The sequence below is a fragment of the Lathyrus oleraceus genome, chromosome 7 (genome assembly GCF_024323335.1).
Source record: "Lathyrus oleraceus cultivar Zhongwan6 chromosome 7, CAAS_Psat_ZW6_1.0, whole genome shotgun sequence".
Lineage (NCBI taxonomy): Eukaryota > Viridiplantae > Streptophyta > Magnoliopsida > Fabales > Fabaceae > Lathyrus > Lathyrus oleraceus.
In genome coordinates, this window is record NC_066585.1 from 535,921,440 (window position 1) to 535,993,528 (window position 72,089).

Here is a 72,089-nt window from a genome sequence, read left to right on the forward strand (position 1 = left end):
CTTGATAAGTCAACGAGGAACCTCAACCCATCTCAAAGTTTCTCCATTTAGAATTTCCAGATTGCTCCTTGCCAACAGGTTTTGTCCACCTTTGCTAGGGAGCCTTGGACGTAGGTACATAAATGTTAGGTCCAGCTTTCTGCTGAGCAGGGACCTGTTCCTTCTTCTAGGGAATCCCTCTCTTATCGAAATAAAATTAGGTCCCATTCTTCGTCTAATTCTCCTGATTTTTTTCCTGTTGGGAAGATTCGACTTTCTTTGCAGCTTTCTTATCAAATACAGTGTTGCATCGAGGACACATTATTACCTCTGAGTTTTCATCTTTGCACTTGTGGAAGAATTTCACAAGCCCTTCACTAGCCTTTGGATACACAACTTCAATATGATTTTCACTATCCTAAAATTCAGCCATTTTAAAATCCTCAGTAATTTTAACCATATTGATCGCCACAGGCTCTACATGGATGGCGTCTATGACTTGTAACGGGTCAGAGTAGAACTTCATTTGAGTTTTTCCTTTGGAAAACTTCAACCTGCCTTCATTAAGTGTGTTCTGAACAAGATCCCTGAAAAGAAAACATTGTGAGGTTTTATGCCCCAAAAAATTATGATATTTACAGAAACCTGGTTTCTTCCTTTATTCTAATGGTTATACTTTTTCACTTGGAGGCACTAGTACTTGACCATCTGCAACCAACAAGTCAAATATTTCATCGCATTTGGTTATGTTGAAGGTATAGGTCCTCTTAGGGAATTTATCGTTTTTCTCAGGCTCCGAAGGGTTCTTCCCATTTGCAGGTGTAAGAAACTTACACACACATGGGGGGGGGGGTCTGGTTTTAATTCAGCCACATTAACCTCTAACTCTTTGACATGGTAGTATTCGACATCTGATGCCAAGTTGTTGTCTTCCAAATCGACATAAGCTACACGTTCCTTCTTACCCTTGTTCGCTTTGGCTTTCTCAGCCTTTAGTATTTCGACATGTCAAACCTTATTTGCCAACTGGTCCATATCTCTAAGATATTACGTATCTAGCTTCTTCCTAATAGAGTAATTTAATCCCCCAGTGGCCACCTCAACTAACTCATGTTTAGGCACTTGGGTAAAGCACCTCATTTTCAATAGACGAAATTGATTCAAGTAATCATCGATTGATTCAGCAAACTGTCGCTTCAAACTCGACAATTCCTTAAGGCTAATCTTAGATTGCCCCGAGGAAAACTGCTAATGGAACAACCTTTCTAATCAAGTCCAATCATTGATTGAATGGGCAGGAAGGGTCGTAAACCATGTAAAGGCATTTGTTGTGAGAGAAATAGGACAGTATCTCATTCTTAGGTTCTCATTGTTAGCTATGTCTCCCGCCTCGATCAAATATCGAACAATATGTTCGACCATAGACTCATTAGTGTCGCCAGTAAACTTTGTAAATTTAGAGACTTTCCATCCCTTTGAAAGTTCAGTTTTCAACACGTACTCAGATAGAGGAGATGTGTAATTTGGCCTATACATGCCCATATTTACCCCATTTTGAGCCATCATCCTTTCGACAATGGTTGCTAGGTTATTCTCTCCTAAGAGATTCCCTTGTCAAACTTGATTAACGACCTGATCAGCGTCTTGGTTTCGATTAACCATCATGATAGGTGGACATTCTACTTCTCAAGGTATCTCTTGTTCGACCACTTAGGGCACCACTTGTTGCCCCTGATTTGCGATACTTTCCTCCAAAACTGGCCCTTCATATTGAACCTGCCTAACGATTTGGGGTTGTATAATAGGTCAAACTTGCACTGGGGGAATGCTAAAAAAATTTGCAATTCGATTCATTTGAGTAGCCAACTATTGGTAACTCTGATTCATATTTTGAATCAATGGGTTGAATATCATACCCATCTGTTGGGTAAGAGTATTTACCATGTCATGGTTACTCTCATCCATTTGTTGTCTCATTACCATTAAGGAATTCATCGTGAACGTTGACGTTGCTTGGGAACCAAATTCCATTTCCATATGGGGTGGCATGGTTCGACTGTGGTTACCTATGGTCAATCCAGATGCTAAGATTGGTGAATACTTATTTGCAGTACTATCAATAAATGTCGCAGGATTAGTTTGTAGGTTTGTCATCATTGATGTTAGCATCCCATAAGGTTGTTCACATCCCAACATGGGCATTGTGAAACTTTTGGCGAAAGGCCTAACCTCTGTCGCCATAATAGGTCTAGCAGTCACTCGATGACTTTGGGTTATTGGAGACAAAATTGTTCCTTTTTGGTAGATTTGATAACGTAACCATCGTTGATGGAATGGTTGTTATGCTAGCACTCAAAGGGATTGATTCAATCGACATTGTAGTGGTCGTGCTTGTCCCAATGCTATTAGAGGGTTTTTCTTGATGGTTATTTATGGGAATAGCTATCCTCTTGTCATATCTCCTTATAGGATTCATAACTTCTCTCTTTGTTATTCTATCAATTCTTAGTCTCATGCACACTCAGAAATGTGAAGTTAATGAAAATGGAAAACTTATAAATGATATTTTTTCCAAAACTAAATCAACAATTCATACAAAAAGGATCCCACCAGGGGTGCCAATTTGTTTACTGGTAAATTTGGAAAACAAAACAAGTTTTTATTAATACTTAAGGGATCAAACTCACAAATCTTTCGGAACATATTTGTGTGAATTTAAACCTTTGAACACCATGTTATAATTGAAATAAAAACACAATGTGAAGATAACAATGTGAAATTTTGACAAGACTTGGAATGTAAAAGATTTTGAAGACAAAGATAACTGAAATTGAAATGTAAAAATGAAGATAAAATGATAAATGATTGAAATGTAAATGAATGCAAAAAAAGGTTTGAATGTAAAAGGGTTTGAAATTTATAAATATGGAACGCATACGTACATTTTCTTCATTCGTTTCTCAATTACGCAGATACTTTGAGTATGTAGAGATATGAGTACAATTGCGGGCCCCTATAACGTAAACATGCGTTCTCTTATATAATAATCTAAAATAACTACCTAAAAACAATCGATTAAGCAAATCACAACACATTTACTTCCTTGCAGTCGTCATCTTCGATGAGCCTCCACATGTGTCATACCCCGATTTTGATCCCGAAATTTTTCCATTTTTTCCTTTTATTTTTGCATTTGCATACATTCATCAGTATAAAGTGGATTTTAATATCTTGACTTTTTTTTTTTTTTTTTTTTTAATTTGATTTTAATCTCAAATTAAGTTTAATTCCAATTGTCAATTTAATCTTAATTGTTTATTTTTACTAACGATTAAAACTCTAATCGATTTTTAATTTCCAAATGAATGTTAGAGTTGATATCAAAGTAATTTTAATGAATTATAGATTAATTTGATTTTAATTTGGTTTTTGCTGATTTGTTATTATTAATTAAATTGATATTCAAACTAATGTTGGATTATTCCTAAAAAAAATCCACATCCATTTTCATTATCCATTTGGAACCAAAATCCATTTCATATCCATATCCATTTTTACAATCAAATATCCAAAATCCAACATTAGCATACATTAAAATAATAGCAATTAAAAAAAAATAAACAAAACGCTACACCAAGCCTAGCGGCCAAGGGAGCAGCTACAAGAGCCAATCAACATTACTCAGAAACTTGCAGTTTGCGAGGTTCACGGTGCTGCACTGAGCAAACTCTATAGTGCCGAAATGGACTGGTACCTAACACCTCCTCTCATCACTCAAATGGGAATGTGTTTGCTGCAAATCAAGTTCCAAATGCTACAAAACAACGGCAACACATGACCGACTGGTATATCTAACAACATGCTTAATTGGGCAGCAGGTGGAAGTCCAGGTGAAAAATAGGTCTATACACTCTGGAATATTTCATGCAACAAATACAGCCAAAGATTTTGGAATCATTTTGAAAATGACTCGCTTGACAAAAGATGCTTTTTCCCAAAGGCAGAATCCTGCTGCAGAATTTATCGGCAAGGCTCCTTCGAAGCAAATGTGGTAAAACCTGTACAACAAAACATTCAAATTGAGCCTGGTTTAAACATTTTCGAAAATCACAATCAAAGAAAATCCCAAAGAAAAAACAGCAATAGTAATGATCAACCAGCATTTTCCAAAAATGATGATGATTTTGATGATGCTTTAGAGGATGAACGAGGGAGAGAAGAGCTGGAAAGCTACCTGGCTGCAGCTGGATTGAAATGCAACATTTTGTCTCAAACGATCTAGGGAAGTTGAGAACTGAAAATATTAAGACTATATTGAGTACTTTATCTGCACATATAAGAGTCAGAGTGTAATATATCCAACATGAAATCAATTTTGACATATTATGATGATTGGAGTTACTCTTGATATTGGTCTCATGGTCTTTGCTTTAGACTAACATTGGAAGGGTCAACATAAATGCCTTCAAATGTTAGTACAGTGTTACATTAGATGAGCATATATCAATAGAAGAAAGACCTGACAAAGTCTGATGATATATTTCAGGGGGTTCAAGGTAATGCTGATAACCCTTACAAACCCAGCTTATCTTTATGCGTTCCAGAACAAAAGTCTACTAATTTGCAGAATGCTTCCATGCTTTCTGATCTGCTCATTCCTCTCATTTGCTAGCTTTTGGATCTGCAAATTATTCAACTTCTGTTAGTTCGCAGCAATTGACAGACCATTCAACTTTTGAGCATTACAAATGATACAATAAATTAGTTGTCGGTCATTAACACTGGACCGAGCAATCTCGAGAAAATCTTGTTCGTTGTTCACTACAGGACAGTTTCTATCTCCTTTTCTCTAATGTCAACTGGCTTTCATGATCCATCACCCGCAGACGTGGTTGTAAACCTGCAGAACATATCAGGCATGTACACAAAATGCAGCACCCAATCTATCCATTCCAGATTTGCAAAATAATTGCAATTTATTTGTTGCATCAGCCCGTCAGTTGGCAAAAGCTTTGGAAGTTCCATTGGTTATCGATTTAGGATACACAAAGAGATATGTGCGGTGCCTACAAACATCAGAAGTGGTAAATAGTAGGAAAGACTTGATAGATTACAGCAAGGAAACAAGTTAAGGAGAAGTCTTCAGTTTCATACCACAGTGGAAGCAAATCCAAGGCCATCCTCAAAAACTGCATTAGTTCAAGCAACCTGTTTTATTTCCTTGCAACCGCTTGATCTTCAATTTCCTGCACAATATTAACCACAGTGATATCAGCAGCAAGCAAGCAAATATTAAACAGTATCAAATAGAAGACACCGAGTCGCAGGCCAAATTCCTTCCGGCAGGTTGTCAATTTTCGGATGATTCTCTCTTGGGTTCTACCAAACCGATACCAAGACATAGAAACTGATACAAGCACCAATAACAATACAGAGTGAAGAAAACGCAGAAAATAGCAAAAGAAAAGCGATGATGAGTTTGAGTTGGAGTTGTTTATCACTTGCAAACCAACAACAATAATTCAGAAGATTCAAGATAACAACTCATAGTGTTTTTTGCTGTTGCATTTCTCCAATGTTCAATGTTACTGTAGTAATACAAAAACAATTGACAAGCATTAGAATCCAAAATTTTCCAAATTGAGCATAAGGATAAATCCAAGAGAAGGAAAGAGGTCAAAGTAACCGACCTGCTGGCGTTGAACCGGAGGCCAAACCTTCTGATATTTCCATGCAGAAGGTGATTCAAAACCTTTCCTGAAAGGTGTTCCACCAAATATGCTAGACGTTTCAAATTCTCCATCGTTTTTACTTTGATCCCCCGAAGTCTCCTCTGGAGCTTTTGCTCGAGTAACAGAAACTGTAAGATCTTCATGCTCCTTTGCACGAACACAAGGAGAGCTAAACCTTGAGCGTTGATTCTCAGAAGATGGCTTTGAAGGAATGCTCTGGTTTGGAGCTATTTCTGAGTTCCTATTGTTCATGCTTCTGGGCGTTATAACACTAGAACCTAGAACTCTGTCTCTAAAACCAATTTCATCAGATGAATATAATGAAAGGTCGTTCCTATCATGTTCAGACAAAACACCAGAAGATTGTTGCACAATCTCAACAGCAGCAGTAGCATCAATCTTCATTTTAGAATCAACATCAAAAGGAGCCTCGGAGTTTTGCTTTTGCAATGAAGACAGAGAGAGTATATCTGCTTCCAAACTAGAAAAGGCTTTGGACAAAGAGTATATTAGTGATGATAAATCAAGCCAATGCTCCGAATTCACTGCGGTAAACCAAATAATGACTGAGTCGGTTAAGTTCAGAAAAATAACCCAAAACAGAGTTAAGACAAAAGCGATTAGAAAAAGCTTAAGCTCAAATTACCTTTCCAAAAGATAGCATCGAACAAGACAACTCGTTTCTGAGCAGCAAAAAAAGTGCTTCTGAAAGCTTTCTCCTTTGAACATCAATTGCACCAACTGAAACCCTAATTTGCAAGCATAAATAGAAAAGCAGGGATCAGCCGAAAAAACCTAGGATTAAAAAAAGAGCAAGGAGGCGGAAACGGAGAGGATTAAAAAAAGAGCAAGGAGGCGGAAACGGAAGGGATTCGAAAAGGAGAGGGAGGCGATTCAGAGAGAAAAAAAACCCTAATCAACAGAGGTGAAGGAGGAAAAGTCTGAAGCACTCCATACCTTTTTGTTGCCGACGGACGAAGCTCGTATTGAAGGTGAAAGGGAGAGCGCGAGCTGACCGTTAAGAGGGCGTTTTGGAAGGCAAACCCGGGCGCTACTTTCTCAACCCTAGCTTGGATCCGTCTGTGACAGGTAAGTCACCCCCTCAAATAGTTGATTTCATTTTCTCTTTGATCTCGACCGGTTTGCTTCTTTCTGGATTATGGACTAGGGTTCCGTTGATTTGTTTTACTGTTCATGAATGATTTTCTGTTTGTGGATATTGTGTCTCTCGTGAAGGAGGGAGATGATGGGTTTTATTGATTTTTGTTTTTGTGCTCAAGTATTATGTCTGCGTCTGTTTTGTATCCGTCCGTCATTTTTGTACTAACCAAGGTGATGACTTTTCGTTCCAGCCGTTCCTCATTAACAACTAATATGCTAGCCTTCTGTTATTTATTTTTTTATTTTTATCTATTTATTTTATTTTGTGGTTTATGTATTTGGGCCACTGCAAGTCTAACAGCAAGTTAGTCATGGTCTGGTGGAAAGGGAGCTGGCTTAGCTACCCTTTGGTCCTGGGTTCGGTACTCAGTTGTGTTGTGTGGGGTTTCTTCAATAATTTTATTTTTTTTTACATGCTCCTATGGTTTAATCATCTTTATTGTTTTATTTTTAATATAACTTAAATGTTTTTTTCTTTCTTTGGGATTTATGTAAAATATAATTTTTTTAGGTGAGGTATGTTTAAATCATGATAAGTCATCTTAATGGCTTTGATAAAAAGAAAAACCATTCAAAAAACAATAATGATAAATATCACATAATAACACAAATTTGGTATCCTTTAATTGCATCCTTCATTCAGAAACCATTTTTAAACTAAAAATCATACTTTTCTCGATTTAATATCGAGCCCTTTTTCACACCCTTGTAAGTCGATTGCTTTTTTTTAAGCATCGCCATCAACCTCACATAGCTTACTCTTGGGCTTTCTTACAATGAGCCGGTTCTCTTGCACGTACACTCATGCATTATTCGTTTGGTTCCGATTTATTTATTTCATGATTTTTCAATCCCCATTTGACAAATGTACCCCACTCCCCCAATGTGTAATAATCTTGTACTATTCTATTTCTCTATTGTTTGGTTGTTTAGCTAGCTACTAACACAAGAATAAAATCAACAAGTTTCAAAAATACAAAAAAATATGACTCGATTCAACGTCGAGTATTTTCCCAATAAACAAACCAACTCACTTTCTCCCTCCTATTCCACCCCATTTCAAAAACTTCATCAAATGCTTGATCCAACGTCAAGCCATTTTTCATAATAAAAACTCAAAAAATATTAATCCCTATTTAAGACTCTTTCAATAAAGATGGAAATGGAACGTGGTGTATACCGCGCACTCCTGAGGCTAGGATTCGAGATGTATATCTCGCTAATCCTAGCTCTCGCCATCATTCAAACTTATCCACTTTGTTCTCTCGAACACTCAGTCAAATCTTTCTCAAACGCCCAATCAATACTTGATCTAGGTCAAGTCATTTTCACAATAAAAACCAAAATAACTAACTCTTACTTAAACACTTTTTCAAAGGTGGAAATGGAACATGGTGTATACCATGCACTCCTGAGGTTAAGATTCGAGACGTATGCCTCGCCAATCTTAACTCTCGCCATCGTCTAAAATTGTCAACGTGGTTTCTTCAAACCTTTTTCTCAATCAAATCTAAGATACTTAAATCTTATTTAAGACTCTTTCAATAAAGGTGGAAATGGAACATGGTGTATACCATGCACTCCTGAGGTTAAGATTCGAGACGTATGCCTCGCCAATCTCAACTCTCGCCATCGTCTGAAAATTGTTAATGCGGTTTCTTCAAACCCTTTCTTAATCAAATTCCAAAATACTTAATTCCTATCTTAAACTCTTTCAATAAAGATGGAAATGGAACATGGTGTATACCATGCACTCCTGAGGCTAGGATTCGAGATGTATATCTCGCTCATCCAAGTTCTCGCCATCACTCAAAATACATCCAACCAATCAAACTCTTTTTTCGCCGCCGTGCGATTAATCAAAAACCTTTTTCATAAACGAAAGATATATTGTCTTAAGTGATACAAAACAATGTTTCGGCCACGATTGTTGAGTAGAGATAAATGACGCTTTTCCGAATGTAGATCCATAAATCCGTTCGATGTGTGGTATGCGTCCACTCCTCATCTGTTTTGGGTAAAACGATGTTTTTGTCGATTAATACAATATGGCTTTCACTAAAATCGACCAACAAACAAACATTTTTCTACCCAGAACTACGTAAGCCTTGATTTCTCTTTTGAGATACGTAGGAGCAGGATTTTTAAATCTTGTCAGGCCCACTAATAAAAAACTTAGGTTTAGTCCTTTGTTAAAAATCCAAAAACATTTTCCTCTCTTCTATTCTTTCTTTCCCACCTAATAATTTGAAAAGCCTAATATTTCAAACTAACATTAACGCACACAACTGACCTAATGGTTCCCGTTGAGTACAACGGACATGAGGGGTGCTAATACCTTCCCCTTGCGTAATCGACTCCCGAACCCTGATATTGGTTGCGATGACCATATCTTATCCTTTCATTTGTCTTGGGTTTTATCGATATTTCCCCTTTTCTTTTTAGGAATAAATAAAGTTCGGTGGCGACTCTGTTCAGTCCATCATTGCGAGCGTGCGATCGCGCTTCGCTTTGAAGTCGTATCCCCATTTTTTCGAGGTGCGACAGATGGCGACTCTGCTGGGGACTAGGAACATCCCTAAGTGAGTCAAGCCTAGTTAGGTCGTTTGTGTGCCTTTGTCTGTTTACCTATATGGCTTTTCTTTATTGTTTTTACTATCTCTATTGTTATATTGATATAAATCTGCTGTATTGGTTCGATTACGGCTTGGTACTTGGATATTCTGGTTGCAAACCTTGTGGGAAAGACTTTTTACCCGAGTCTTGAGTAAAAACATAAGATAGGACGAGGTTGAGTAGTGCGGGTCCGCGAGATGTATTTCTCGTTGGGTCGGTACGAGAACCTCACTTAGAGTAGATTCTTGAGAAGATGTTGTCGCTCGGCAAGTAAGTTGCCGTAAGCTTCGATATTTTCTTTAGGATCCATGACTCTGAGAACCATTTGTAGAACCTTAGTTCTCTGCCCAACTAGGAAAGATGGTTGCGTAGTGTGGGTCTGCGAGATGTATTTCTCGTTGGATCGATGCGAGAACCTCACTTAGAGTAGATTCTTTAGATGGAGTTGATGCCCGGCAAGTAAGTTGCCGCAGGTAGCAAACAGTCTAATGGATCCATGACTCTAGGAACCTTTGAAACCCTAGATCATACCCGGTGAGAACCTATTCTTGGAGAGCAATCTGATTCATCAGTACCACAGACTTTTGAACCCGTGTATTGAGAAAAAAAACAAATGTGCATGGCTTGCATTGCATTCATTCGCATTCCATTGCATTTGCATCGCATCATAATGCATGTCATTCTCCAGACAAAATACAAAAAAACTCATCCATCTTTTGTCCGTGAAGCAAAGTGATTCTCAACACGCGTTTAGAACAAAGAACCATGTCTCAGGAGATGATGGTCGAGCTAAGAAATAGCCAAGAAGCACTAAAGGAGGAACTTAACCTTTTGAAGAGCCAAATGAGACGGGTCTTGGAAACCCTGCAAGTCTTGTTGAGAAAAGAGGGTCACCCAATATACGCTGCTGCAACAAAGAGAGCTACTACGCCACATCCATCTGGTGTTACCCCAGGTCAAGGGAAATTCTATGTGGCAACTCCTCATTTACCAGTATATAGACCACCCTCAAGGCGTCATCATCAACATCCTTTGGCCATTCCTCCTCAAAATCACCGAAGTCAGGTTCAAAACAAAAATCAGAATCAGAGCAAGAAGAACCAGGATCACAATGACTCGATTCCGGTACCATATAGCAAGCTCTACCCGCTACTGATCCAGAATGCTTTGGTGACCCCTCGAGCTCTCACGCCTGTGTCACCGGACCTACCATGGTACAATCCAAATGCAACATGTGAATTCCATAAAGGGGCATTGGGACATGACCTAGATTCTTGCTGTGCGCTAAAATATTTGGTACGAGAACTGATTAACAAGAAGAGCTTAGTCTTTGAAGAAGATCACCCGAAGATCAAGTGCGAATACCATACTGGAACAATGGGGCACTCCATCGAGGAATGTATGAGTTTTAAACTCAAGCTGCAAAGATTGATTGACATAGGGTCACTAACACTCAAGGAGGAAGGCTCAAGTACATATACCTTGATTTCTGGGCCAGGTAATGAGAAAGGGAAAGGACCCTTGAAACCCCTCAAGGTTTTGTACCACAAGGAAGATGTCAGGGATGTGGCTAATGAGCTATCATTGTTTCCTGGTAAGAGCATTGAGATACCGCCTTGGATTTCCAATGTCACGACCTATACCAATGAGAGAAAAGGAGAAGTGAGTAGTGGATCCAAGAGGGCTGCGTTCGACGATGAGATTGAAATAAAAGAATTTGAAGATCATCATGCCAATGTCAAAAAGCTTGTTGATCCAAACCTTCAAGTTTGAAGAAGTCAATTCCCTAAAGTCGGCAATCATTTGGCTGTTTCAACACTTCTTTTGTAGTTTCTTTGCATGTTGCTTGTTATTTGCTTTTAAGCATTGTTGTTTTCTTTGAATTGGTAAGATTAATGAAAGGTTTATGCATCTTTTGAATTAATCCATTCGTATTCACTCGTTTTTCATTTATGTTAAAAAACAAAAACAAAATACTCCTCTCATTCACTTTTGTTTATCAAATTGTTGTGTTAACAAAGATTGGAGGGAGGATGATGAAAACAAAACACCTGAAATTGTTGTGGTATGCTTTTGAGTAAAACCTTGTCGATGATGTAAGGCATTGTTTCAAATCCCCAAACACTGAAGTTATAAGGAGTGAATCCCTAGACAACCACTTTGAGCCTAGAAGTTGGTGTTTATTTCGGATCTAAAACCCTTAATCTTAACCTGGGGCAGGGTAGTGGTGTTCAGATATTTTGATCATGTATTCGATCTTTCAAAAATCGTCCATATGAACACCCTCCAATTAGGTTCAACCACGTGTTATCCTTCGCACACATGTTGAAGTGTTGAAGAAGTTAAGAAAAGCTAAAATTAGTGTTGGTTGATCCTTATCCACCAATAATGTGGCAGTCAATACCTTTAAAAAATAAAAAAATAAAAGTCCGCTAAGTCAATACCACAAAATGACTTAGGCAAAAGTTAGGGCATCCCGATGGACCGAAAGCTTCAAAGAAGTGGTCCAGGCAAAATAAGGGATAAAGAAAAACAAAAAAAGGAGGTCATTAAATCCTCGACAAAAACAAAATATGGTGACTGCCATTTCAAGAAAATTCGTCTTGAATCCTCATCACACCTTCGAACCCTCTTGGAAGTCGAATGCGTGTATTGAATTAACTGAACGTAGGAACTGGAGATCATCAAGAAGAAGGGGTGGGTAAAAAATAAATTTTGAGCCTTATATCCTTTTGTTTCAAAAAAACCGTGAACCAGACCACGTTACAACCCTTAAAAGACCTAATTGAGGCAGGGTTTATTTTGAAGGCATACTATAACAAGGCTGTGTTAACCTGACTCCAAACGATTTTTGTTAATCATTTGATGGCACCAACTTGCATACTGTGAATGACTTGATCACCATTGTGTTCTTATCAATGACTCGTTCACTGTATTTCACCCATTTATATCAATAAACTTTGATTTCAAATTTTTGCATAAACATTGCATTAAAATTACCATTTTTTTTGAATGCACAATCTTATTTGCAAGTCAACACTTAGCGTCAAAGAAATGCCAAATACAGTTGAGGAACTTGATGGAGTGAAAAAAGTCTAGTCATGGGCAAATCACTTTGAGCATCAGTTGATTCGAGCTAATCACCCTAAGGGTCATCTAGCCAAGAGTAATCTGCTTCAAGAATCAGACCGGGGCAAGCCACCTCAGAGCTCAATGAGTCCAGCTATCCAAAGGACAATCAATCAAGAGTCTACCATTCCAACATTTGGTTAGTCAAGATCAGACTACTGCAAGTTGCAAACACTTGGAGCAAGCCATCTCGAGGTAGTCTCATGGCAAGTTGTTTCCAAACTCACTCTCAAGGTTAACATTGCCAAAGTCTCAACAAACTGGGGCAAGATGAGCCACAGAGGGGCAGAACCTCTTTCTTCGTGCTTTCAAACTGCTCAAACAAATTCTGCCATACGTCAACAACTATCGAGTTTAAGACGAGTGCCTGAAAATTATGCTAGCACGATTCATTGATCCTCCAAAAGGATCCATTGGCTAAGTTGTGGCTATCAAGCTGGATAGAATTCTCCTTTGACAACATCTATCACAAATATTTGGTTAAGTTCTCGGTGTTGAGGAATCATGAGCTTCCATAAAAAGCCTTTACAAACTCCCAGTCTGCCCAGTGTCAGCATTCTCATAATCATGATCATTCATATATCATGCATAAAAGGAAATTCAAATCATGCATAGCCGAAATGTACTTCGTGCTCATTTTGCATTGACTCAGGTCTTGTTGTTGATCCTATATCCTTTGACCTTTGATTCCAGTCGGTATTTGGTGCCCTTAAACCATCATCCGGTTTTTGCAGTCATTTTCAAATCCAACCCAGTTGGCACCTATTAGAAAATTTTCCATTAAGGTTCATTTTCTTTTTGGATTATCCGATGAATTTCCGGATTACTCCTTGGTTTATTGATGAATTTCCATAACTGGTCTGATGTATTTCCAGATGTTTCACCATCTATCTGAGGTGTTCTCTGATGTGTCTATATTCTGATGTATTTCCAGAATTTCCTTGATGTATTACCGGATGTGTCTGTATTCTGTTGTATTTCCGGAATATCACTTGTAATTCCGATGCATTTCCAGAATTTGTTTCTTTTACTCTCTGATGAATTCTCAGACATGTCACTTTTATTCTGACGAAGTTCCAGAACCCCTATGTCGTTCCCTGGAATTGTTTCAAGGCTCATTGGTGTCTCCTAAAAATCAGTTGTTGTTAGGCATTATTCCAAGCTCAGTTGTTACTGGAACTCATTTCAAAGTCCAATTGTTGTTATTCCGGAGTCAGGTCATCCTTGAACCTACTCTGAAGATTCTTTGTTCAATCCTATTCAGGTCTTATATGAACCTGTCCTTGAACCTTTTTATTCCGGGGTCAGGTTACACTTGAACCTGCTCTGAAGATCCTTTGTTCAATCCTATTCAGGTCTTATATGAACCTGTCATTGAACCTTTTTATTCCGGGGTCAGGTTACACTTGAACCTGCTCTGAAGATCCTTTGTTCAATCCTATTCAGGTCTTATATGAACCTGTCATTGAACCTTTTTATTCCGGGGTCAGGTTACACTTGAACCTGCTCTGAAGATCCTTTGTTCAATCCTATTCAGGTCTTATATGAACCTGTCATTGAACCTTTTTATTCCGGGGTCAGGTTACACTTGAACCTGCTCTGAAGATCCTTTGTTCAATCCTATTCAGGTCTTATATGAACCTGTCATTGAACCTTTTTATTCCGGGGTCAGGTTACACTTGAACCTGCTCTGAAGATCCTTTGTTCAATCCTATTCAGGTCTTATATGAACCTGTCATTGAACCTTTTTATTCCGGGGTCAGGTTACACTTGAACCTGCTCTGAAGATCCTTTGTTCAATCCTATTCAGGTCTTATATGAACCTGTCATTGAACCTTTTTATTCCGGGGTCAGGTTACACTTGAACCTGCTCTGAAGATCCTTTGTTCAATCCTATTCAGGTCTTATATGAACCTGTCATTGAACCTTTTTATTCCGGGGTCAGGTTACACTTGAACCTGCTCTGAAGATCCTTTGTTCAATCCTATTCAGGTCTTATATGAACCTGTCATTGAACCTTTTTATTCCGGGGTCAGGTTACACTTGAACCTGCTCTGAAGATCCTTTGTTCAATCCTATTCAGGTCTTATATGAACCTGTCATTGAACCCTTTTATTCCGGGGTCAGGTTATACTTGAACCTGCTCTGAAGATCCTTTGTTCAATCCTATTCAGGTCTTATATGAACCTGTCATTGAACCTTTTTATTCCGGGGTCCGGTCATGCTTGAACCTACTCTGAAGATTCTTTGTTCAATCCTATTCAGGTCTTATATGAACCTGTCATTGAACCTTTTTATTCCGGGGTCCGGTCATGCTTGAACCTGCTCTGAAGATTCTTTGTTCAATCCTATTCAGGTCTTATACGAACCTGTCATTGAACCTCTTTATTCCGGGGTCCGGTCATGCTTGAACCTACTCTGAAGATTCTTTGTTCAATACCCATTCAGGTCATGTATGAACCTGTTTGTTGAACCCCTATTCCGGTATCAGGTCATACATGAACCTGTTCTGAAGAGTTTTCTCCTTGATTATTCCCCAGCGTTGTCAGGTCATATATGAACTTGTTGTAGCATCTTTTCCTTTAGTCGGGTTCGGTAAGTCATGTGTGAACTTACTATCGAAATCCCTTGTATTCTAAGTGTCGTTTATCAAATCTCACCTTGAATACTCCCCAGTGTGTGTCTGATTCTCCAGCAGAACTGTTTCTCCAGCAAGTTGTTTCTTACCATTTGTCTGTCTCCCTATGGATCATCAGTATTCCCCACATATTGGTCTGTCTAGTAGCATCCCCTGTCAAAGGTCCACCATATCCCTAGCAGGAAAGAAAATTTTAAAAAAAAATCATGCATCCATGCATATCCATGCATATCATGGCATATCATATCATATCATATCATGTCATATCATATCATATCATGGCATATCATATCATATCATGTCATGGGGATTCAGGATCAAAATCCGGGTTTTCTTAGTATTTAATCATCTCCCACTATGATCATATGAAGAACGTCCTGCTTCATATTCTCTAGTAGAAGACGCTTAAATAGGGGCAACTGTCATACCCCGATTTTGATCCCGAAATTTTTCCATTTTTTCCTTTTATTTTTGCATTTGCATACATTCATCAGTATAAAGTGGATTTTAATATCTTGACTTTTTTTTATTTTTTTATTTTTAATTTGATTTTAATCTCAAATTAAGTTTAATTCCAATTGTCAATTTAATCTTAATTGTTTATTTTTACTAACGATTAAAACTCTAATCGATTTTTAATTTCCAAATGAATGTTAGAGTTGATATCAAAGTAATTTTAATGAATTATAGATTAATTTGATTTTAATTTGGTTTTTGCTGATTTGTTATTATTAATTAAATTGATATTCAAACTAATGTTGGATTATTCCTAAAAAAAATCCACATCCATTTTCATTATCCATTTGGAACCAAAATCCATTTCATATCCATATCCATTTTTACAATCAAATATCCAAAATCCAACATTAGCATACATTAAAATAATAGCAATTAAAAAAAAATAAACAAAACGCTACACCAAGCCTAGCGGCCAAGGGAGCAGCTACAAGAGCCAATCAACATTACTCAGAAACTTGCAGTTTGCGAGGTTCACGGTGCTGCACTGAGCAAACTCTATAGTGCCGAAATGGACTGGTACCTAACACCTCCTCTCATCACTCAAATGGGAATGTGTTTGCTGCAAATCAAGTTCCAAATGCTACAAAACAACGGCAACACATGACCGACTGGTATATCTAACAACATGCTTAATTGGGCAGCAGGTGGAAGTCCAGGTGAAAAATAGGTCTATACACTCTGGAATATTTCATGCAACAAATACAGCCAAAGATTTTGGAATCATTTTGAAAATGACTCGCTTGACAAAAGATGCTTTTTCCCAAAGGCAGAATCCTGCTGCAGAATTTATCGGCAAGGCTCCTTCGAAGCAAATGTGGTAAAACCTGTACAACAAAACATTCAAATTGAGCCTGGTTTAAACATTTTCGAAAATCACAATCAAAGAAAATCCCAAAGAAAAAACAGCAATAGTAATGATCAACCAGCATTTTCCAAAAATGATGATGATTTTGATGATGCTTTAGAGGATGAACGAGGGAGAGAAGAGCTGGAAAGCTACCTGGCTGCAGCTGGATTGAAATGCAACATTTTGTCTCAAACGATCTAGGGAAGTTGAGAACTGAAAATATTAAGACTATATTGAGTACTTTATCTGCACATATAAGAGTCAGAGTGTAACATATCCAACATGAAATCAATTTTGACATATTATGATGATTGGAGTTACTCTTGATATTGGTCTCATGGTCTTTGCTTTAGACTAACATTGGAAGGGTCAACATAAATGCCTTCAAATGTTAGTACAGTGTTACATTAGATGAGCATATATCAATAGAAGAAAGACCTGACAAAGTCTGATGATATATTTCAGGGGGTTCAAGGTAATGCTGATAACCCTTACAAACCCAGCTTATCTTTATGCGTTCCAGAACAAAAGTCTACTAATTTGCAGAATGCTTCCATGCTTTCTGATCTGCTCATTCCTCTCATTTGCTAGCTTTTGGATCTGCAAATTATTCAACTTCTGTTAGTTCGCAGCAATTGACAGACCATTCAACTTTTGAGCATTACAAATGATACAATAAATTAGTTGTCGGTCATTAACACTGGACCGAGCAATCTCGAGAAAATCTTGTTCGTTGTTCACTACAGGACAGTTTCTATCTCCTTTTCTCTAATGTCAACTGGCTTTCATGATCCATCACCCGCAGACGTGGTTGTAAACCTGCAGAACATATCAGGCATGTACACAAAATGCAGCACCCAATCTATCCATTCCAGATTTGCAAAATAATTGCAATTTATTTGTTGCATCAGCCCGTCAGTTGGCAAAAGCTTTGGAAGTTCCATTGGTTATCGATTTAGGATACACAAAGAGATATGTGCGGTGCCTACAAACATCAGAAGTGGTAAATAGTAGGAAAGACTTGATAGATTACAGCAAGGAAACAAGTTAAGGAGAAGTCTTCAGTTTCATACCACAGTGGAAGCAAATCCAAGGCCATCCTCAAAAACTGCATTAGTTCAAGCAACCTGTTTTATTTCCTTGCAACCGCTTGATCTTCAATTTCCTGCACAATATTAACCACAGTGATATCAGCAGCAAGCAAGCAAATATTAAACAGTATCAAATAGAAGACACCGAGTCGCAGGCCAAATTCCTTCCGGCAGGTTGTCAATTTTCGGATGATTCTCTCTTGGGTTCTACCAAACCGATACCAAGACATAGAAACTGATACAAGCACCAATAACAATACAGAGTGAAGAAAACGCAGAAAATAGCAAAAGAAAAGCGATGATGAGTTTGAGTTGGAGTTGTTTATCACTTGCAAACCAACAACAATAATTCAGAAGATTCAAGATAACAACTCATAGTGTTTTTTGCTGTTGCATTTCTCCAATGTTCAATGTTACTGCAGTAATACAAAAACAATTGACAAGCATTAGAATCCAAAATTTTCCAAATTGAGCATAAGGATAAATCCAAGAGAAGGAAAGAGGTCAAAGTAACCGACCTGCTGGCGTTGAACCGGAGGCCAAACCTTCTGATATTTCCATGCAGAAGGTGATTCAAAACCTTTCCTGAAAGGTGTTCCACCAAATATGCTAGACGTTTCAAATTCTCCATCGTTTTTACTTTGATCCCCCGAAGTCTCCTCTGGAGCTTTTGCTCGAGTAACAGAAACTGTAAGATCTTCATGCTCCTTTGCACGAACACAAGGAGAGCTAAACCTTGAGCGTTGATTCTCAGAAGATGGCTTTGAAGGAATGCTCTGGTTTGGAGCTATTTCTGAGTTCCTATTGTTCATGCTTCTGGGCGTTATAACACTAGAACCTAGAACTCTGTCTCTAAAACCAATTTCATCAGATGAATATAATGAAAGGTCGTTCCTATCATGTTCAGACAAAACACCAGAAGATTGTTGCACAATCTCAACAGCAGCAGTAGCATCAATCTTCATTTTAGAATCAACATCAAAAGGAGCCTCGGAGTTTTGCTTTTGCAATGAAGACAGAGAGAGTATATCTGCTTCCAAACTAGAAAAGGCTTTGGACAAAGAGTATATTAGTGATGATAAATCAAGCCAATGCTCCGAATTCACTGCGGTAAACCAAATAATGACTGAGTCGGTTAAGTTCAGAAAAATAACCCAAAACAGAGTTAAGACAAAAGCGATTAGAAAAAGCTTAAGCTCAAATTACCTTTCCAAAAGATAGCATCGAACAAGACAACTCGTTTCTGAGCAGCAAAAAAAGTGCTTCTGAAAGCTTTCTCCTTTGAACATCAATTGCACCAACTGAAACCCTAATTTGCAAGCATAAATAGAAAAGCAGGGATCAGCCGAAAAAACCTAGGATTAAAAAAAGAGCAAGGAGGCGGAAACGGAGAGGATTAAAAAAAGAGCAAGGAGGCGGAAACGGAAGGGATTCGAAAAGGAGAGGGAGGCGATTCAGAGAGAAAAAAAACCCTAATCAACAGAGGTGAAGGAGGAAAAGTCTGAAGCACTCCATACCTTTTTGCTGCCGACGGACGAAGCTCGTATTGAAGGTGAAAGGGAGAGCGCAAGCTGACCGTTAAGAGGGCGTTTTGGAAGGCAAACCCGGGCGCTACTTTCTCAACCCTAGCTTGGATCCGTCTGTGACAGGTAAGTCACCCCCTCAAATAGTTGATTTCATTTTCTCTTTGATCTCGACCGGTTTGCTTCTTTCTGGATTATGGACTAGGGTTCCGTTGATTTGTTTTACTGTTCATGAATGATTTTCTGTTTGTGGATATTGTGTCTCTCGTGAAGGAGGGAGATGATGGGTTTTATTGATTTTTGTTTTTGTGCTCAAGTATTATGTCTGCGTCTGTTTTGTATCCGTCCGTCATTTTTGTACTAACCAAGGTGATGACTTTTCGTTCCAGCCGTTCCTCATTAACAACTAATATGCTAGCCTTCTGTTATTTTTTTTTTTATTTTTATCTATTTATTTTATTTTGTGGTTTATGTATTTGGGCCACTGCAAGTCTAACAGCAAGTTAGTCATGGTCTGGTGGAAAGGGAGCTGGCTTAGCTACCCTTTGGTCCTGGGTTCGGTACTCAGTTGTGTTGTGTGGGGTTTCTTCAATAATTTTTTTTTTTTTACATGCTCCTATGGTTTAATCATCTTTATTGTTTTATTTTTAATATAACTTAAATGTTTTTTTCTTTCTTTGGGATTTATGTAAAATATAATTTTTTTAGGTGAGGTATGTTTAAATCATGATAAGTCATCTTAATGGCTTTGATAAAAAGAAAAACCATTCAAAAAACAATAATGATAAATATCACATAATAACACAAATTTGGTATCCTTTAATTGCATCCTTCATTCAGAAACCATTTTTAAACTAAAAATCATACTTTTCTCGATTTAATATCGAGCCCTTTTTCACACCCTTGTAAGTCGATTGCTTTTTTTTAAGCATCGCCATCAACCTCACATAGCTTACTCTTGGGCTTTCTTACAATGAGCCGGTTCTCTTGCACGTACACTCATGCATTATTCGTTTGGTTCCGATTTATTTATTTCATGATTTTTCAATCCCCATTTGACAAATGTACCCCACTCCCCCAATGTGTAATAATCTTGTACTATTCTATTTCTCTATTGTTTGGTTGTTTAGCTAGCTACTAACACAAGAATAAAATCAACAAGTTTCAAAAATACAAAAAAATATGACTCGATTCAACGTCGAGTATTTTCCCAATAAACAAACCAACTCACTTTCTCCCTCCTATTCCACCCCATTTCAAAAACTTCATCAAATGCTTGATCCAACGTCAAGGCATTTTTCATAATAAAAACTCAAAAAATATTAATCCCTATTTAAGACTCTTTCAATAAAGATGGAAATGGAACGTGGTGTATACCGCGCACTCCTGAGGCTAGGATTCGAGATGTATATCTCGCTAATCCTAGCTCTCGCCATCATTCAAACTTATCCACTTTGTTCTCTCGAACACTCAGTCAAATCTTTCTCAAACGCCCAATCAATACTTGATCTAGGTCAAGTCATTTTCACAATAAAAACCAAAATAACTAACTCTTACTTAAACACTTTTTCAAAGGTGGAAATGGAACATGGTGTATACCATGCACTCCTGAGGTTAAGATTCGAGACGTATGCCTCGCCAATCTTAACTCTCGCCATCGTCTAAAATTGTCAACGTGGTTTCTTCAAACCTTTTTCTCAATCAAATCTAAGATACTTAAATCTTATTTAAGACTCTTTCAATAAAGGTGGAAATGGAACATGGTGTATACCATGCACTCCTGAGGTTAAGATTCGAGACGTATGCCTCGCCAATCTCAACTCTCGCCATCGTCTGAAAATTGTTAATGCGGTTTCTTCAAACCCTTTCTTAATCAAATTCCAAAATACTTAATTCCTATCTTAAACTCTTTCAATAAAGATGGAAATGGAACATGGTGTATACCATGCACTCCTGAGGCTAGGATTCGAGATGTATATCTCGCTCATCCAAGTTCTCGCCATCACTCAAAATACATCCAACCAATCAAACTCTTTTTTTCGCCGCCGTGCGATTAATCAAAAACCTTTTTCATAAACGAAAGATATATTGTCTTAAGTGATACAAAACAATGTTTCGGCCACGATTGTTGAGTAGAGATAAATGACGCTTTTCCGAATGTAGATCCATAAATCCGTTCGATGTGTGGTATGCGTCCACTCCTCATCTGTTTTGGGTAAAACGATGTTTTTGTCGATTAATACAATATGGCTTTCACTAAAATCGACCAACAAACAAACATTTTTCTACCCAGAACTACGTAAGCCTTGATTTCTCTTTTGAGATACGTAGGAGCAGGATTTTTAAATCTTGTCAGGCCCACTAATAAAAAACTTAGGTTTAGTCCTTTGTTAAAAATCCAAAAACATTTTCCTCTCTTCTATTCTTTCTTTCCCACCTAATAATTTGAAAAGCCTAATATTTCAAACTAACATTAACGCACACAACTGACCTAATGGTTCCCGTTGAGTACAACGGACATGAGGGGTGCTAATACCTTCCCCTTGCGTAATCGACTCCCGAACCCTGATATTGGTTGCGATGACCATATCTTATCCTTTCATTTGTCTTGGGTTTTATCGATATTTCCCCTTTTCTTTTTAGGAATAAATAAAGTTCGGTGGCGACTCTGTTCAGTCCATCATTGCGAGCGTGCGATCGCGCTTCGCTTTGAAGTCGTATCCCCATTTTTTCGAGGTGCGACAACATGTTTTCGAGTAACCACCTATTCTAATCTAATTTCCTCTCTTTCAATCAAGCCAAATAACTAATTTAGAGTATTTGAAATTTTCACTAAGTCCATAGATGCTACAAACGCTCCTCGACTTTCATCTTCTTCTACCATACTTTTCACATGCATAGTTTTCGACATGTTCAATAGCTTTCATCATGACACACTTATTCTTACTTGCCTTTTATAGTTAGGTCGAAAAATCCAAGGTAACACGAGATAAAAGCTATATTTGGTTGGGAAAAACCTATAAAATCTCAAGATCAAATTGTATTAAGGATCGTGCACATAATATGTAGAAACTCAAAGTTTATAGTCAAAATCTCAATTTCTGCTATTTATTTATTGTTTTTATTACCGCTGCTATTTACTATATCCTTAAGAAAGTATTACCATAATTTCAAGTGTATTTGAGAAAAATACTAAAGTAATCGCAAATTTTAAATATCACAATTCAACTCTCGTGTTTGAAGTCACTTGTCTAACAATATTTTTTTCCACTTGTTTAACATACTTGGTCCGTGGTCAACGAAATCAAAACTGCAATTCGGTTTGTGAGTTCATTCTAGTTAAAAACTCACTCAATTTAAAGATAAGTCCGTAAAAAATCATGGTTTCCTCGATTTGTTAAAACATGATAGCCATAATTCCATTATTTACACTAAGTTAAATCTCAAATTTTATTCCTTGATTCTAATGCTTTTTATTTAGTATACTTTTTTATTTAGTATATATATATTAAATATAAAACATTAGAATATAAGAAATTAGAATTCAGAAAATAAAAATTTGATATATAAATTTCATGTTTGAACAAATTGTAGGAAAGGTAGAAAAATGAAACTCTATCTTTAGATCTCAAGTCTCATCATAGAAAAACTATATTGGAACATATACTCACCAAAATATTATTATTCGAATACTGAACAGAAATACTTGGCTACTCATTAACCATTACAAGTTTTTTCAACTCAAACAAAACCAAACTATTGGTAAACACGAAGGAAAACAGAAATACCCCTAACACAATACAACTAAAACCAAGCTAAATTATTCAACTAAAGAATAATCTACTTCATACAATTAAAAGTTGCTCATCATAATTAACCAACCAAAAGTGTCTTGAGGGAATAGTTTTGGTAGTATTCTTGAGTTTTAGAAATTGAATATTTCCATGATTCAAGTTTAATATCCCTATGTTGGCATTGTTAGTGACAACATATATTATATTATTCAAAACCACAAAATCGACTACAATCTCTGGTTTTTATGTAGAATACGTAACCCAACGATAGTGTCGAGATTGATAGACATGCAAACTTCTAGAGTTAGGGCATAAAACCAGCAAGACAAATTCTTCCTCATCAGAGGTTTTCTCAAAAGCAAGCAAGGAACGGTATTTGTCTTGATCAAAAACACTAGAATAAACTGGAAAGGTGGTATTGACTACCCTTTTCATTCTTGTAAATGGATAAATAGATGAAATGAATTATTATTGTGGAACATGATGAAATATCTGACGGAAACCCTAACATAGGTAAAATCGGGTTGCGGGAAGCAACTCATGATTTTCAAATCATAAACTTTGAATATGATTCAGTAGTACACCTATGAATCAAAGTACGAACAAGCAATGGTTCTTGGGATGACAAGAAATTTGATTTATGAAAAGTCCTCCAACTCTTGCAAACACCAGAAAACAGAAAGATATCTTCAAAATCTAGGTTTTTACAAATGATATCAAGCATATCCCAAGGAAGTTCTTTAACTTCTTCTCTCTTCGCACGTTTTAGTTCCTTGAGAAAAGCTGAAGACCCCATGAAAATCGTCAGTAGAGGTATAGGGAGTCACACTACAAGCAGAAGGACAATGGTGTTGATGATGAAAATGTAACTAGAAAGGGTGTTCCTTCAAAGGTGATGTGGTACCTATCGATAATTCCAAGGTTCAAGAGATTGGTTGCTAATGTTAATGACGCAAAGAATACTAGACGACATGGAGATGAAAGAGTGTGTGATGGAAAAATTTGTCATGTAGCTAATTCGTTGCAATGGATGAAAATTAATTTCTTATTTTCAGATTTTATCCTTGAACTGAGGAACCTTATGTGAAGACAAGCTTCTCAAAGTGTTTTGATGAAGACATGCTTTACAAGCAAATGTGCATCGCAAAAATAATGGTTCAAGACTCAAGCACAAGTCAAGCTTCACTTATAAAAGAATTTCAAGTCTTGAAGATTTCTGTTGAATTGATCAAATTATTAAGGTATAAAGTTCTCAACCTCTCTATGTTCATTCAAGTGCTCAAGAGTTTCATTCATACATGTCATGTTTCATTTAGGCCTCTTAAATATTTTCATTTGGCCTGACAATTCATTTTCAACTACATTTGGTCATTTTGCCTTGATGGTAATCGATTACCAGGTTTGAAGTAACCGATTACCAGTTGTTTGCGCTGCCTATTGTGACAATTTTTGTAGCAGGTAATCGGTTACCATGTTTTGGGTAATCGACTACATGGTGAAAATTTTCAAATTTTTTAAAATTGGTTCAGGTGTAATCGATTACACCGTATTGGGTAACCGATTACCACTGAACTAGTGACAGAAATAAATGCATTTTTTCATGAAAACATTTTATGAATTGTGCTCTTGAATCACGACATCCATTCATGAATTATGACCATTTAGAAAGGTGTCTAAGGGTTATATATACCATTAGGCATCTATGAATGGGTAGTGATGCCACATGGTTTAAAGAATGTTAGGGAAACCTACCAGCGGGTGATGAATTCTATCTTTCATGACTATATCGAAACATTTATGCAAATATATATTGATGATATAGTCATTATGCCTGTGTCGGGAAAGGGTCATCTTGACTATCTTTGACATTCATTCGAAAGGATGAGAAAATATGGGCTGAAAATGAACCCTCTTAAGTGTGCTTTTTGTGTGCAGGCATGGGACTTTCTTGGTTTCGTAGTCCACAAAAAGGGAATCAAGATCAACCGGAAAAAAACAAAGGCTATGAAGGGGACTAAGCCTCCTTCGACCAAAAAAGAGCTTTAGTCTATTTTAGGGAAGATTAACTTTCTGAGTTGGTTCATTTCAAACCTTAATGGAAAAGTTCGAGTGTTCTCGCCACTACTTCGTCTAAAGAGGGAAGAGTTTATGTGGTAGCTAGAGCATCAAAGGGTGTTCGATAAAATAAAGGATTACTTAGTAAACCTTCCAATTCTGTCCCCTCCACTTAGAAATAAATGCATGAGGTTGTACATTTCTGCCTCAGACTTGACTATAGGAAGTGTGTTAGCACAAGAGGATGATAATAGCGTCGAAAGAGCCATATATTACCCCAACCGAGTCTTGAATGACACAGAAACTAGGTATAATCTTATTGAAAAAATGTGTCTTTGTTTGTACTTTTCTTGTATGAAATTGAATCATTACATAAAGGCAATTGATGTCTATGTATCTTCTCATTTCGATATTATCAAGAATATGTTGTCTAAACCAATCTAGCATAGTCGAATTGGGAAATGGGCTCTTACCCTACCAAAATACTCCCTTACATATCTGCCTTTAAAGGCCATGAAGGGGAAGGTGGTCGCTGACTTTATTATGGATTATGTGATAGTCGATACGCCTTTGAACTATTTAGAAACGGAACTATGGAAGTTATACTTTGATGGTTCCAGTCATAAAAATGGGACTGGTGTTGGTATTTTGATTGTTTCTCCAAACAAGATTCCGACTAAGTTCAAATATAAAATTGAGGGGCCTTGCTCAAACAATGAAGCTAAGTACAAGGCTTTGATAGTCGGGCTTGAGATCTTGTTAGATTTGGGGGCAAAGCGGGTCGAAATAAGAGGAGACTCTGAATTGGTAGTGAAGCAGATAACAAAGGAATACATATGTATTAAGGAAAACTTAATCATGTATTTTGTTATAGTGAATCGACTCATAAAGTGTTTCGATTTTATAGATATCCAGCATCCCCATAGACTTGAAAATCAAGAGGTGAATGAATTTACACAAGTTGCCTCAAGGTATAAAGTGTCTAAAAAGAAACTAAAAGAGTTGACTGAAGTTTGAGGGAGAGTGAAGTCAACAAGACTGTCCCCATCGGATATGGCAATGACTAAGTTATGGTCAGTAATCTAGAGAACTTTGGGATCCTGACTATTGAAAATTTGGTTGACACTGATTGGAGAAAGCCAATAGTCAGTTACTTAAAAAATCCAGTTGGTTCGACAGATCGAAAAGTTAAATATAGATCTCTGAGCTATGTGGTCATAGGAAACTAATTGTTTAAGAAAATGCCTGAGGGGTTTTTACGTAAATGCCTTGGTGAAAGTGAAGCATATTTGGCTGTGTCGAATGTCCATAGTGGAGCATGTGGTGCTCATCAGGTAGGGCACACGATGAGATGGTTGTTATGTCGCCAAGGTGTCTATTGGCCTATAATGCTTAAAGATTGTATCGACTTTGCTAAGGGTTGTCAAGAATACCAGGTCCATTCAGGCATTCAACATGTTCCTGTAAGTGAGTTGCACACGGTTGTAAAACTATGGCCATTCAGAGAATGGGATTTCGATTTGATTGGTGAAATTCAACCAACATCCTCTAAAGATCAGAAATATATTTTAGTAGGCATTGATTATTTTACAAAGTGGATAGAAGCGGCTTCTTTAGTCAATGCTGATCAAGATGCTATAATAGAGTTTATCCAGGGAAATATTATCTATAGGTTTAGAATTCCTGAGACCATCACGACAGATCAAGGATCGGTTTTTACTGGTCAAAAGATGCATGAGTTTGCCTCTGAAATAAGGATTAATTTATTCACTTTAACACCTTATTATGCTCAAGCAAATGGTTATGTTGAAGAAGCTAATAAGGTTGTCACTAGTTTGATCAAAAATGTGTTGGAAGGAAACCAAAGAATTGGCATAAAATGTTAGATCAAGTCTTATGGGCATATCAAACCTCTCCAAAAGAGGTGACAAATACGACTCCATTCCAATTGACTTATGGACACAAAGTTGTCTTGCCAGTCAAAATCTATTTGCAATCGGTTCGAATTCAAGGGCAGAGAGAAACTCCACCTGATTATTATTGGAGCATGATGTTGGATGAAATTGTCGATTTAGATGAAGAAAGGTTGGTGGCTTAGACGTTTTAATAAGATAAAAGGAGCGAGTAGCCAACGCTTATAATAAGAAACCGATACTTTGCCTTAAACCAAATTAATTCAAAATTCGAACAAAAATCATCTCAAATCAATATGAAACATAGTACTATCATAACTAATGGCATTAACCAATGTTGCACCAAAAAATTATCCCAATGATTTGACAATCATAAAAACATCAAACTTTAAACTTCAACCATATTTTACCAATTCCTTCCTTAGCTTTTCCTGATTCTTCCAATAAGCTGCAGACTTTGACAACACTTCGTCTAACAACACATTATTACCTGAATGTACCAAAAATAGTGCAAGTTTCATTCTTGTTGAATTCACAACCTGTATATAATTATGAACATTTAGGATAATTAGAAATATAATTACAAGGAAAATGATTAAATTAATGATATTCACATAAATCTAACTTTGAGTAATATTATCAAAATCACTTTGGAAAGGACACTAAGTCATCGATTTACACACCCAAACTCCACAGTCATTCCTGTGGTCAATTAGTAAATGCATTAGTGACGCGTAATAAGTAATACTGTCATTCAATTAAAATAGAGTAAGATATGAGAGTACTTACGATTGGTTTAACTAAGATGAAGGTTGTTATTATATTTCCTGGACAAATTTAATTAATATCACCAAAAGATTCAAGACTCAAAATTTCCTCAAGAAATATGGTCTGCCACATAATATAAATCAATGTTAAAAAAATTCAAACAATTTATTGGAAATTAAAAAACAAATTCGCACACACATGCATACCAATTCTAAGATTACATGGAATTTGAAATAATGTCTTTCAGGACAATCCAAGGAGTCCAACCAACAATTTTCTGTCCAAAAAATCAAGAACCAATAGATACTAGTGCACTCCCTGGTCGTTGATTGGAATAAAAATATGTAAAAATATAATACTAAGTTGTAGGAACAAAATTTGTAATGTGTCAACTGCTTTGATAATGAAGTACTACTAACACACAACTCACCCTAGAAACAAACGTTTTTGTTGTCAAGAAGCGAGATTTGTATATATTCCTCTCATAGGTAGGGTTTAGTGTCCTTCCGATGCATATTGTTGCAATTAAAATAAAAGAGTAAATGTATTTTAAGTCAATAATTAATACAAGAAAATATATAAGTAACAATAGTTTTAGTAGTAGTAATCACCGCAAACTCAGTAGGCACATATCAAACGGACTTAGTTTTTTCCATAGAATCTATCAACTTGTTTTGTCTTGAAACACCATGATTAATTATCTGTATAGTCATATGAAAATGATATTAATAGAATTATACATAAATGAGATAAATTTTACTTAGTATCATATTAATAATATCCTTTTGGTCCAAAGGGTATCTTGGCATCAGAGACTTCAGTGCTTTCCTATCTCAATATACATTTGAAGTTGTTTTAACGAAAACTTCATCACCACAAAAAAAGTTGATATAATCTTCAAACTAACTGCAATAAATAAACTCAATATTAGATTTTAGCATGTGCATTAAAAATAAATACTCGTACGGTTCTTCTTCGTCACACAAAGATGTATGCAGTTATGCAACGAACATATGTCATTTAGATTTATTCTTGAAGTTTGTCTAAATATCATTGGCATCCACTGTCATCAAATACACATGAAATAAAGACTGATGTAATGAATAATTTTATATCATGTAATATTAGGTTTTATTCAAAATAAATAATGAATACTTACTTGATGAATTTCATTAGCAATATAACACATTCATGTCAAATACTACTACTACCTAGATGGTAATTGATGTAAAAATAATTACCATCGGGATCCTTAGGTTTACAGAAAAGCGTCTTCCTAACCTATTTGAATTGATTGTCATCTAGATTTCTCTTTCTCTTTGTTGCTTTCCTTTCGGTTGCCACCACATTTTTAACCACTTATTTGCATTCCACAATAGGTGTAGTTGTTGTCGAGTCATAGTCTTTTGATTCATAGTTGTCTCTATCAGGGATAGTAGTTTGATTATTACTTTAATCATTTAAAAAATTGGTTTACTAATGGTATAGAAACATAATACAAACTAAAGTTCCACACTAAATTATAACCTAAATATATGATTTTGAAAAGTTGATTCTCATATTGAAAAAATTATCAATCACATATATTGTATATCCTAATAGATAAACAAAAATGGACCATTTCAAGGGAGGTTAAGTCTATGTTTGGATATGTGTTTGGTTAACCTTTCTCATGTCCCAATGTTATTTTGATGTGAAAATGAAAAAGCTACTACAAGTTGAAGCTTTTGGAGAGACTACTACTTGTCCAAAAGAGAGAACTTGAAAGGTTTTGGTATTGATAAGTACTACTAATGTAGCAATTAGTAACTACAAAGTAGTAGTATTAGTAATCATAATGAAAACACATATTTTGATGCACCTTTCTGAGATGGAGAATCACAAAATTGCAAACTTTAATTTGTTAATAATGTGTTTTATTTAACTGCAATTTTTTATTTAATTTAGGTAAATAACTTGGAGCTTATATAACAAGTGCTTATCAAAATAAGCACTTATGAAAATGCTTGCATAGGCTATTTTTCTTACAAAAGATAAAATAAATTTAAATTATTTTTATAAGTGCTATAAATTATTTTCATAAGTTACATTTGAGAACTTAAAAAAATTAGCTTAAAAAAGATTATGAATAATACTATAAATTGTTTTAATAAGCTCCTCCAAATGGTGTCACACAATTTATGGCCTAAGATAAACTCAAATAAATAAATCCAAATAGACTATGAATGTAGGGAATCCATTTTCAAATGATGCAAATTTACATGCAGTAAAAGTAAAAAATTTATATAACATATCAATGGTTGAGATTACCCTTCAGTTACTAGTTACTGCAGGGAATCCATTTTCAAAAAAATCAGGATAACTCAACCAAAATGCAGCACTCTCGATTCCACATTCTATTATACACGGAATAAAGTCATCACTATCCATTTGATCTTGTTCATATAGATAAAAAAACTATTTAAATTTTATTATTTAATTTTATAGATAACTTTCTTTTAATAACAATAGTCCGATTTAATTAAGGTTGGAGGAGTTACAAGCCAATCTATTTTGTCTAGAAAAACCTTATTTACCCTTAAAGAAGTTAAGGTTGGAGGAGTTTTCTTGGAATTTCACTCAATTTTTCCTAACTCAAAATTTCCTCTTGTTTCTCTCTTCCTCATATATTTTTTCCTTCTCACCTTCTTCTCACTTCCTCATGTGTACTTCTCACATTCTTCTCAATTCATCACATGTTTCTCACTTCTCACATTCTTCTCACTTTCTCATGTGTTTCTCACTTTTCATGTGCTTCTCATTTCTCATCGTTTTATTTATTTACTCTTCTTTATTCAATAATAATAATAATAATAATAATAATTTTCTCTTCTTTCTTTACTCTTCTCACACTATTTTTTTCTCTTTTTTAAAAGTAATAATAATTTATTTATTTCTTTACTCTTCATAACTCTATTCATTAATTTTTTTCATAATATTTCATAACTATACTCCTCTATATTTTAAAGTAATAATAATTCATATATTTTATAGATTATTCATATAATTGATAAAAAAAATAATCGAATAAAGATTTTTTTCACAATCGAGGGGTGAACCTAAAACTTTTATGTTGTGGGAAATATAAATCTCTCTCTCTCTATATATATATATATATATATATATTAGATTGTTCTAGTCCTACTTTTATTTTGAATATGCTGGTTGGGGCACATTTTGCTATGTTTAGCCAAAATATTTTTGTTATTAGTCAAAATATTATAAATTTGGATCGTCTTCAATCAAATATACCATTAAGTCGATTGAAGATGATCGAAATCTCAAAACTATACAATACACATTAAACAAAAAAAAGTGAGCAACAAACTATAAATAAATATATATATATATATATATATATATATATATATATATATATATATATATATATATATATATATTAGTTAAATTGATGGTGAAAAGTATTTAAAATAAACATAGGAAGAAAAAGATCAATTGCAAGTACAGGATGAATACATACCAAAAAGAACTGCAAACATCAAGTTGATGAGAGCCCCGATAAAATGTGAAAGTTTAGAATTTCAGAAAAAGAAAAAGCTACAATGTCCCAAAACTAATCATGTGAAAGTTTAGAATTTGAGAAGAAAAAAATATCAATTTCCCAAAACTAATTATATATGAATTATAAGAACATACAAAATAATCTTATAAGACAAATAGATTTCTCTATTACTATGTAGTATGTAATATTTGTACTCATATATCACACTAAAGTAAAAATACAAATTAACTTTGTATTCAAAACTTTTTTGCATTAGTTAATATATAATTTTGTAACATAATAATGTAAATATACATATAAATTTACAAGTAAATTTTATAACATAATAACATATGTCAAACTTGTGGATAAAGTTATTATATAACAGTCCCCGATTCCACGGAGTTTTGAATACAAAATTATTCCACAAATCTCATGCATGACTCCACCTATTATAACTTGTGGATAAAGTTATTATATAACAATCTGTGATTTCACCGAGCTTTGAATACAAAACTATTCCACAAATCACATGCATGATTCCACCTATTATCAAATAAAAGTATAAAAATAAAGTAAATTGAAATAGGACAAGAATATATATATATATATATATATATATATATATATATATATATATATATATATATATATATATATATATATATATATATATATATATATATAAGATTAATTGTTATACACTGTCAGTGTAAAAAAATTACACTGTCAATGCATCAATCATCCGTTTGTATTACTTTTTAAATCTTTAAAATAAAAGTCAAACATTTCAAATATATCCGTGGTTGTGATTAACTGACAGTGTAAAAAAACTTTACACTGTCAGAGTATATCAATTAAATTCTCTCTCTATATATATAAAGTTATTATATTACAAAGTGTGATTCCAGCCAACTTTGAATACAAAACTATTCTACAAATCACATGCATGATTCCACCTATTTTCAAATAAAAGTATAAAAATAGAGTAAATTGAAATAGGACAAGAATGTATATATATATATATATATATATATATATATATATATATATATATATATATATATATATATATATATATATATATATATATATATATATATATATATATATATCCCGAATAAAAAATTTGGAGCTTTAATTTTAATTATTATGCAAGAAAAGAGTATAAAAATATACCTAAGTAGTGTTGAAGTTTGATGTGTAATTCAAGTGTTGTAATCGGTTATCACGGGTGTGTAAACGGTTATAGCTAATGCTGATATATTTTCCATTAGCATAAAATTGGAGTTTTTGAATGCATAACCTGTTATCAAATGGTGTAACCGGTTACCACTAAAGCTGAATTAATTTGTTTTATTTTCAGTGTCAGGTGTAACCGGTTACACGCTTTGGTGTAACCGGTTACCACTAAAGCTGAATTAATTTGTTTTATTTTCAGTGTCAGGTGTAACCGGTTACACGCTTTGGTGTAACCGATTACAAGTCCAAGTTTTTTGTATTTTCTGCTATTGTATTCCACTTGATTTGTAACCTCTATATAAGTGTTTAGGATGCACTCTCACCCTGAAAAATGCAAGTATAGCATCTCACCATCAATTCTCTCTCTTTCTCTCTCAATTCTCCTCTTTCATTCTCCACATCCAAAATTACTCTTCCTTTGTTTTCACCAATCTTATGGTTGTTTGTTCTAACATTTGGCATCAAGAGCCTGGTTCAGCTCCACAAACACCTAGTTTACAACATGAATTCAGTTTCTAATGAAAGAAACTCTGCAAATTTTCACATTCTTGATGCGAACAACTACGACAAGTTGTGCAAGCAAATGAAGGTGTTATTTGGCTACCAAGATGTTTTTGAGGTGATCAAGAATGGTGTTACTCCTCTTGTTCATAATGCTACGGAAGCACAACAAGCAACGCATAAAGAAGATAAGAAGAATGATTACAAAGCATTGTTCTTGATTCATCAATATGTTGATGGTGACAATTTTGAGAAAGTTGGGGACTGCGATTCCTTGATGCAAGCTTGAGAGATCTTAGATAAAGCTTATGCAGGGGATGACAAGGCGAGGGTGGTGGGGTTACAAACTCACAAACGGCAGCTCAAATTGATTCAAATGTAGGAAAAAGAGAAAATCAACGATTTCGCAATGAGAATTACTCGGTTGGTGAACCAAGTGAAAGCGTATGGAGAAACTATTACAGAACAGAATATTGTTGCTAAGATCTTGCGTTTTTTAACACCAATTTTTGATAACTTAGTTGTGGCGATTGAGGAGTCGAAGGATCTTGCGACGATGAGCAAAAAGGAGTTGCAAAGATCTCTTGAGGCTCATGAGCAAAGGATGGAGGAGAAGAACAACGATAAGGTAAAGGCAGAGATCGCTTTGCAAGCTCGTTTCAATGAGAAGGACAAGAGATCTAAAGGAAAATGGTTCATGAAGAACAAAAAGAATTTTTAGAATTTTGGTGGAAAAGAGTTCCAAAATTCAGAGAATTTGACTTGTCAAAGGGGTGAGAGTACTACAACAAACATGGTGGCCATGGAAACTTTAGAGGTGAAAGGAAGAGGTTTATAAGAGCAAGGAGCAGTGCTACAAGTGTCAACGGTTTAGTCATTTTGCAAAAGAATGTAACGAAAACAAGAAATAGTCTCAAGGGGATGAAGCCAAGGTTCCAAGATAATAGTTTGATAAAGATAATACACTCTTGGTCATGATCACGTAAGCGAATTGCAGCAGCAAACAACTGCAGGACAATAGCTACAGCAGCTCAAAGAATGCAGAAAAATTGAGTTATGGCTGGTTGGATGATATGATTGACTGAGTGCGTGAAGAGGAAGATGTCATGATGAGTATGAAAGGAGTTAAATATAGTGAGGAGTGGTATTTGGACTCAGGTTTTTCAACTCATATGATGGGAAGAAAGGATTGGTTTGTAAAAATCAATTGTGCCATGAAGAACAAAGTAAAGTTTGCGGATGACACCACTCTAATGGACGACGGTATCAGTGATGTTTTGATCATGAGAAGGGATAATGGGAATTCCTTGATCAAAGATGTCTTGTATATTCTGAGAATGGAATGTAACCTTCTAAGCAAAGGCCAATTGCTTGAGAAGGGTTACAAGATTCACATGGAAAACAATGGGATGCGCGTTTTGGATGCAAATGGAGTTTTGGTCCTAAAAGCGCCTATGGCTGCCAATAGAACCTTCAAGGTTGAGTTGAAGGTTATGGAGCATAGATTTCTTATTACTACATCAAGTAGAGAAGAGCGGGTGTGGCATTATCGTCTTGGGCATCTCAATTTTAGAGATCTCAAAGATTTGCAAAGGAACGATATGGTAATGGGGCTTCCATCAATCAATATATCTGCTGGAATATGTGAAGAAGGTGTGAAAGCAAAGAAACATAAGGGAAAATTCATAAAGGATGTAGATCGAAGAACCAAGAATCACCTTGAGGTGATGTATTCGGATGTGTGTAGACCGATGCAAGTAGATTCCTTTGGTGGAAATAAATATTTTGTCACATTTATTGACGATTATAGTAGAAAATTATGGACATACTTAATCAAGGAAAGGATGAGGTATTTGAAGTGTTTAAGAAGTTTAAGTTCGTGGTTGAGAGGCAAAGTAGTCACAAGCTCAAAGTGCGCAAAACGGACAATGGAGGCGAATATGTCTCAAATGACTTTGGGAGTTTTTGTGATTAGAAGGGATTGTACATAAGGTAGTATCGCCCTATACATCACAACAAAATGGTGTGGCCAAAAGTAAGAATCGATCGATTATGAACATAGTGAGAATCATATTGAAGGAGAAGAACTTGCCGAAAGAGCTATGGGGAGAAGCGGTATCCACAGTTTCCTATTTGTTGAATATGTGCCCTACAAAGAAGCTGGAAAGTGTAACATCGAAGGAAGCATGGTCGGGGTTCAAGCCAAATCTTAACCATTTGAGAGTCTTTGGTTCCATTGCATACCAACATGTTTCGGGTCAACTTAGAAAGAAGTTGGATGACAATGGAGAAGTGATGATACTTGTTGGATATCACTCTACCGGTGGTTACAAATGGTTTGATGTTGTAAACAGGGGAATCGTAATCAGTTGAGATATTTTAATCGATGAAATGAAGCAGGTGCAACATGGCGTGACTGGTTACCAGCAGTCTGTAACTGGTTACATGCAGGCTATAATTGGTTACCCGAAACCTGTAACCGGTTACAGGTTCGAAATTCCAGATTCTCAGATAGAAGGAAGTACAAAATAACATGTCGTTAAAGGCCAAAATGAAGGAAATGTCATAAGGTTAACAAGGCAAAGTGGTTTGCCTCAGAGACTCAAAGATTGTGATTTGTTTTGTGACAATGAACTCAATGATGATGGTGATTTCATCCATTTTGCACTTATGGCCGAATCTGAACTCATTAATACGGAAGAGGCCTTAAGTGATCCAAAGTGGATTTGTGCATATGAAAGAGGAGCTGGAATCCATTGAGAAAAATAGTACTTGGTGTAGCACCTCAAATTTGCACCTCCCATTTGTACATTCATTTCATTTTTAGGTCATTAATATTGCATTCACATTGCATAGTCCATTACATCTCATCAGTCAAGCCTGGTCAGGAGATTCAACTGTGCAAGGCAACAAGAGCATTTTACATGAGATCAAAGCCCTAGGGTGGTTCCATTGAGCTCACATGATTCAAGGATCATCTTGAAGTAATTTGGCCAAGTGTTGGAGGCTCAGGATTCATCAGTGCATGACCAAATCATCTGAGGCCCATAAAAGTCAACTGCAAAGTCAACTGTGGATTTGGAGGTGGGAAGTGGTTAGAGATGCTTCGTTCATGTTCAAACAAGTCTCATTTGACATTTCAAACACTCACATTGAGGAATTTGAAGTCAGGTCAAGACTTTCCCAAAATAGCAAGTGACCTATAATTTGAATTTTCCAAAAATGGAAAGGTTTTGGACCAACTTCAACTCAAGTTTACATCATTAAGAAAGCTTCAAATGAAATTTTGTCCAACATGAAAGTTGAAGATCTTTCTCCCCCATTTCCAAAAAGTCTAAGATCATGAATTTCTCATGTGTGGTTGAGGAGATATGATCCAATCATGACAAAGTGTGTTTGAACATTCAAATGGGCATAACTTTTGAACCAAAGCTCCAAAATGAGTGGTTCTTTTTGCATTTTGTTCATCATGACCTCTAGTTTCCAAACATCTCATTACATGGCTTGAATTCCATTTGCATTATCATGTGCTCACTCATGAAGATTTTTGAAGGAAATTTCATAAAACCATTTTGGATGATTGTATGCATACAAAACCAATTCAAAAGTGTGCATGGGCCTTGTTTAAGAGGATTTGGATCAGATTCGTATACTGTTCACGCATGCATGGGGTGCATGAGGTGAAAATGTCATTTTGTGCATACACCTTACAATTGGTTAATCTTGATTAATTTTGGTTAAAACAGATTTTCAGCATCATTAGCAAGGGGTATATATGGTTAATCATAACTGTATTGGTCATTACACAAGCTTTTCAGATCTAGAAATTGGCATTTTCCAAAAATTCTCTCAAAGAAGAATTTTAAAATCCTTCACGTACAAACCATTTTTCTTGGCAAATTGTTGATCCTGGTGAACTCTGGAGTAAGAACCAACCATTGTTTTGCTCAAATCGTGCCATATTTGCTCATACTCAAAGCTTGAAGCATCCATGGAGTTTGCAATTTGAGCTGGATTCGTGCATACTAGAGCATCCAATTCTTTACCAATCACATCAATAAGCATTATGGAGAAGACTAGAGGCATTGCAGAGCTTATAACACGCGATTCAAAGTTGCTGTTCTTCAAGAGGTCAGGATTCGACCTCTCTAATTCTCAAAATCTTTATGCTATTTGTATAGATCGTTGATTGGTGATCATTTTGGTATAAAGTTTGATTGAAATGGTGCACTGTACACAAAGTTATGCATGATTGAAAGTTTGATGCAAATTCTTCTTCTCTTCGATTTGGCTTTGTTATGATGATTCGTGTTTAATTGATTATGGATCTTGCATGTGCATGTGATGATGATTCGAATGGTATAATTTTGGTTGATTTCTGGACACTTTTTTAAAAATCTGGAAATTCGCATGAAGATCATCATGATCTTCATCTTCAACCTAGCGTTTCCAGAACTTGCTATGAAGTTGCTAGGGTTTTGCTACGAAACATTCATCCATTAGCTACGAAATCTGGAAATGCGATGGGCTTAGGGTTTATGACCAAAACGTGGTTGTTTTGCTTGCGCGCTCAATTCCAATTTCAAATGTGGACCGTGTTCGAGTCTCACCGAGTGAACTTTTTTCAAATTGCCATGCATTTTTACACTTTCCCTCCACATTATTCCATGCTAGCTCCATTTTGATTTTTAATTTTTCCATCAACTTCAAAAAATCACTATAAATAGAAAAATGCCTCAATTTCACTCCAATTTTTTGCACAATGCTCCTTATCTTGTCTAGTTTTTTATGAGTATAAGTTTGCAAATTGTGCACAACTGGATTTTATTTGGTGCTAGGTTGATTGAGCATGTATCCATTTTTTATCTTGCCTTGCTTATTCCTTTGTGAAATGCTTGTTTCTTATCCAATGAATGTGAAATTTTGCATGCTAATTCTAGACACATTGCTGGACATTTTGGCTTTGGTTTGATATTTTTCCCATGATCCAATTCTGTTTTATGCTCATGCTAACTTGGTGTGACAATTTGTGTCACACATTTGGTTGTCTGATTTGTACAATGTGATTGCCATGCCAAATGATGTCCAATGCTTCTGATTTTTTTGTGATAGATGTTATGGATGTCTTGATTGCTCATGATTTTTTCCAGGTTTTTTGGAATCATTTCTGTTTTGATTGAGATTTTTCATTCATGTTGATCATTTGGATGCCTTGAATTGGTCATTAACTTCACATGCTTGGTAAATGAACTTGCTTATTGATTATGATTTGGTTCTTTTTAGGACTTATTCTTGAGTGATTAAGCATGCTTTGTGTTAAGTTTGAGCTTCTGTTTTGGATTTTTGATCCTCTTTGGACCCTAGGCTTTGACCTAGTGGTTTGAACTTACCATTTGAGTTGTGATTTCAGGTTCAAGTGTACATTTCCATGATTGGAGTGGATCCTTCATTTGAGCTTGATTATTGGTTGTGGTTGGCTAACCTTTGTGTGTTTTGTAGGCTTTGAGGACAATTCATTTGTGTTATGCTAAAGCCTTGCACCATTGTTGCCTGATTGGATTTGTCCGTCTGTGTGATATTAACTGTTGTTTGTTTGTCTGTACAGTTGAACTGATTGGTTTAGATTTTTTCACAGGTACCTAAGTTGCTTTGAGTTCATTTTGAACTTGCTTTGCTAGCTTGTGGTTCGCTTACCACTAAGGTATAATTCTTCTGACTTCATGTAGTCTGGAAGACCTGTCCTGTTATGTGGGCAGGCACCTGTCTGAAGCCCTCCTTAAGAGGCAATGCTTGTGAATGTTTAATTTTGTGCCAAGCAGGTAAAGACCTCTTTAGAGGCAATTGGCAAATAAAAGGGACGTGCAATCCATCCCCTGCTATTCAGTTGTGTCATTCACTTTGCTCACACACCATGTGTTGATGCATTGTGAATAAGAACCCAAGATCTTGTTGTGTCAGTCATCTGTGGAGAAGAGTTCCTACATTCTGATCTCCCACACTTTCTATTTTGAGTCAAGCTCTCCCAGGCCAGGGATAAGAGCTGTGAGGTCTTACCCTCACTTCCCCTTTCATCTGCTTCACCCTAACTCTCAATGTTAGGGTTAAGAGCTACAAACACCCATTCCAGTTGGCTTGTTTTTACAGCCTAGCCTTGTATGAGCCCAATTGTGTGCATATAGTGTGTGTGCTTGCTTTATTGTGCTTGTATGTGTTTGACTATGCTGTTTAGGATAGCTTGCTCCCTGTGCAAGTTAGTTAGAAACCTCAACATAGGGATCGTATGCATGACAACTTCTAGGCTCGAGTCGTAGTCTCCCTAGTAGTTTGTGTCTCCCTTTGTTTCTGGTTAGGTTAGAAGTTCTTTCCCTGTGTAGGGGAACTACGTCGCCCTGATCCTCATACCAGATGAGGTACGTAGGCAGGAGATGAGCTGATCTCTCCGGGCGCCCTTTTTCTTTTTCAACCCTTTGTGTTGTGTTGGAGTCTGACATAAGTCTAGCGATTGGCAGTTGGTTTCCTGTGTGGGTGTGTGTTTGTTGGTTCGGAGTCTGATGTAAGTCCAGCGATTGGCGTTCGGTTTCCATGTTTACCTGTTTGTGTGGAGTCTGACGTAAGCCTAGCAATTGGCAGTCGGTTTCCTGTGTGGTTTTGTTTGGCGTCTGTTAGCCGAGCTACGAGTGCTCTGATTCTTCTCCGGTCAGAGAAGATACGTATGCATAGGATGCGACATCCTAGCGAGCACGTTTCCCCTGTCCCGAACTACGTCGACTCTGATGTCTGTGACAGATAGACTACGTAGGCCCAGGATGCGATATCCTGCCGAGTCCCGTTTCTTTTGTCTTTCTGTGTTTGTTTCCAGCGTGTGTGCAGTGTTTGAGCAGTCTCTAGCAACCTTTCTTCTATTCTTTTGTGCGTGGATCCCGTCGAGTACGACGGATGCGTAGGGGTGCTAATACCTTCCCTTCGCATAACCGACTCCCGATCCCATCTTTCTCTGGTCGCGAGACCATGTTCTTTCCAGGTTTACTTCGAGCGTTTCCTTTCCCTCTTTTGGGATAAATAACGCACGGTGGCGGCTCTGTTGTTTCGTTTTCCCGCCGGTTTTTTGCGTAATGCGACACTTCGGAGTCTGATGTAAGTCCAGTGATTGGCATTCGGTTCCCATGTCTGCCTGTTTATGTGGAGTCTGACGTAAGTCCAGCGATTGGCAGTCGGTTTCCTGTTTGTGTTTTGTTTAGCGTGCGTTAGCCGAGCTACGAGTGCTCTGATTCTTTCTCTGTTTAGAGAAGATACGTATGCATAGGATGCGACATCCTAGCGAGCACGTTTCCCCTTTCCCCGAACTACGTCGACTCTGATGTTTGTGCATGACAAACTACGTAGGCCCAGGATGCGATATCCTGCCGAGTCCGTTTCTTCCGTCTTTTCTGTGTTTGATTCCAGTGTGTGTGCAGTTCGTGAGCAGTCTTTAGCAACCTTTCTTCTATTCTTTCTGAGTGTGGATCCCGTCGAGTACGACGGATGCGTAGGGGTGCTAATACCTTCCCTTCGCATAACCGACTCCCGATCCTTGCATCTCTGGTCGTAAGACCATTTCCTTTCCAGGTTTACTTCGAGCGTTTCCTTTCCCTCCTTTGGGATAAATAACGCACGGTGGCGGCTCTGTGTTTCTTTTTCCCGCCGGTTTTTCGCGTAATGCGACAGCTGGCGACTCTGCTAGGGACTAGCAGAAGTTGACCTCTTGCTGGTCCATCTTCCCTAAGCGAGTCGCTCCTAGCGCTCTTTAGAATAGGGTTTGGTTGCTTTTATTGTGCCATTTATTACATTTATTTGTTGATGTTTGCATTTATGTTTTCATTCATTATACTTTCATTGTGCTGGCTGTGTGTTTGTATCTCTGTGGGGTGGGAGTTACAAGAGGTAAAAGGCCCAATACCCAGGCTATGAGTGAACTCTAGGACACCTAGGAATAGAGTGATTCTTGGGAAGCGGGTGGAATTGCGCCACTTAGCAGAACATGATATCACGAGCAGTTCTGATCCTAATGGGGTATTATCAGTACATACATCTGGTGTGTACATGATGATATTCTATGAAAGGGTTGTTTATCCTGCGTTTCTCTTGACCTTACCCTGGCCTAGATGACACCCGTGAGTGGGGAGGGATTGGATCATTTGCAGGTACAGATGGTGACTATGGTTCAAATGGACTTATGGACAATCATTTCTGACACGCCGGAATTCTGTCCGTGATATCTATCAGCGGGTTCCGTTTATTTCGGATCCTCGGGTTGAATTTGAGGACACTTGTTCAGAGGATCTGGTTGTCATCCGTTCAGTGGATTCATGTGATAATAGTGATATATCCCCCGGTTCCGTTTATTTCGGGACTCCCCAAGTTGGATTTATGGTTACTCGGGCCCTCAGGTGATTGTAATCAGTTCAGAGACCGGTTCAGTACAGTTGATCCTCATATGACTTGGAAGATGGCACAGTGACCTACCTGCATGCATTTGCCTCATTCCCATTTCACATTCATCTGCATTTAACCCATGTCTATCCGTACTCAGGGTCCATTTTTTTGATTGAGATTCTGGTCGAGAGACATCCGGATGTCAGAATGTTGTTGATGAAATATTATCCGTCTCAATGAAGCCCGAATCAAAGGACAATGCCTCATACAGATAGACATTGCATGCGTGAGTCATATTAACCTGTTTTCTGTTTTTGTAGGTGTCAATATCTAACCGGTGCGCATAGCTCTTCCGTTCAGAAATCCATCCAGACTCAACAAATCCAAGCTGATGGATCCACCCAACGCCGACATTCTCGAATTGAAAGAGATGATGAGAGAGTTGTTCAAAGTAGTGCAAGGGCTTGCCTTGGGACAGAAAGCAATTGCTGAGAGGTTGGAGAGGATTGAAAGCTGGATGATAAGGGAGAAAGTTCAGGGAAAGGTTCCATCATCCGTAGTAAAGAAGCCCTCTGGCAATGGTCAGCTCGAGAAAGAGGTTGAATCAGGTGGTGTGCAGGCCAAGAAAGAACGCGGTAAAGATCGTTACCACCCTTATGCTGCCACTGTAACCATTCCTGCCGGTAATCCATCTGTACAACAGCAACAACCGCTACCTCAACAAAAAGCACAGAAAGCTAAGGGCCAAGTGAAGAAGGGGGCGACGGATCGTCAGTTTGATAAGCCACCCGTGACTTATGCCCTTCTGTTCAAGAAGTTGAGGGATCTTGGGTTAGTTCGACCAAGGATATTGGTACCTGTAGAGCTGCATCAGAGGCCTGCAAACTACGATGAGAATGCCAGATGCGAGTTCCATTCTGGGGCACCCGGACACAACATTGAGGGTTGTAGAGCTTTTAAGCATGTCGTCCAAGATATGGTGGATTCTAAGGCTATCAGTTTGGCACAGATATTGAATGATGATGTTAACCCCGTGCCAATGCCAGGTCCCGTGGGGGTGAAGGTGATGTCAAAGGACAAGAGAGGAATAGGGGTGACCGGTAGAGATCAGTTAAAAACTCCCATGTCTATGGTCCCAAAACATCTGATGAAGAGAGGACCTTTCCCTAGTGTTGATAACTGTTGTGCGGCCGTCGCTACAAACGGGTGTGTAGTGATGAGGGAAACGACCCAGAGAATGATGGAAGTAGAAATGGATGGTGAAAAATTTGAAACACCAAGTCAGGCTGTTGAAACCGTCAAGGTAGAGAACGCCATTATTGCTGAGAAAGAGAAGAAGTTGTCCATTTCTTCTTACAAACAGGCCATGGAAGTGGTGAAGAACGGAGAAGCCTTAGGCTGGGGAAAGATCATAGACATTGTGGTGAAAGCAGATATGTTCGGGGTTGGCTATCAGCCAGATCAAGACTCGTCTAGCCAAAACAGAGGACGTCGTCCACCGTTCACATTCGTTAGTGCCAGAATGCTGGATCCAGGTCATGCCTGTATGTAACACCTCAAAATTTGCCCTCCTCTCTTGGGACTAGCATATCATATTGCATATCATTTTTAGGTCATTAGGCATTGCATATTGCATATGATGTGGTTACATTGTGCAAGTCATCCTCACAAGTTTTGATCAGAAGATAGGAGGTCATGTGCAAGCTAGGGTTTCATTGGACTGGTCATTAGTCATCTGAGGATGTGGAGGTCCGAATTAGGGTTTTGTGATTCTCAAAGGATATTGGTCTTCATCTTGATTACAATAATTCATCATCATCATCATGGTTTATCATCAGGAGATTCAAGTGTTGAAGCATGTTCCTTGAGATTAGGGTTTTGACCACTGGTCAACCCTAATCAGTTGCATTGGGCCAATCAGGGCATAATCAGGAGATGGGGTCTATGATGTATGTGGAGATCATCCCATGGTTTTATTAAGATTATTGAGGCTAGGGTTTCATCCTTGAGCCATTTCATCAGAGGATTGGAGCTCAGTTTGATCAGTGCATTGCCAATTTCATCTATCAGTTGAAAAAGTCAACTGTGGTCAACTGTGCATGATTTTATGGATTTGGAGGTAGGAGAGAGTTGGATACACTTCATTCATGTTGGAACAAGTGTTATTTGACATGTCAAAGCTCAAGAATGAAGAAAATCAAGTCAGAACAAAAATTGCCAAAAATAGAAAGTGACTTGTAATGGAAGTTTCCAAAAATGGAAAGTTTTTGACCTCAAAATTACATGTCCAAGGAAGCTTCAAATGAAAATTTGTTCAACATGAAGGTTGTAGATCTTGTTCTAACCTTTCCAAAAAGTCCAAGAACTTGAAAATCCCATGTATGGTTGGCAAGTTATGGTCCAGTCAATTTCAAAAATGACCCATAATCAGAGGGGCATAACTTCCACATGGAGTGTCCAAATTGAGTGATCTTTTTATGCACAAACTCCATTTGACATGTACTTTCATGGTGCATAATTGGAATTCATCAAAAATGGTCAATGCAAAAAGTCAAATTTCAAGTGTACAGTTAAAAATCCAGGGGCAAAATTGTCCAACTTGAGAAATAATGGGAATTTTTGAATGGGGATTTTTGCAACACCTCACAAATGATATTTGGAAATGGTTTGAATGCTCATAACATGTCAAGGCCTCATGGTTTGAGAACTCACTTTTGAAATGGACTTGAAAATGCATAAAAGTGCCATGACATGTGGAAAATGAGAAATACTCATCCAATGAAGATGAGACAAGTTGCAACAGTTCATGACAGATATTTTGAGAGTGTATGAGCTGTCAATACAGCTGTCATTGGCCTGTGGTGAAAATACCATTTTGCCCTTACTTTGAAAGTGACACTTATGCTAATCACATTCCATTTTGCTAATTAAGGTGATTAAGGCTTGGTTAATCATGTGTATATATTCCTAATCATAACCAACTTCTAACAGAATTCACAATTCCCAAAATCACAATCTCTTTTCCCTCCAAATTCACAAAAAAACCTCAAGAACACAAAAGCAAAATTCCAAAAATCTCTTTCAATTCTCCATCAATTGGTGTAATTCTTCTTGCTGCCATCTCCAATCCTCTTCTCCTTCAACTGTTTCGTGAATTCATCATCCAAATCATCACCAAACGCAACTGTTCACTCTTGATGCATCAATGGCATTTGGAATTTTCGTGCACTAGGAGCTACTTCAACTGAACCTAACGCTTCTATTCATCTTCCCTAACACCTTACTTCAACTGTTTTTGGAAATTGGAGCGCAACACCTCAAAACTCATCACTGCCTTCCAATTAAGGTGAGATTTCGAATCTCACGATTTTGTCAATTGTTATATGTGTTTTGAAGAGTGATTAACATAGAATGTAATGCTGCAATTGGTTTGTGAATTGATGAAACATAGCTCGAGTTATCTTGATTTGAAGTTAGGATGTAGAAACCTAATTTGCTCGATTCGTAAAATATAGGAAGAATTAGACGAAATCATTCGCATATTCGTACTCCTGGCGTTGAGACCTTTCCAACGGTTACTCGTTTGTAAATTTTGGTTAGGGTTTGTTCTTCGAGTGTTCTTGAGATTTCTGGAAAATTGTTGGGCGAAAATGATGATGAACTCGCGTTTGATCTTTCATTCTGGCCTGGCAATTCGAATTCGTGTTTAGCGCCAAAGCCAGCCAACCACGCGCTGACACTACATTAGTTAAGCGCTGCGTTTTGACATCCTGCGCGCTTAATTACCAAACTGCCACTGCTTCCATTTAATTAAAATAACACATTCAATAATTATTTAAAAATCAACCAAACATTAAAAAATTCATAAAAAAATAATGGTTAATCAGAAAATTATGAGAGTTTTTGTGTTGGATCCCATTTTTCCTGTAGAATTTTATGAGCATGATTTCCAAAATTGTGCATGGTGAAAAGTTGACTTTGCCTAGGGATGTTTGACTTGTGTGTATTTTTGACATGTTCTACCATTTTCATTGTGAAATGCTCATACCATAAAAGAAATGTCTGAAATTTTTTGAGCTTATTATAGACATGTTGATGGTGATTTACATATAAAGTTTGTGGTTTTTGGATACCTGAGGAGTGAGATATGATTTTTTGAACTTAGGTGTGACAATGTGTGTCACACCTAGCTAGGTCAATTTCATGAAATTGTTTGCATGACCTATGTTTGATGGAATGGATTGAAATTTTGCATGAATGATTATGGATATGTTGAGATGCTATGTGAATTTTTCTGGATTTTTATGCGGCGTTTTCAATTTGATTGATATTTTTCATCTCTGTTGGTTAATTGTGCAAGCTTATAGGACACATGTTTGCATATCTTTTGTGAAATTCTCATATGGTTTTGGATGAATGTGAAATTTGGTGTGCTGATTGTTGACACATTGTAGGACATCCCTGTTTTGGTCCCATTCATTTATAATATGTTGTCACTCTGTTATGAATTTTTGAAGTGAATGCATGTGTTGATGCTATGGTTTGGCTTGCATAAGTGTGTCTGGATTTCTTGATTTTCATTGACCTAGTTCCTTTTGTCCAATTTGAGCTGAAAATTGACATGCTACACCTTGAATATGTCCTGTTTAGGTGTGAATTATTTGAGGATTTTTGGAATTGTTTTGATATGGATTTGATTGAAGTCATTCTGTTTGGACTTTTGATGTTGCATTTGACCTAGTTTGACTTGTTTTGATCATGAAAGGACTATGGTAAATGATATAAACATGGGATCAATTGCTCTTGCTTTTGAATTGCTTTAGCTTGATTTTGGTTGAAGATCCCTTGCTGTTTAGATTTTTTTCTCCCTTTTGGACCCTAGGCTTGGCCTAGTGGTCTAGTTTCTCACATTTGGATTGATTTTTCAGGATGAAATGCACAATGTTTAAGGAGAATGATTCAAGTCAATTAAATTGGGATTGTTAGATGTTTTGAACTAATGTGAATTTGTTTTGTAGGTTGTGAAGCTTGAGCTTGAGCTTATAGCTTGCCTTTGTGTGCATTAATCTGTATAGTCTGACTGATTAACATTTGCTGTTTATTGTTGTCTGTCTGAGTATTGATGATACTTGATTGATTTCAGGTACATTTAGTTGCTTATAGTTCTTTAAGAACTTGCTTGCTGCTGCTTGGTTTTTGAACCACTTGAGGTAGGACTTCTATTCTTCATGTAGTCTGGAGACCCGGCCTGTTACTTGGCCGGGCAACTTGTCTGAAGTCCTCCTTAAGAGGCGACGTTTGTGATTGTTTAATATTGTGCCCAAGCAGGTAAAGTCCTTGATTAAGGAAATTGGTGGAAGCCAAGGGATATGCAATCTATCCCCCACTATTCTGTGAGTCGTCCCTCTGCTCACACGGCTGTGTGTGAAGGTGAGAAAAACAAGAAAGGGGGGTTTGAATTGTTTGAAAAATAAGCGCTTTTGCAAAATGAAATCACACAATGATTTTATACTGGTTCGCTTATAACACAAAGCTACTCCAGTCCACCCGGCCAAGGTGATTTCACCTTCAACAAGGACTTAATCCACTAATCTTGAAAGATTACAAACAACCCCTAAGAGAGAAGAAAATCTCTTAGTCCTCTCAAGTCTACAGACTACAAAGAGTCACTTGAGGAAATCAAATAAAAATAAGATACAAGATGTGTAATCTAGAGTGCTTCTAAGAAAGCAAATATTACAAACTTAAGAACAAATTTTTTTCACTTGATAAGCAAAAGCTTAGTGAAAAATCTTTGAAGAACAAAGATGTTTTTCTTGAGCGTGATATGATTTCAGTATAGTTTTGGCTAGTGATTTCTTCATGTTTACTGAATGAGATTTCTTCTCTATTTATAGGAGTTGAAGTAGAGTTGAAGTAGCGTTGAGTCTGTTGGATATTGAGATGTAGTTACGCCATTCCATTAATAGCTTCTGCAGTAGACTTTTTCACTTAGAAGTGACTACTTACCACAATTAGTAACTTCTCTCTTGGAAGTGGAGATTAACGTCTCTTTCTAATTGAGGAAATCCATTTGCAGAACTTTAACTTGGCTTAAACGTTACTTCATCATGATTAACAATTCTGATTAGAGTCTTTGTGTATCTGGAGAAATTGGCTTCTGATGTTATTTCTTGAATGTTCAGATGGCGCTGATAACTTCAGAGTTTGCAGAAGACATTTGTTCAGAGTCAGAGCTTCTAGACTTTACTTCATGTTCAGATGCTTCTGATACTTGCAGTTTTGTCCAGAGTTTAGAGTTTCTTGAAACGAGATTCCTCTTTAGATGCTTCTGATACTTGAGATTTTGCATCTGATCTTGTTTTGCATCTGATGACATCATCAGATTTATTTCTTCTTTCTTTAGAACCCTGCACACTTAGAAACTTTTCGTTAGGGTACCACTTTTGGTTTCATCCTTTGTTATCATCAAAATCATGGAATCTATTGTAGAACTATTTTTGTTCTTACAATCTCCCCCTTTTTGATGATGACAAAACAAATAAAATTATCAGATGAAACATGAAAAATATTAGATCAGATAGACAAAAGCTCCCCCTGAGTTAGCGCTAGGGAGTTCAGAAGTTCTTACCAGAGCTTTCCAAGTAATTAGGTTTCTGAAAACTTTCTGCAAATGCTTAACTTTAAAGTTAGAGTTATTTAATCAGAGCTTTTATTTAATCAGAGCTATTTATATCAGAACTATTTCTACAATTGTTGCAGAATGCTTAAGGTTTTAGACATAATTTTCATCAGAGCTATTTAATAATTTCTCCCCCTTTTTGGCATAATCAAAAAGGCATAAAAAATAAAAAGAATAATAGAGAGAAAAACACTTCATTAAACAGCACAAAGGCAAACAGCAGTCAAAAACAACAGATTCAAAGAAATATCAGAGCTAAAAGAGAAAAAGACAGAAGCAAAAACACTAGGCAACCAAGATAAATCCTAAGTGCCTAAGGGTTTGGAGGAGGAGGAAGTCTCTGTAGTAGCATGGCAAACATATTCTGGAGGTTTTCATTCAGAGCGTCTTGCTTGTCCATCCTTGCCCGGAGCTCACTCTGATCTTGCTTGATCTCTTTCTGATCTTGCTTGATCTCCTTCAGAGTGTTAAGAATCAGAGGGATCGCAGAGGAAGACTCCCCCTGAATCAGAGCCTGCTGAGCTTCAGCTTCAGCAGCAGCTTGGGCTTCTGCATCTGCCTTAGCCTTGGCTTCTGCTTCCTGAATTCTCAGAAGTTCTGCTTCCTTTGCCAGGCGTTCTTCTTCCAACCTCTTAGCTTCTTCTTCAGCTTCCCTAGCCAATCTTTCTTCTTCTAATCTCTTAGCCTCAGCTTCTCTAGCCAGTCTCTCTTCCTCTAACCTTCTGGCCTGAGGATTCTGCAACCTGCATAATGGCCTCCTCAAGGGTAGGTGTGATAATTTTAGGTTCAGGTTCAGGTGAAAGAGGTGGAGAGTTTTGAGGGCTGAGATTTAGAGGTTGAGGTTCAGTTTCTGGTTCTGGCTGGGGTTCAGATTCTGCTTCTGGTTGAAGTTCAGAATCTTGGTCTGGTTGAAGACTGGGGGATGAAGCATAGAGTGGGTTTACATCTAATGGGTCAGAGTCTGGGCTAGGTACAGCGGGAATTAATGGTGGAGTGATATAAGGTTCAGATGGGCGAATTACAGATGGTTGAGTTTCAGAGGGTGTGGTGGTTGTTTGTGGTGGAAGGGAAGTTTGATTTTCAGAGGTAATGGTGGTTGTTTGTTGTGGAATAGAAGTTCGGAGGGGAGAGGTTACTTCAGTTTGTGTTTGAGTTTGTGGAGCGAAATTTTTAGCATAAATTTCAGCTATTGTTGGGGAGTTTGGGTCAGAGTGTTCTTGATCAGAGGACTCATGATCAGAGAACTCTTGGTCAGAAGAAGGTGAAAGGTAAGGGGGTGATTCATAATCAGAGGATGATGAAGAGCTGTGGTGATATAGTTGATTAGGGTCAGAGGTTGTTGTAAAAGTACGGGCAATTTTTAGAACAGGTGGAGGTTGAGAGGTTCTAATGGTAGAAGGTGGTATTTCTGAGGTTGTAAAAATTGGTTGAGAGGAGAGAGGGTTAGAGGAAGCCATTACAGATTCAGAAGAGACAGGAGGAATGGACTTACCAGAGGAGACATTCAGAGGTGCTGAAGCTTTGGTGCCAGAGGTTTCTCCAATTCTGGCTTTCTTTGCCTTCCTTGCTTCCTCAGCTATCTTCTTCTCAGAAAGGCCTCTTTTGTATCTGACCAGATCTTCTACAGAGTCCAGACAGTCTTCTAGGCGAAAATCAGAGATATCAATGCCTTCATCCAGACGATCCTGAAGGTAGATAGCAATGGCGTCTCTGGGTTCGTTCTTGAAGAACCTTTCAAGGCCATGAGGCATCTTCCTCTGATCCTTCAGAGCTTCCCAGGTCACATTCATAGTGGGCTTGACTCTGATGTCCTTGATGATTCCCATACTCCTCAGATTTCTGGCATTCAGAGGCTTTCCAACGTCAATTGCCAGATCATCCATACATCTGGTCTTCTCCAGAGCATCTACCAGCCCATGCTCAATGAAGATGTCAGAGAGCAATCTTCCCAGAGGAATGTAGGATCTGGGCTTCATATTATTCCTTGTTTCTCTGACAGAATCCCTCAGATATCTGAAGAGAAGAACAGGGAGGTTGATTGGAATACCCTTCTGAATACAGTAGAGGATGCACTTCTGATCAGCATTTATATAATCTGAAGAGTTGGAGGCTGGACGATGATGGATTGTTCCCAGAATAATCTTCAGCCAAACTCGGAGGTTCTGATGAAGCTCCTTGTTCTTAGATGGGTTTCCTTCAACATTTGCTTTGAAGATAGTAGGGTTAATGACTTCTGTGATGCGCTTGGACCTTGGAGGAATGTTGTAAATCCTTTTACCTCCAGCTTTTTCCATATTCAGCAAAGAAGCAATAGACGCTTCTGTGATAATGATCTTCACACCCAGAACAAAAGAAACAATGAACTCATCATCAGCATCTGCACATCTCCAGAATTCTTTCACCAGAAGAGGATAGATTGGACCATACAATCTGTTGAAGTAGGTTTCCCAACCTTGCTTGCGAAGATCTTCAGTTAAATCAACGCCATTTCTTTTCAAATTCTCAAAGTCCACAAGTGATTCACACAGTACATCCAAACCTTCAAAGGGAGTAGAAAGATGAATGTGTTGTTCACGTTCCAAAATGTGAGGTTCTTTGTAAACTGGGGTTGTGGTAACATCTACAACCATGGGTGTTTGAGTGTTTGAGGTTTGGGGGTTAGAAGCAGCTTCCATTTGTTGGGAGAAGTTAAAAACAGCTTGTTCTTGAGGATTCATGATGAAGATTGATGAAGAAGATGAAGAACTGAGAAGGTTGCAGAGAAAACTTCGAGAGAGGGTTTAGGGTTTAAGAGTGAGTGAGAGTGATAAGTGTGTGAAATGTGAGAAAAGTGTTTATATACTAAGGGTAAAAACACATGCAAAACGACACACATACCAGCGTTAGCACAAAAAACCAAAATAGCACGTTTGGGGGAAAAATGATTACAGCTCATTAATGAATGTCTAATCCCAACAGTAAGCACACTGCTCAAGGAGATTTCAAGCGTTCTGACCTTTGATTTCTTTTGACAGCTGTCTAGAAGTTCTAGGGTTAGACGCATGTTCCCCACGTGTTGATGTTTCTGATCTTCAGGAATACCAAAGGATTTCTGAAGATTTCTAACTCAGATATCTTCTTAACTTGGTAGAAGTATCAGAGTCAGAGGCAGAAGTATATTTGTTTTTATCAGAGTCTCATTTTACATGTTCAGAGCCAAATTTTACTCAGGACAATTTTTAATGTTCAGATTTTCTAAGATGAAACGAAATCTATCTTCAGCTAGAGGCTTAGTAAAGATATCTGCCCATTGATGTTCTGTATCAATGAACTTCAGCGTTACTATCCCTTTCTGAACATAGTCTCTAATAAAATGATGTTTTATTTCTATGTGTTTGGCTCTGGAATGCAGAATGGGATTCTTACTTAAACAAATAGCAGCAGTATTATCACAAAGGATAGGAATGTTACTTTCAAATATTTGTAGATCTTCTAGCTGATGTTTCATCCAGAGCATCTGAGTTGTGCATAGTGACGCTGAGATATATTCTGCTTCTGCAGTTGATAGAGCAATTGTTGACTGTCTTTTGCTAGCCCAGGAGATTAAGTTGTTTCCCAGAAGCTGGCAATTTCCAGATGTGCTTTTACGTTCTATTCTATCTCCTGCATAATCTGCATCACAATAACCAGAAAGCCTATACTCTGATGTTTTCTCATACATCAGGCCCAGGTTAGGGGTTCCTTTCAGATACTTAAGAATTCTCTTAACAGCTGTTAAATGAGATTCTCTAGGATCTGATTGGAATCTGGCACAGAGACAAACGCTAAAGAGAATATCAGGACGAGTAGCAGTCAGATAGAGAAGAGAGCCTATCATACCTCGATAGAGCTTCTGACAAACCTTGTTGCTTACCTCTTCCTTTTCCAGAATGCAAGTTGGATGCATGGGAGTCTTTGCAGAATTGCATTCAGACATATCAAACTTCTTTAGAACGTCTTTAATGTACTTGCTTTGATGAATGTACGTGACTTCTGGAGTTTGATTGATTTGAATTCCCAGAAAGAACTTTAGTTCTTGCATTAGACTCATTTCAAATTCTGCCTGCATTAACTTAGAAAATTCTTGGCAAACAGAGATATTAGCAGAACCAAAAATAATGTCATCAACATAAATTTGGCATATCATGAGATCATTTTTATGATTTTTACAGAAGAGTGTAGAATCAACTTTCCCTCTGATAAAATTTTGTTCCAGAAGAAAATTACTTAAGCGTTCATACCAAGCTCTGGGAGCTTGTTTAAGTCCATATAAGGATTTCTTAAGTTTGAAAACATGTTCTGGAAAATTTGAGTTTTCAAAACCAGGAGGTTGATTTACATACACTTCTTCTGAAATATAACCATTAAGAAATGCACTCTTGACATCCATTTGATATAATTTGATAGAATGATTAATAGCAAATGATACAAGAAGACGAATAGACTCTAACCTTGCGACTGGAGCAAAAGTTTCATTATAATCAATACCTTCTTGTTGACTATAACCTTGAGCTACCAGTCGTGCTTTGTTTCTGACAACTTCTCCTTTCTCGTTCAGTTTGTTTCTGAAAACCCATCTGGTTCCAATGACATGAGTGCCTCTGGGTTTAGGAACAAGATCCCAGACATCATTCTTGGAGAATTGATCTAACTCTTCTTGCATAGCTGCCACCCAATCATTATCTTGAAGAGCTTCATCACAGGACGTAGGCTCAATCAGAGACACTAGTCCCAGAGGAATATCTTCAGAAGTTCTGAAGGTAGATCTGGTTCTAACAGGTTCATCTTTGTTTCCCAGAATCAAGTCTTCAGATACGTTGCTACGACTCTTGACTTTCCTTGGAATTTCTGGAGATTTAATTTCTTCAGAGTCTGGAGTGACAGTTGCTTCTGGAGTTTTCTCAGATTCTACCAGAGTGATCTCTAAATCTGCAAACTTTTCAACTAGCTTTGACTTTTCAAGGTCAAGCTTATCATCAAATCTAACATGAATTGATTCCTCCACAATTTTGGTTTCTGTGTTGTATACTCTGTAGCCTTTAGAGCGTTCTGAGTATCCTAACATAATACCTTTCTGTGCTTTGGAATCAAACTTGTTCAGATGTTCTTTAGTATTTAATATAAAGCAAATGCATCCAAAAGGATGAAAATATGAAATGTTGGGTTTTCTTCCCTTACACAGTTCATAGGGAGTCTTATCCAGAATAGGTCTAATAGAGATTCTATTCTGAATGTAACACGCTGTATTTACAGCTTCTGCCCAAAAGTGCTTTGCTACATTTGTTTCATTGATCATGGTTCTGGCCATTTCTTGGAGTGTCCTATTCTTCCTCTCTACAACTCCATTTTGTTGTGGAGTTCTAGGGCAGGAGAAATCATGGGATATTCCATTAGAATCAAATAGTTCTTCAAAATCTTTATTTTCAAATTCTCCACCATGATCACTTCTGACTCTAATAATTTTAGAGTCAAATTCTTTTTGCACTTTAGAACAGAAACTGGTGAATACAGAGTGAGACTCACTCTTGTGCCTTAGGAATTTTACCCATGTCCAGCGGCTGTAATCATCAACGATTACAAGTCCATACTTCTTTCCATTGACTGATGCTGTTTTCACAGGACCAAATAAGTCAATGTGAAGAAGCTCCAGAGGCTTGGAGGTAGAAACAACATTTTTCTTTTTAAAAGATGTTTTTGAAAACTTTCCTTTCTGACAAGCTTCACACAGAGCATCTGAAGAAAACTTCAGTTTAGGTAGGCCTCTGACTAACTCAAGTTTAGTTAGCTGAGAAAGTTTCCTCATGCTAATGTGGCCTAAGCGTCTATGCCATACCCATTGCTCTTCGTGAACTGACATTAAACATTTAACATTTTGATCTTTTAAATCAGAAAGATTTATTTTATAAATGTTGTTTTTCCTCTTGCCTGTGAAAAGGACAGAGCCATCGTTCTGATTAATGGCTTTACACGTTTTTTGATTAAAGATTACATCATAACCGTTATCACTTAATTGACTTATGGATAACAAGTTATGCATTAATCCTTCTACATAAAGAACATCAGATATAGAGGGAAGAGTACCATTACCAATAGTTCCGGAGCCTCTGATCCTTCCTTTCTGATCTCCTCCGAAGCCTACAAAGCCAGCGTCTTTAAGTTCCAGGCTTTGGAACATAGACTTTCTTCCCGTCATATGTCGCGAGCATCCAGAGTCCAGGTACCATGACTGGTGTCTGAACTTTGCTGCATAGGATATCTGCAACATAGATAATCTTATCTTTCGGTACCCAGAATCTCTTGGGTCCTTTTAGATTAGTCTTCCCAGAGTTTCTTACAACTTTGGGTCTTCTAGCATTTTTAAATTTGTGTTCTTGTGTGTGTGTATAGTGGTATGAAAAAGGTGATTTAATTTGGTTACTGATAGAAGTTTTATCAGAATCAGAATCATACCCAATACCCCTTTTATTATTCTGACCTACCCCATAAATCATGGATGCCATAATACTCCTATTTATCCCATTCTTCAGAAATTGTTGAAAGGCTTCTTCATATTTATAAATAATTTCATTTGAAGTTTGTGGTGCTTGAGACAACACTTCTTCTAATTTTAAGCTTTTTGTTTTAGCTCCATCTCTTTCTAACGTTAAAGATTTGATTGTATCTTCATGTGCTAGAATTGTTGTCTCAAGTTCACTACATTCTTCAGATTTTGCTTTAAGAAGGCCTTTAATGCTTTTAACTTTTTGTTTTAATTTCTGAAGAGAGGTAAGAGTTTCTGATAAACATGATTCTAAGTCAGATCTAGAAAGTTCAGAAAATACCTCTTCAGATTCTTCATCTGAGCTGCTGGATGTGGTAGCCATAAATGCTACGTTGGCTTGTTCATCAGAGTCAGATTCTGATGATCCTGATTCACTATCGTCCCAGGTGGCCATTAATCCTTTCTTTGTTCTGAAGGTATTTTTCTTGAAGCTTTCTTTCTTAGAGTTATCTTTCTTCAGCTTGGGGCATTCATTTCTATAATGACCTGTTTCTTTACATTCAAAACAGGTAATATCTTTATTAGGTTTACCTTTTGAAGTTGACTCTGATCTATCCCCTCTGGGTCTTGATCTTCTGAAGTTGTTGTTGTTCCTTCTTTTCCAGAGTTGCTTAACTCTTCTGGTTAGTAAGGACAGTTCTTCTTCATCATCAGAGTCTTCAGGTTCAGAGTCGTCAGTATCTGCAGTTTCTGCCTGGAGAGCTTTGATTCTGTCTGACTTCCGTCTTTCAGGTCTGGACTTCAGCGCCACTGACTTGTTCCTTTTCTGAGGCTCATCCTCCTCTAGTTCTATCTCATGACTTCTGAGAGAGCTAACAAGTTCTTCAAGGCTGATGTTGTTCAGATCCTTTGATAGCTTCAGAGCAGTAACCATTGGTCTCCATTTCTTTGGCAGACTTCTGACAATCTTCTTAACATGATCTGCAGTCGTATATCCCTTGTCTAGCACTTTAAGACCTGCAATAAGAGTTTGGAATCTGGAAAACATAGCTTCTATAGCTTCGTCATCTTCCATCTTGAAGGCTTCATATTTCTGGATCAACGCCAGAGCCTTCGTCTCCTTGACTTGGGAGTTTCCTTCATGGGTCATCTTCAGAGAGTCAAGTATATCTTTAGCCGTCTCTCTGTTGGTGATCTTTTCGTATTCGTTGTATGATATAGCATTTAGAAGTATTGTTCTGGCCTTGTGATGATTTTTGAACTCACGTTTCTGATCTTCTGACATTTTGCTTCTGGGAACTTCAGCTCCATTTAAGGTTGGAGGTTTGTATCCATCTGTGACAATGTCCCAGAGGTCAGCATCATAACCAAGAAAGAAACTTTCGATTCTATCTTTCCAGTAATCAAACTTTTCTCCATCAAAAACAGGAGGCTTGGCATTGTAAGAATCTTTCTCATTTGAGTGGGCCATTTGTTTTTCTCGCACTGGATCTCTCTACACGGTTAAGTGTTTGATTTGAAAATCAATAACAGAGCCGGAGCTCTGATACCAATTGAAGGTGAGAAAAACAAGAAAGGGGGGTTTGAATTGTTTGAAAAATAAGCGCTTTTGCAAAATGAAATCACACAATGATTTTATACTGGTTCGCTTATAACACAAAGCTACTCCAGTCCACCCGGCCAAGGTGATTTCGCCTTCAACAAGGACTTAATCCACTAATCTTGAAAGATTACAAACAACCCCTAAGAGAGAAGAAAATCTCTTAGTCCTCTCAAGTCTACAGACTACAAAGAGTCACTTGAGGAAATCAAATAAAAATAAGATACAAGATGTGTAATCTAGAGTGCTTCTAAGAAAGCAAATATTACAAACTTAAGAACAAATTTTTTTCACTTGATAAGCAAAAGCTTAGTGAAAAATCTTTGAAGAACAAAGATGTTTTTCTTGAGCGTGATATGATTTCAGTATAGTTTTGGCTAGTGATTTCTTCATGTTTACTGAATGAGATTTCTTCTCTATTTATAGGAGTTGAAGTAGAGTTGAAGTAGCGTTGAGTCTGTTGGATATTGAGATGTAGTTACGCCATTCCATTAATAGCTTCTGCAGTAGACTTTTTCACTTAGAAGTGACTACTTACCACAATTAGTAACTTCTCTCTTGGAAGTGGAGATTAACGTCTCTTTCTAATTGAGGAAATCCATTTGCAGAACTTTAACTTGGCTTAAACGTTACTTCATCATGATTAACAATTCTGATTAGAGTCTTTGTGTATCTGGAGAAATTGGCTTCTGATGTTATTTCTTGAATGTTCAGATGGCGCTGATAACTTCAGAGTTTGCAGAAGACATTTGTTCAGAGTCAGAGCTTCTAGACTTTACTTCATGTTCAGATGCTTCTGATACTTGCAGTTTTGTCCAGAGTTTAGAGTTTCTTGAAACGAGATTCCTCTTTAGATGCTTCTGATACTTGAGATTTTGCATCTGATCTTGTTTTGCATCTGATGACATCATCAGATTTATTTCTTCTTTCTTTAGAACCCTGCACACTTAGAAACTTTTCGTTAGGGTACCACTTTTGGTTTCATCCTTTGTTATCATCAAAATCATGGAATCTATTGTAGAACTATTTTTGTTCTTACAGTGTGTTGATGCATTGGGACACAAACCCAAGATCTTGTACTTTGTACAGTTGTGTCAAAGTCTTTGAGCGTAGAAGGGTCCCTCCATTCTGGACCCACGCTCCTTTGTCTGAAGCTCTCCCTGGTCAGGGATAAGAGCTGTGAGGTCTCATCCTCACTTCACCTTTTCATCTGCTTCACCTTAGCCTCGTAATGGCAAGGTTAAGAGCGAATAATACTCATGTACAGATGACTTACTTCGGCAATCAAACCCATTGTTTGAGCCCACTTGACTGGTTATAGTGTGTGCTATGTGGATACTTGCTTGAAATGCTTGTTTTGATATGTTGATGCTTGTATGATTGTATGCTTGTATGCTTGCTTTCTTCCTGGATAGGAGTAGCTTGCAGTTGTGCAAGTAGGTAGAAACCTTAACTTAGGGTAATGATGCATGACAACACTAGGCTCGAGTCCAGCTCCCTGGTAGTGTGTCTTCCCTTGGTTTCTGGCTAGTTTTTCTTTCCCTTTAGGGGGAACTACATCGCCCTGATCCTTGTTCCAGACGAGGTATGTAGGCAGGTGGTCGTGCGAGACCATTCCGGGCAACCTTTTTTCTTTTTTGTGTGTGTTTACTTGTTATCTGATTGTGTTTTGGTTCGGATGCCGACGTAAGTCCAGTAATTGGCTGTCGGGCTCCACGTTTGCCCTTTTGCGTGTGTTTTGGTTCGGATGCTGACGTAATTCCATCGAGTGGTTGTCGGGCTCCATGTTTGCCATCTGTTTGTGTGTTTTGTGTTGTTTGGCGTGCGTAAGCCGAACTACAGTGGCTCTGATTCTCGTTCCAGACGAGATATGTAGGCATAGGATGCGATGTCCTATCGAGCTCCCTTCTCTTAACCCCGCCTGCGTTCCCTGTGTGTGTGTGTGATGTTTAGCAACCTATTCTTTATTCTAGAACGTGGATCCCGTCGAGTACGACGGACGTGAGGGGTGCTAATACCTTCCCCTCGCGTAACCGACTCCCTTACCCTTTCTCTTTGGTCGCGAGACTATTTCCTTTCCAGGTTTCTCTGAGCGTTTCCTTTCCCTATTTTGGGATAAATAACGCGCAGTGGCGGCTCTGTGTTGTGTTTTTATTTCAGCCCGCCGGTTGATTTTCGCGGATGCGACAGCTGGCGACTCTGCTGGGGACGACTCGGATGTAGACCTGTGCTGGTCCATCTTCCCTAAGCGGGTCCTTCCTAGCGTTCTAGGATTAGTTTAGGTTGCTTGTTTTGCTTTATTTATTGCACTTATTATTCTAACCAGTGTATATATTTGCATAAATACTTGCATGCATCATACTATCATGTTGCCGTCCTCTGTGCAGGTGGTTCCTCTGTTTGGGGTGGGTATTCTGAGTGGGGCTAAAACCCAGGCCCGAGTATACACATAGGACTAGTGTGGTCTCATGTTGCCTCCTTCATGTTAGGTCAATATGTGCCTGGCAGCATGATGTACCACAAGCCGGACGAGGTTCATTTGATAGTGCTTTCCTCTGTGGGGTACTCCACTTTGGCTTAGTTACTTCATTTGAGTTGTTGACTCTGGTGACTGATCATTTCCCGGATCTTTGGTTTAGACGATCTTAAGGGAGCTACAATGGCACACCCGAAAGGGCAAACCCATTGAGTATCTTTGCCCGATTGTCGAGACTATTATCCGCCTTAGGATAACCTGTTTAGAATTTATCTGTGAGGGGAGGGTGGTTCTTTCAGATGCATGTTCAGATGGTGACTCAGATGGTGACTAACGGTTCCGCTGATCAGAGTTATATTTATAAGTCGGATTTATGGCCATTTATTGCCGAGATGCCGGAGTGCTGTCCGTGGTATTTATCAGTGGGGATCCGTTTATTTTAGGATTCCCCGGGCCGAGTTATTTATCAGTGGGGATCCGTTTATTTCAGGATTCCCCGGGCCGATTCAGATGGTTATTGGTATCTGTTCAGAGATGGTTTGATGATGATGATGATGTATCTGTCTTCCGTTTATTTCGGAACCCTTGAGTTGGATTTGTGGTTACATATTCCCTCAGATGGTTATGATCGGTTCAGAGATCAGGGTTGTGGTTCAGAGCAACAGATGATCAGATGACTTGGAGGATGGCAATGCATTGCATTCATTCATCAGCATCATTACATCTTGCATTAATTGCATCTAACACATGTTTACCCATATGCAGGGACATTTTTGATCGAGATCCTGGTTGAGAGACTTCCTGTTCAGATATGAGGACCGGTCTGAAAAACAACATTGCCTACAGTTTCTTCGATCCTGAGATTGGTGTGCTGATGGAGATGACAGCATTGATTACTCCCGATCATGTGGGGATGTTCAGAGAGTCATACGGTAGTATCCTGAAGATGGTTTTCAGACTCACTGACAGTGACAGGAGCGCCATTCATACACTTCTCCAATTTTATGACTCGGGGCTGAGATGCTTCGTGTTTCCAGATTATTTGTTGGGACCTCTGATGGAAGATTATGCTAGCATCTTGGGTATACAGATCCGGGATCAGATTCCTTTCCATGTCACTAGGGCAGAGCCAGATGTCCTTGGGATTTCCCGTGCTCTTTATTTGAGTCCGGAAATGGTCAAGGAGGGTTTGAAGGAGAAAGGAAAATTACCTGGATTTCATTTGAGTTTCTTGGAGGCTAATGCCAAGGAACATGCTGCTATGGGTAACTGGAAGACGGTTTGCGCATTGATTGCTGTGAGCATTTATGGGATTGTTTTGTTTCCTAACCAGAAGAATTTTGTGGACCATAATGCTATTAGGTTGTTCATGCAGAGAAACCCTATTCCTACTCTGATCGGGGATGTTTACTACTCGGTTCATAACAGAAATGAGAAGCGGCGTGGTGGTCTGATCTGGTGCTGTGCTCAGTTGCTCTTCAGGTGGTTTATGGGGTATTTGCCTTCCAAAGGTGCTTTTGCTCATTTTGATCCTACTGTCAAGTGGTCCTTCAGGTTGATGGGTTTGCGGGCTGATAACGTTGCTTGGACTCATAATGGTTTGGCAGGCCGGGATTTTATATACAGTTGCGGGAGTCTACCCAATGTGCCTTTAGTGGGAGTTCAGGGTTGCATCAATTACAACCCGGTGCTTCTCAGGAGACAGATGGGGTTTGCTGTAGAGGGTCCTCCTCTCGGGCGAGAGATCCAGGAGTCCTTTTACTTCCCGATTGAGGGTAACCAGGCTAAGCTGAGGCAGGTATTGGATGAGTGGCGTGATATTCAGAGGAAGGGCAAGGTTCCTTATGGTAAAGTCAACAGTCGGTATTTTCCTCTATTTGATGATTGGTTGCGGAAGAGAATTGAGGTTACACTTCTACCATTTCCTGGAGGTGATCTTGGGTGTCCTTTGATTGAGGGTCCAAGTTCTTCTGTCAGTATGGAAGAATTCCTTGAGATGAAGAGGGCCAGAGATCAGTTACTTGCAGAGAAAGCTGAATTGGAGAGAAATGTTGCTCGATTTCAGACAGCTAATCAAGAGATCAAAGTGAAGATGGAAGATCAAGACAAGCGACATGCCTTGGAAGCCAAGCGCTTTGAGATGGATACAGCCTACTATGGGAAGGTTAATCAGGCATTAGCATCATCTACCAGAGAGCACGATATCACCAAAGAGAGATTGGCTAGAGCTTCACAGATCATTGAGGATGAGAAGCGGAGGCAGACTCTCGTGAGAGATCAGAGAGATGCCAGAGCCAGGGCCCTTGCTGCAGAGTGGGAAGCGGAGAAAGCAAAGATCGTCGCCGAGAGAGATCATTACATGGCAGAGAGAGATCACTACTTCAGGCAGATGAAGATTCATCAGAAAGAAGTGGGGAGATTGCAGCAGGAGAACACCGAGCTCAGGTTCGCCGTAGAGTTCGCGAAGATGGAAGATGAGATAGGGCCATCTGTGGGACCCTCATCCAGCTAGTTCTTTCATTTGTGTGGATTACCATCAGGCTTGTTGACGGAATATACTTGCTTGTATTTCTTTCCTGATTCCGGAGGATTGTATTTGATTTTTATCTGGATTGATGTATGACTATGGCACTGTTTGTGCACTTTTTGCTATGTGATGGTGGTTTTTCATTCAGTGATTGGTTTACAAGCTTTATCTGCTTTACCGTATGCACTCACACAAGCACACACATGGTTGGGGGTATCATGCTAAATCACATATCTCCGATTTGCACGATGGAATCAAATGCTGAATACAAAATATTGATGCCGGATTATTGTTTGTCTCGATGATGCCAGGATCGAGAGACAAAGTGTCCTCCATATGGATAGACACTGCATTCATGCATGATCATAATAACTTGTGTTTTGTTTTGCAGGTATCTGTTGCTAACGTGCTTGATTGTTTCAGGAACCATTGCTCGTGCTCGTAGAACTGTACCTTTGCACTCAACACGCCCTCACAGATATTATACCAGACGCAATACTCCCATGACTCATGGAGCTTCCTAGTGCAAACATCCTCGAGCTGAAGGACAAAATGAATGAGCTGATCAACATCATGCAAGGCTTTGCGGTTGGTCAGAAGGCGCTGGCAGACAAAGTTGAAAAGCTCGAGCGGGCTTCTGCAGCAAACAGCGGGGTTAACCTGGATGGAGTCTCCAACCAGGGGCAGGGGTCTCGAGACGGCGGAAAGAGGACGACTGTTGGTATTGTGAATAATGCTGGTGGTTTCGGTGGTGCTGCTGGTCAGCCTGGGCCGAGTCGGAATCAGAAAGACAATTTTGTGCCTCCGTTCTACGGATTCGATGAAGACCAGGAGGAAGACAGGGAGGCTGACCAATTCTCCATGCAGAATGAACCGTTTGTTCCCTATAGTGCTCCACCTCAGAACAAGGAGATTCAGCTGCTGGCTGAGAAAATCAAAGTGTTGGAGAGCTATGCCACTCCCGGGGTGGTGAATATGTCTAATATGGGGCTTGTCGAGGGGATTGTGATCCCGCAGAAGTTTAAAGCGCCCACTTTTGACAGATATAATGGGAGTTCTTGTCCAGAGACCCATCTTCAAGCCTTTGTCCGCAAAATTTCTGCATACACAATGGATCAGAAACTGTGGATGTACTTTTTCCAGGATAGCCTGTCCGGAGGTTCCCTGGAATGGTATACCAAGTTGAAATCCTCGGACATTAAAAACTGGCAAGATCTTGGGGACGCGTTCTTCAAGCAATATCAGTTCAACGCTGACATGGCTCCGAGCAGTACCCAGCTGCAGGGTATGTCTCAGAAAAACAATGAAGGATTTAAGGAGTATGCTCAGCGGTGGAGAGAATTGGCTGCAAGAGTGCAACCTCCTCTGGTTGATCGGGAGATATCAGATCTCTTTATGGGGACCCTGCAGGGGGCGTTTGCTGAAAGAATGGTTGGTTGTCCGGTGACCAATTTTTCTGATATTGTGGTGGCCGGTGAACGGATAGAGAGCTGGCTGAAGCTCGGTAAAATTCAGGGTGCTGCTTCTTCTTCGTCGTCTGGGTCGAAGAAACCATTTGGTAATGGTGGCCAGAGGAAAAAAGAGGGTGATACCAGCGCCGTGTACGCTCAACGTGGACCCAGTAGGGATCGTTACTTCCAGCACACTGCTGCAGTAACTATTCCTGCTGAACATCAACCTGCACCGCAACAACAGCAGCAGCAGCAACAGAGACAACCCTTTCAGCAAAGGCCTCAGAGGGCTGGTTATCAGATGAGGGGTAAAGCAGTGGACAGACAGTTTGATAGGCCTCCGGTGACCTATTCTTTTCTGTTCAAGAAGTTGACAGATTTGGAGCTTGTGCAGACAAGAACCCTGGCACCTTTGAGACCTGATCAAAGGCCAGCCAGTTATGACGAGAATGCAAAGTGTGAATTCCACTCAGGTGCGCCTGGGCATAACATTGAGAACTGTAAAGCTTTTAAGCACACAGTTCAAGACCTGGTGGATTCAAAAGCAATCAACTTCGCACCATCTCCCAACGTCAATGCTAATCCCATGCCCGCGCATGGTCAGAGGGGGGTGAATGCTATCTCCAAGGAGAGTCGAGTTGGGCTGATGTCTGTTGATCAGTTGAGGGCTCCTCTGGCCGAGGTCAAGAGGCAGTTGTTGAGAAATGGGGTTCATCCGGGCTGTGAAGATGATTGTGCTGAGTGCACTAATTCTGTTAATGGGTGCGAACTTCTGAGGAAGACTGTCCAGGGTTTGATGGACGATGGAAGCATTCTGATAGAGAGAGCTGATAAAGAAAAAGAGGAGGTCTCCACCATAACTATATACTTTGATCCGGTGGATTTGTCGGATCTTGCTGAAGCGGGTCCAGTTACCATCACGGTACCTGGACCAATTCCTTACGACAAAGATGATGTCGTGCCTTGGCATTATGGTGGAGAAGTTTATTGCAATGGTGAGAAGTTGGAGGAACAATCTGCAAGTGAAACCACCGTGTTAAAGGTGGATAATGCCGGTCCCAGCGGTTTCACTCGCAGTGGAAGGTTATTTGCTCCGGATGCCCTGAGGGGAGGAGAAGGAGAAAAAGAGAAAAAAGAAAAGGCCGAGGCTTTAGCCAGGGCAAAAGAAAAGGCTGTGGTTGGTAATGATACTCCTGTGGTGACACCGGCGCCTACGGGGTCGGAAAGTAAACTTGATGATGATGCAGAGGAATTCTTGAGAATCATCAAGAAGTCCGAGTACAAATTGGTTGATCATTTGCAGCAGACTCCTTCCAAAATCTCAATCCTATCATTGCTGTTAAGCTCTGAGGGGCATAGGGAAGCTTTATTGAAAATCTTGAAGAAAGCCTACGTTCCTCAAGAGATTACAATCAACCAGTTGGAAACGGTCGTGTCTAATGTGCATGCCAGCCATGGGCTGGGTTTTACAGACATGGACCTAACTGTGGATGGGAGAAATCACAACAGGGCGCTACACATCGCAATGGAATGCAAAGGAGCCGTGCTTTCGCATATGCTGGTTGATACCGGTTCCTCATTAAATGTGTTGCCAAAGAAGGCTCTGGCAAAGCTTAACTGTGATGGACTGATTCTCACTCCGACTGATTTGATTGTGCGAGCATTCGATGGGTCGAAGCGGGCCGTGTTCGGGGAGGTAGAGCTGCCAGTGAAGATTGGACCTGAGGTGTTTAAGTCAACATTCTATGTCATGGATATTCAGCCGGCATACAGTTGCCTGTTGGGTAGGCCATGGATTCATGCTGCTGGGGCAGTTACCTCGACTTTGCATCAGAAGCTGAAATACATCTGGGAAGGCCAAGTCGTCACTGTGTGCGGAGAGGAGGACATCTTTGTCAGCCACCTGTCCTCGTTCAAATATGTGGAGATGGATGGTGAGATTTGGGAGACACCCAGCCAGGCATTCGAAACCATCAAGGTGGAGAATGCTCTGTTCGCGAAGGAAGAGGAGAAACCGTCCATTTCATCATACAAACAGGCCGCTGAGGTGGTAAAAAGTGGAGAGGCTCCTGGTTGGGGCAGAATGATGGATGTCCTTGCGAAGAAAGATCGCTTTGGAGTTGGGTATCAGTCGGGCCGAGGCTCAGGGCAAGGAAGAGGACGTCGTACGTCGGTAACCTTCACAAGCGCCGGAATGCTGGATCCGGATCACATCTGCATGATGGGTGAGGATACTGATAGTGACTGCGACATCGACCAGTGGATAAAGCCGTGCGCACCAGGGATGGGAATCCAGAACTGGAAGGCTGAAAAGATCATCCGGGTCACTCTGCTGGAAGAGTAATATTTTTCTTGTTTTCAGTTTATATGCATGAAAGCCATACGTGTTGCCCGACACGTAATGGTCCATTGTAAGGGTCACCTCATGTTTAAATTTGCAAGATTTTGCATCATCAATAAAAGGATGTTTTTCAGTTAAAAGCGGTATTCCCTGTTTTTCATTTATTTTTGCAGTTTAAAAATAAAAACAAAATAAAAATGGCAATGTTTTCATTTTTCTTTTTCAATTTCTCACACCGGTTCTAAAGCAATGCATGAATCAACATTCATGCAGATGCGATTCTTCTCCGGATCTCATTGATAACAATCCTGTTACACCCTCGTATGACTTCGATAATCCAATTTATCTTGCTGAAGAAGAAGACGAAGAAGATTGTGAACTGCCAGGGGAATTAGCCAGATTGTTGAAACAAGAGGAGAAGGTGATTCAGCCGCATGAGGAACAGATTGAGGTTGTGAATTTGGGTACCGACAAGGTTAAGAAAGAAGTGAAAATCGGGGCTGCTTTGAAGGAAAGTGTTAAGAGCAGATTGGTAGTGTTGTTGAAAGAGTATGTCGACATATTCGCCTGGTCTTATCAAGATATGCCAGGGTTGGATACCGATATCGTTGTGCACAAGCTACCGTTGAGAACAGATTGTCCTCCAGTGAAGCAGAAGTTGCGCAGAACTAGACCTGATATGGCGATGAAAATCAAGGAAGAAGTGCAGAAGCAGTGGGATGCAGGTTTCCTTGCTGTCACTAACTATCCGCCATGGGTTGCGAACATCGTGCCAGTCCCGAAGAAAGATGGGAAGGTGAGAATGTGTGTGGACTACCGAGACCTGAACAGAGCTAGTCCGAAGGATGATTTTCCACTACCTCACATTGATGTGTTGGTAGATAATACAACTCAATTCTCGGTGTTTTCCTTCATGGATGGCTTTTCTGGCTATAATCAAATCAAAATGTCGCCAGATGATATGGAGAAAACAACGTTCATCACGCCGTGGGGCACTTTTTGTTACAAGGTGATGCCATTTGGTCTCAAGAACGCCGGTGCTACTTATCAGAGGGCCATGGTGACTTTGTTTCATGATATGATTCATCATGAAATTGAATGCTATGTTGATGACATGATAGCAAAGTCCCAAACAGAAGAGGGGCATTTGGTAGATTTGGCCAAGTTGTTCGACCGGCTGAGACAATTCAGACTGAGGTTGAATCCGAACAAGTGCACATTCGGAGTGCGATCCGGTAAATTGCTGGGGTTTATTGTGAGTGAGAAAGGAATCGAGGTGGATCCTGCAAAAGTAAAAGCGATAAAAGAGATGCCTGAACCGAGAACAGAGAAGGAGGTTCGTGGTTTCTTAGGTAGATTGAACTACATTTCACGGTTCATATCTCATCTAACAGCCACGTGCGAACCGATATTCAAATTGTTGAGAAAAGATCAAACGGTCAGGTGGAATGATGATTGCCAAGCGGCATTTGAAAGAATAAAAGAATATTTGCAGGAGCCTCCGATTCTGATGCCTCCTGTGGAGGGACGACCGTTAATTTTGTACCTGACAGTCCTCGAGGGGTCTATGGGGTGTGTATTGGGGCAGCATGACGAGTCTGGTCGAAAAGAGCATGCCATATACTACCTTAGCAAAAAGTTTACCGACTGTGAAACAAGATATTCACTGCTCGAGAAAACTTGCTGTGCTTTGGTCTGGGCTGCTCGCCGACTAAGGCAGTACATGCTGGTTCATACCACTTTATTGATTTCCAAGATGGACCCAATCAAGTACATCTTTGAGAAGCCAGCATTAACCGGACGGGTTGCGAGGTGGCAAATGATTTTGACTGAATATGATATACAGTATACCTCTCAGAAGGCGATCAAGGGGAGTGTATTGTCTGATTACCTTGCCCAGCAACCCATTGATGATTATCAACCGATGAAGTTTGAATTCCCTGATAAGGACATCATGTTTCTCAAATCGAAAGATTGTGAGGAACCAATCCCGGAGGAGGGGCCTGACCCTGAATCTGAATGGATTCTGATGTTTGATGGGGCCGTTAACGTGAATGGAAGCGGTGTTGGTGCTGTTTTGGTTACACTGAAAGGATCCCACATTCCTTTTGTTGCCCGGATAACGCTTGAAGGCACCGACGGTGTGATTGAGTAGGAAGCTGGTATCCTGGGTATTGAACCTCGGTGCACCTACTGGGGCAACGCCGTTCTCACTCATGTATGGAAGGGAAGCAGTATTACCGGTTGAGGTCCAAATTCCCTCTTTGAGAGTCCTGATGGACGTCAAGTTGCAAGAGGCTGAATGGGTAAGGACCCGGTATGAAGAGTTGAGCCTGATTGAAGAAAAGAGGCTGGCAGCCATCTGTCATGGGCAGTTGTACCAGCAACGGATGAAGCGTGCTTTTGACAGAAAGGTACGACCTCGGGTGTATCACATAGGTGATATGGTGCTGAAAAGGATTCTTCCTCCCCAAAACGATCGAAGGGGCAAATGGACACCGAATTATGAAGGCCCATTCGTGGTCAAGAAGGTTTTCTCTGGTGGAGCCTTGTTGTTAACGACCATGGATGGCGAGGATTTTCCATCCCCTGTGAATGCGGACGTAGTTAAAAAATACTTCGTATAATTGACCCGCTGGACGAAAAGAACAAAATAGTCCAGGCAAAAATGGGCATCCCGGCGAACCAAAAAACAGAAAGAAGGGTTCGGGCAAAAATTAGGGATAGAATGAAAAACTGTACACCCGGCAAGTCGAAAACCTGAAAAGGCGACTTGGGCAAAAATGGGTATCCCGGTGGACTGAAAACCCGAAAGGGCGGTCCAGGCAAAAGAGGGATTGAAACGAACAACTGCGTCCAGCATGATCGTTTGCGCTTTGGTTAAAGCATCATGGATAATACCCGGTAGGGATCGGTCAGAAACGTCTTGTTCAGAAGGCAGAAAGCACGGAGAGTCTGAGGACATAGGGGGTGTAACCGAGTTGGAACTCGATGAGATCACGGGTTTCACATTGCCATTAGGATAGATTTTCCTTTTGTGCAATTACCTCTTTTCAGGAATTGCTTCCTTTGTATTGCTCATTTGAGCCACACTTTTCCAATCAATAAAATGCATATTCAGTTAAATAATTTTGTTTTTGTTTTTCATTACCGCTTTGATTGCAAAAACATCCGATTATTTTGATAAAGAATCTTGCATTTTAAGACACACAGGTTCCTTCCAATGCATGTTTATAATATTGAAAGCTTGAAATCTTATTTGGAAGGTTGAGTGACCCAAGTGTTGAAATCTTGACACGCCTGGGGCACGGTTTTATCTAACGATCTGTTTTGCAGGAACTGTTAGATATTTTCACTCACTTGCAGGTCGTGGTGTGGAAGCTTTGTAACAGATCCCCAGAGAGTTCGCTCAGGAACGAATGAATGAAAGAACGACGAGAAGACGTCGAGACGTACGACGATCCTTGATTTTAATCAAGAAGACTCTTCAAAATCGGAAGATTGGAAAGTCTGTAGAAATTCCCCGCAGGGTCCGATCAGGGACGAATGAATGGGTAGAGAAGCGAGAAGAGACGTCGAGACGTCCGACGACCTTTGGAATTAATCAAGAAGACTCTTCAAAGTCGGAAGATTGAAAAGTATGTATAATCCCAGGAGTTCGATCTTCGTCGAGCGCGGGGCGATTGGGAATACAAGATGATGGAGCAGAAAAGGTCCAGACGAGTCTGGAAATTCTCAAGAGTGGAACTGATACGAGACTGGGAGGTAGATACCATGGTTCGACGAGTCAACGGGTGTTCTGTACCGACTTTTCCCATTTCCCAGCTAAGTCCCCAAGCAGAATTAAAGGACCAATTCCCAGCAGATTCAAGGTCTGTGGATTCCCCAGCCGAGTCGAGATGGTTATCCCCGGCAGGTTAAGATGGTGTTTCCTCAGCAGCCAGGTCAAAAGGATGTTTTCCCCGAGTGGAGCGGGTTTCAATGAAATATATCTCCAGCAGTGTTCATCCTACCAGTGGATTGGACAAGTTCCCGTAGCGGACGGATTTTGCATCCCCAACTGAGTTGATTCTACCTATGGATTGCATGGGTTGTCCCCAGCGGAGTAGCATTCGTTTCCCTAGCAGGGTCAGGATGGTTATCCCCAGCAGGTGTCAGATCGATGCTTCCCCAGTCGCCAGGCCTGGAGGTTGCTGTTTTCCCAGCAGAGTATCTGTGAGAAGTTCCCCAATGAAGTCACCGGGTATCTGTAAGGGTTCTCCAAGCAGAGTCGGGATTGATATCCCCAGCAAGTCAAAGACTGTTGTATCCCCACAGAGTGTTGGTGGTTCTTATCCCCAATAGTTTCTCGAGTGGATCGGGTGCAAAGGAGGTTCTTCCCCAGCAAGGGTTGCCTTATTCCCAGCAGTAGTGCTATTCCCCAGCAGGGTGGAGTTGGAGCAATGGCGAGTTCCTCAGCAGAGTGTCTCGTGCTTCCCAGAAGAGTCCCTTGAGGGGGATATTTTTTTTATGCATTCATCATGTACATAAGCATAGCATATTGCATAGAAAAAATAAATAATCGCGTAGCATTTCCATAATTATGGAGAATTACGCAGAAAAATCAATCATGCATCATTGCAAGCATAGGCTAGTCTCAAGCCGTGGTTACCGTTTGAGATATGGTTCTGCCAGTGGGTGAAGATGCTACTCGAGCCGTGATTACCGTTTGAGGAGTGGTTTCACTAGTTGGAAAATCATCAGTATTGCAAGTATCAGTTACTCGGGCCGTGATTACCGCTTGAGATTTGATGTTCTCCAATAGTGCGATACTGGAGGAGATTTTTCCGTCGGACAGAGATGGAGATGTGACGCGATCAGCGCGACTCAAGTCGTGGTTACCGTTTGAGATTTGGTTTCGACGGAAGTTGGAAGATGTTACTCCGAGGAGTTGGGTTTGTAGCAACGATATTCCCCGATAGTGCGATATTGGAGGAGGCTTTTTCTGTCGGACATAGATGGAAATGTTACGCGATCAGCGCGATTCAAGCCGTGGTTACCGCTTGAGGATTGGTTTTGCCGGACAGTGAAGACGATACTCCGAGGAGTTCAGCAGCGGGATTTTGGAGCAGCAGTATTTCCCAGTCATTGTTAAGTGTCTGGTCGAGTTTTCTTTGGTGTCAGTAAGCATCATTATTCGATGTCCAGTAAACGTCGAGTTATTTCCCAGTCATTGTTTAATGTCTGGTCGATCATTGTTTGGTGCCTGTCAACATCATTGTTTGATGTCCTGTCAACATCATTGTTTGATGCCTGTAAACATCATTGTTTGATGTCCTGTCAACATCCTTGTTTGATGTCCTGTCAACATCATTGTTTGGTGCCTGTAAACATCATTGTTCGATGTCCAGTAAATGTCGAGTTTCTTCCCGGTCATCAGTCAGGGCTTGGTTGGAGATGTTACTCTGAGGAGTTTAGCATCATGACGTCAGATCAGCAATGTTCCCCAGTAGTGCGATAATGGAGGAATTGTTTCCGTCAGACAGAGATGGAAATAATATCAGAAGACGTTACGCGATCAGCGCGATTCCGGGGTTCAAATGGAGAAAAGGAAATGTTGAGGCATTTTCTGGAGATGGGGTTCAAATGAAGAAAGGGAAGTGTTGCGACATTTTCTGGAGATCGGGGTTCAATCAGAGAAGAGTATATGCTGAGGCATTTTCTGGGGTTCAAATGGAGATTGGAGTTGAAGATTGTATCCGGGATGAGGTCCTTAGGATTATCTTCTGTTCATGTGTCACCTTAGACTCTGGCTGAGGCCGATGGAGGTCGTTATAAGGTGTCTTCTGAGGAAGAGATACACATGCTACCTTCCTTTTGTGAAGGTATACCCTCTGACATGTCGCCCTCAGAGTGGTGTTTGGTGTTATTTCCGACGTTGCCAGCGGAATTATCACGAGAGATTGGAGATCGGGGTTCAAATGGAGAAAAGGGAATGTTGAGGCATTTTCTGGAGACGGGGTTCAAATGGAGAAAGGGAGATGTTGCGGCATTTTCTGGAGAACGGGGTTCATATTGGCGATCATGAGTTATCGTCAGGCGACTGGGGTTCAAACTGGAGAATGGGGTTCATTATTTGGCAAATAGGAGAGCGGGGTTCAAAATGCGGTGATTTGAGGATCATTTGCGCAAAGAAAATTTCGGGGTTCAAGAAAAGCATCAAATCAAAAAGAAATATAATCCCCAGCGGATGTGTGGTGTTCAGGCCGTGGTTATCCCTGCTTTACCATTTATTTTGGTATCCAGGTCGACGTTGCTGTTTCGGTGATTAGGCTGACTTTCTCCGTTCCAGACGGATTTTTCTTCAAGATTGTTTCTTCGCCGATTCTGATAGGCGCTGTTAATTATTTTCCCGATCAGAGTGCAAATTGTTCGTCTGTTCTTGGTATTCAATCACTCTTCATCCTGATCATCTGAAAGTCGAGGCTGTTCATATCGACAGGTTCACAGTGGATTGAATAGGGGCAGCTGTAACACCTCAAAATTTGCCCTCCTCTCTTGGGACTAGCATATCATATTGCATATCATTTTTAGGTCATTAGGCATTGCATATTGCATATGATGTGGTTACATTGTGCAAGTCATCCTCACAAGTTTTGATCAGAAGATAGGAGGTCATGTGCAAGCTAGGGTTTCATTGGACTGGTCATTAGTCATCTGAGGATGTGGAGGTCCGAATTAGGGTTTTGTGATTCTCAAAGGATATTGGTCTTCATCTTGATTACAATAATTCATCATCATCATCATGGTTTATCATCAGGAGATTCAAGTGTTGAAGCATGTTCCTTGAGATTAGGGTTTTGACCACTGGTCAACCCTAATCAGTTGCATTGGGCCAATCAGGGCATAATCAGGAGATGGGGTCTATGATGTATGTGGAGATCATCCCATGGTTTTATTAAGATTATTGAGGCTAGGGTTTCATCCTTGAGCCATTTCATCAGAGGATTGGAGCTCAGTTTGATCAGTGCATTGCCAATTTCATCTATCAGTTGAAAAAGTCAACTGTGGTC

The 72,089-nt window shown here is 39.0% G+C and overlaps 1 long non-coding RNA gene across 7 annotated transcripts; it reads right to left on the reverse strand.

The window, feature by feature from the left end:
• Positions 1 to 3,618: 3,618 nt before the first annotated feature.
• LOC127107680 (uncharacterized) lies at positions 3,619 to 19,581 on the reverse strand. 7 transcript variants are annotated; one of them, XR_007795793.1, is made up of 7 exons: positions 19,230 to 19,581; positions 6,358 to 6,460; positions 5,670 to 6,256; positions 5,134 to 5,567; positions 4,499 to 5,045; positions 4,214 to 4,306; positions 3,619 to 4,037 (listed from the first exon to the last, which is right to left on the reverse strand). It is a non-coding gene; the product is annotated as an uncharacterized LOC127107680 (long non-coding RNA). The 7 variants fall into 7 exon arrangements; XR_007795789.1 differs by lacking the exon at positions 6,358 to 6,460 and adding an exon at positions 18,919 to 19,021; XR_007795794.1 differs by lacking the exons at positions 5,670 to 6,256; positions 6,358 to 6,460 and adding exons at positions 18,231 to 18,817; positions 18,919 to 19,021.
• Between the last annotated feature and the right edge of the window lie 52,508 nt (positions 19,582 to 72,089).